We start from the raw sequence: 72,089 nt of genomic DNA on the forward strand, positions 1-72,089 counted from the left end.
CTGTTAAGAACAGGTTAACAGCATGCCTTCCACCAAGAAGTATTTTTAAAAGAATGCCTTTGAATAGTTATATTCTAACAATCAAATAATTTGAGGATTATTCTTCAATTGTAAAGCTTGAACATCTAAGAAAAAAGTCATCAAACTATTCAAATCCCAATTTCAATTTCTTTTTTTTTTTTTCTGCTAAAATCTTTAGATTTTAAAAGTGGCATTTTTATGATTGGAATTCTCTCTCACACATCTTCAGATAAAACAATATAGAGTTGATCCTTGAACAACTCTATACAGGCTTGAAATACATAGGTCCACTTACACATGGATTTATTTCAATAGTAAAAGTCACAGTACTACACTCTCTGCATATATGTAACCAAGGATATAGAGGAACCAGGTACCCAGGGCTGACTATAAAGTTACATTCAGATTTCAGCTATGCTGATGGTCCATTCCCCTAACATCCATGTTGTTCAAGGGTCAACTGCATTTAAAGGAGAAATCATCACGTATAATTAGAGAGGAAATAATGTGTCAACATAGACTTCCCTGGTGGCTCAGGGGTAAAGAAACTGCCTGCAATGCAGGAGACACGGGTTTGATCCCTGGGTCAGGAAGATCACCTGGATAAGGAAATGGCTACCTATTACAGTATTGTTGCTTGGGAAATCCCATGGACAGAGGAGCCTGGTGGGCTACAGTCCATGGGGTCGCTAAAGAGTTAGACACAACTTGGGAACTAAACAATGACAGCAATGTGTCAATATTTCCTTCTAACCCCCAACTGAGATTTTTAACAAGAAAATTTAATTTATTTGTGGAATGAATATAAGCATGGGAGAGAATCCACAGATAACTTGATTCAGGAAGACAGGTTATCGATTCAAAATAGTTTGTGTAACTACTACAAACAAATTGCATGCTAGACTAATAGGATTTTTGCCTTGCATTTAGGTGGTTAGCCTTTAATTGCTGAAATGCAAAGAATGTCTTATTCACAGAGTGGAAGGATTTACTATGAATTTACACTGATGTCACTACATGTACACCACAGTGTATGGACTATGATGTCCATAGTAACTACAGCTTGCTTAGGAAAACCAAGTTAGTACCTAGAAGGCTGGTGAACATGTTTCTTCAAGGTAGACTGGAAATAAATAAAATTTAAAAGAAAGAGACTGGTATTTTATGGGCAATACAGGGGAAGCTAGAGAATCCATACTACACATGTGTATCACATTCAAGGGGTCTGAATATTCTTGGAACCAGAAATATTGTCTCTGCCCTGTCGTGCTAAGTCACTTCAGTTGTGTGTGATTCTTTGCGACCCTGTGGACTGTAGTCCATCAGGCTCATCTGTCCATGGGATCCTCCAGGCAAGAATACTGGTGTGGGTTGCTATGCCCTCCTGCAGGGGGTCTTCCAGACACAGGGATCAAACCCATATCTTCTGTAGCTCCTGTGCTGTACGTGGATTCTCTACCATGGAGCCAAGGGGAAGCCCTAATATTGTCTCTACTCTTAGACAATTCTGAATATTTGATATTTGTGGATGAAATATAATTTTTGCTTTTGAATGTCTATTACCTGGAATTAAAGATGCTTTGCAAATAATAAGAGAATACAGGTATGGATGTGAGAGTTGGACTGTGAAGAAAGCTGAGCACTGAAGAATTGATGCTTTTGAACTGTGGTGTTGGAGAAGACTCTTGAGAGTCCCTTGGACTGCAAGGAGATCCAACCAGTCCCTTCTGAAGGAGATCAGCCCTGGGATTTCTTTGGAAGGAAAGATGCTAAAGCTGAAACTCCAGTACTTTGGCCACCTCATGCAAAGAGTTGACTCATTGGAAAAGACTTTGATGCTAGGAGGGATTGGGGGCAGGAGGAGAAGAGGATGACAGAGGATGAGATGGCTGGATGGCATCACGGACTCGATGGACATGAGTCTGAGTGAACTCCGGGAGTTGGTGATGGACAGGGAGGCCTGGTGTGCTGCAATTCATGGGGCACGCCAAGAGTTGGACACGACTGAGCAACTGAACTGAACTGAACTGACAGGTATACATCAAAAATAGTGTGGGTTATGTTTTAGACTATCACAAGAAAGTGAATATCACCTTAAAGCAAGTAATATACATATTTTTTCAGCTTCCCAGTGCTTCTAAAATTATGGTTGCTCTATATTGTAGTCTATTAAGTCTGCAACAGTACTATATCAAAAAATGTACACATCTTAATTTAAAAATAATGCTGCTAGGAAATGGTATCAACAAATTTGCTCGACACAGGGTTGCTGCAAACTTTCAACTTGCAAAAAACATGGTCTGAAATAAAATGAAGAGAAACACAATAAAATGAGGTGTGCTTGTAACTGCTGTATGAAAGTAAAATACAATATTCTATATTCCAAGAATTGTAATCAATAATGATTAAACACTGTATTTACAGTGATATTTTATGTAACAATGAGATATAGTTATCATTTCATTGACATTCCAGATATAATGTGAAACCTCCATAATCCAGAATAACCCTTTCTCCCTTGGAGTCTCTAGAAAGGATTATTGGGAATGAGATACTGATCTAAATAAATCAATTTAGTGTTAAAAGGAATCAAGCTCCAAAGTAATGCTTGCTTTCTTGCTCATTAATGTCCAACTCTTTTATAACCCAATGGACTAACAGCCTGCCAGGCTCCTCTGAGAATGGGATTTTCCAGGCAACAGTACTGGAGTGGGTTGCTATTTCCTGCTCCAGGGAATCTTTCTGACCCAGGGATCAAACTTTTGTCTCCTGGGTCTCCTGCACTGCAGGCAGACTCTTTACTGCTGAGCCACCAGGGAGGCTTTCTAAAATAATGAACCTGATCCTACAATAACTGAGTAGCAGGTAGCAATGGAATTTAGCCTTGTTGTTGCTGCTTGGTCAGTCATTTGTATCCAGCTCTTTGTGGTCTCATGGACTGCAGCTCGCCATGCTTCCCTGTCCTTCACCATCTCCTGGAGCTTGCTCAAAGTCATGTCCATTAAGTTAGTGGTGCCATCCAACCTTCTTATCCTTATCATCCACTTCTCCTCCTGCCTTCAATCTTTCCCAGCATGAGGGTCTTTCCCAATGAGTCAGTTCTTTGCATCAGGTGGCCAGAGTATTGGAGCTTCAGCTTTAGCATCAGTCCTTCCAATGAATATTCAGGATTGATTTCTTTAGGATGGACTGGTTGGATCTTCTTACAGTCCAAGGGACTCTCAAGAGTCTTCTCCAACACCACATTTCAAAAGCATCAATTCTTCAGTGCTCAGCTTTCATTATAGTCCAACTCTCACATCCATACATGGCCACTGGAAAAACCATAGCCTTGACTAGATGGACTTCAGTTGGCAAAGTAATGTCTCTGCTTCTTAGCATGTTGTCTAGATTTGTCACAGCTTTTCTTCCAAGGAGCAAGTGTCTTTAATTTCATGGCTGCAGGAATCTAGCTCAGGGCAATGAAGTCAGCCTAATTCACAGGAAGGTGTGAGAATTAGAGCTTCTAGTCCTCCTCCGGAAGGACAGAAGCATGGTGGCTGGAATGGACCATGCAGAAATACGGCCTAGAGGAGCTATCCCATGCCCAAGGTCAGGGGTGGCAACCGAGAGTGCCAGGCTGTGACGGCATGGGAGCAGCTGAGAAGAGCTACCCCACATCTGAGGAGCAGTGGCTGCGCGGGTGCAGGAGGGCTGAGAGGAGCTACTCCATGTTCAAGGTCGGAGGGTAAGGAGCAGCAGTTGTGCTTTGCTGGAGCAGTCGTTAAGAGATACCCCACGTTCAAGGTAAGAGAAACCCAAGTAAGATGGTAGATGTTGTGAGAGGGCATCAGAGGGCAAACACACTGAAACCATAATCACAGAAAACTAGCCAATCTGATCACACATATCACAGCCTTGTCTAACTCAGAGAAACTAAGCCATGCCTGTGGGGCCACCCAGGATGGGCGGGTCATGGTGGAGAGGTCTGACAGAATGTGGTCCACTGGAGAAGGGAATGGCAAACCATTTCAGTATTCTTGCCTTGCAAACCCCATGAACAGCATGAAAAGGCAAAATGATAGGATACTGAAAGGGGAACTCCCCGGGTCAGTAGGTGCTGAATATGCTCCAGGAGATCACTGGAGAAATAACTCCAGAAAGAATGAAGGGATGGAGCCAAAGCAAAAATAATACCCAGTTGTAGATGTGACTGGTGATAGAAGCAAGGTCTGATGCTGTAAAGAGCAATATTGCATAGGAACCTGGAATGTCAGGTCCATGAATCAAGGCAAATTGGAAGTGGTCAAACAGGAGATGGCAAGAGTGAATGTCGACATTCTAGGAATCAGCGAACTAAAATGGACTGGAATGGTGAATTTAACTCAGATGACCATTATATCTATGACTGTGGGCAGATATCCCTTAGAAGAAAAGGAGTCGCCATCATAGTCAACAAAAGAGTCCAAATGCAGTACTTGCATGCAATCTCAAAAATGACAGAATGATCTCTGTTTGTTTCCAAGGCAAACCATTCAATGTGATGGTCTCCAAGCCTATGCCCCCAACCAGTAACGCTGAAGATGCATAGGGGACTGGAATGTAAAAGTAAGAAGTCAAGAAACACCTGGAGTAACAGGCAAATTTGGCCTTGGTGTGCAGAATGAAGCAGGGCAAAGACTAATAGAGTTTTGCCAAGAAAATGCACTGGTCATAGCAAACACCCTCTTCCAACAACACAAAAGAAGACTCTAAACATGGACATCACCAGATGGTCAACACCGAAATCAGATTGATTATATTCTTTGCAGCCAAAGATGGAGAAGTTCTATACAGTCAACAAAAACAAGACCAGGAGCTGACTGTGGCTCAGATCATGAACTCCTTATTGGCAAATTCAGACTTAAATTGAAGAAAGTAGGGAAAACCACTAGACCATTCAGGTATGACCTAAATCAAATCCCTCATGATTATACAGTGGAAGTGAGAAATAGATTTAAGGGACTAGATCTGATAGACAGAGTGCCTGATGAACGATGGACAGAGGTTCATGACATTGTATAGGAGACAGGGATCAAGACCATCCCCATGGAAAAGAAATGCAAAAAAGCAAAATAGCTGTCTGAAGAGGGCTTACAAATAGCTGTGAAAAGAAGAGAAATGAAAAGCAAAGGAGAAAAGAAGAGATATTCCCATTTGAATGCAGAGTTCCAAGAATAGCAAGGAGAGATAAGAAAGCCTTCCTCAGCGATCAATGCAAAGAAATAGAGGAAAAGAACAGAATGGGAAAGACTAGAGATCTCTTCAAGAAAATTAGAGATACCAAGGGAACATTTCATGCAAAAATGGGCTCGATAAAGGACAGAAATGGTCTGGACCTAACAGAAGCAGAAGATATTAAGAAGAGGTGGCAAGAATACACAGAAGAATTGTACAAAAATGATCTTCATGACCTAGATAACCACGATGGTGTGATCACTCACCTAGAGTCAGACATCCTGGAATGTGAAGTCAAATGGGCCTTAGAAAGCAGCACTATGAACAAAGCTAGTGGAGGTGATGGAATTCCAGCTGAGCTATTACAAAACCTGAAAGATGATGCTGTGAAAGTGCTGCACTCAATATGCCAGCAAATATGGAAATCTCAGCAGTGGCCACCGGACTGGAAAAGTTCAGTTTTCATTCCAATCCCAAAGAAAAGCAATGCCAAAGAATGCTCAGACTACTGCACAATTGCACTCATCTCACATGCTAGTAAAGTAATGCTCAAAATTCTCCAAGCCAGGCTTCAGCAATACGTGAACCGTGAACTTCCAGATGTTCAAGCTGGTTTTAGAAAAGGCAGAGGAACCAGAGAACAAATTGCCAACATCTGCTGGATCATCAGAAATGCAAGAGAGTTCCAGAAAACATCTATTTCTGCTCTATTGACTATGCCAAAGCCTTTGACTGTGTGGATCACAAGCAACTGTTAAAAATTCTGAAAGAGATGGGAATACCAGACCACCTGACCTGCCTCTTGAGAAACCTATATGCAGGTCAGGAAGCAACAGTTAGAACTGGACATGGAACAACAGACTGGTTCCAAATAGGAAAACGAGTATGTCAAGGCTGTCTATTGTCACCCTGCTTATTTAACTTCTATGCAGAGTACATCACGAGAAACACTGGACTGGAAGAAACACAAGCTGGAATCAAGATTGCTAGAGAAATATCAATAACCTCAGATATGCAGATGACATCACCCTTACGGCAGAAAGTGAAGAGGAACTAAAAAGCCTCTTGATGAAAGTGAAAGAGGATAGTGAAAATGTTGGCTTAAAGCTCAACATTCAGAAAATGAAGATCATTGCATCTGATGCCATCACTTCATGGGAAATAGATGGGGAAACAGTGGAAAAAGTGTCAGACTTTATTTTTTGGTCTCTAAAATCACTGCAGGTGGTGACTGCAGCCATGAAATTAAAAGACGCTTACTCCTTGGAGGGAAAGTTATGACCAACCCAGATAGCATATTAAAAAGCAGAGATATTACTTTGCCAACAAAAGTCCATTTAGTCAAGGTTATGGTTTTTCCTGTGGTCATGTATGGATGTGAGTTGGACTGTGAAGAAAGCTGAGCGCCAAATAATTGATGCTTTTGAACTGTGGTGTTGGAAAAGACTCTGGAGAGTCCCTTAGACTGCAACTAGATCCAACCAGTCCATTCTAAAGGAGATCAGTCCTTGGTGTTTATTGGAAGGACTGATACTAAGGCTGAAACTCCTATACTTTGGCTACCTCATGCGAAGAGTTGACTCATTGGAAAAGACCCTCATCTTGGGAGGGATTGGGGGCAGGAGGAGAAGGGGACGACAGAGGATGAGATGGCTGGATGGCATCACGGACTCGATGGACATGAGTCTGAGTGAACTCCGGGAGTCGGTGATGGGCCTGGCGTGCTGCGATTCATGGGGTCGCAAAGAGTCGGACACAACTGAGTGACTGAACTGAACTGAGTCCTCTCCTATTCTCCCCACTCTATTCCTCTTCTTATGTTTGAAAATCTAATGTTATTTTTCATCTCTCTTCTCCCTCCACTCACCTTAAGTCCTCCAGAAGCAATAGCAAGAGTTGTACTGAATTGGGGAAAATGCAAAAAATCTATAAATATAAAAACAATGTTTAACTTCATTAGCAAACTTAGATAACTTAATTATGAGGAAGCATCTTTAAATAATTTTTTAAAAGAAAATAAGATTATAATGCAGTTCAAAATATTGTACTTGCATCTCATTCTAATTTTCAAGGTGGAACAATACTTCCTAGTAAGTATGGAAATATAGGTGACTCAGATTTCAAAGTTAGTAAGAAAAAAAATCACACTGAAAATATACCTCTATTTTACTCTTTTAAAAGCCATAGTAAAGAAAAAGAAAGAAACTAGAAAACAAAACAAGATAAAACCCCAAAAGAAACCAAGAAAACTTTGAGAGGTATTGAATATTTCTTTCCCCTTGTTTGGGGCTGAAGGTATTCCTAGTTACTGCACATGTCCAAATTTATCAAAATGCACATATTGAATATCTGTAGTTTTTGCATAATAATTATACTTCAATAAAGCTGTTTTTAAAGAATAAAAACACTTTTTTTTTTAAATTTATTTATTTATTTATAATTTTTACTTTACAATTCTGTATTGGTTTTGGCATAGATTGACATGAATCCACCACAGGTGTACATGCGTTCCCAAACATGAACCCCCCTCCCACCCCCCTCCCCACAACATCTCTCTGGGTCATCCCCGCGCGTCAGCACCAAGCGTGTCATATCCTGCATCAGACATAGACTGGCATTTCGATTCTTACATGTTATTATACATGTTTCAATGCCATTCTCTCAAATCATCACACCCTCTCCCTCTCCCTCTGAGTCCAAAAGTCCCCTATACACATCTGTGTCTTTTTTGCTGTCCTGCATACAGGGTCATCATTGCCATCTTCCTAAATTCCATATATATGTGTTAGTATACTGTATTGGTGTTTTTCTTTCTGGCTCACTTCACTCTGTATAATCGGCTCCAGTTTCATCCATCTCATCAGAACTGATTCAAATGTATTCTTTTTAATGGCTGAGTAATACTCCATTGTGTATATGTACCACAGCTTTCTTATCCATTCATCTACTGATGGACATCTAGGTTGTTTCCATGTCCTGGCTATTATAAACAGTGCTGCGATGAACATTGGGGTACATGTGTTTCTTTCAATTCTGGTTTCCTCTGTGTGTATGCCCAACAGTGGGATTGCTGGGTCATAAGGCATTTCTATTTGCAATTTTTTAAGGAATCTCCACACTGTTCTCCAGAGTGGCTGTACTAGTTTGCATTCCCACCAACAGTGTAGGAGGGTTCCCTTCTCTCCACACCCTCTCCAGCATTTATTGCTTGCAGATTTTTGGATCGCAGACATTCTGACTGGTGTGAAGTGGTACCTCATTGTGGTTTTGATTTGCATTTCTCTAATAATGAGTGATACAAATGGGATCTAATTAAAATTAAAAGCTTCTGCACAACAAAGGAAAACATAAGCAAACTGAAAAGACAGCCTTCCGAATGGGAGAAAATAATAGCAAATGAAGCAACTCACAAACAACTAATCTCAAAAATATACAAGCAACTCCTGCAGCTCAATTCCAGAAAAATAAACGACCCAATAAAAAAATGGGCCAAAGAACTAAATAGACATTTCTCCAAAGAAGACATACGGATGGCTAACAAACACATGAAAAGATGCTCAACATCACTCATTATAAAAACACTTTTTTATCAAATAGTTATAACTGTGTTAATAAAACTTCAGTCAACTAGAAGGTGTCTGCATTATTGTTGATATTTTTTGTAACAATGGATTTTGTTGTTTTCGTTCAGGGTGCCCAGTCGTGTCTCTTTTGTGACCCCAAAGATTCGGATTTTCCAGGCAAGAATATGGAGCTGGTTGCCATTTCCTTTCTCCAAGGGATCTTCCCGATGTAGGGAACAAACCCCTGTCTCCTGACTGCATCTCCTGTAGGTGGATTCTTTACCTCTGAGTGAACAGATACTTTGGTTTCTTTTTTTCTTTTTTAACAACTAATTCTCTAAATAATTTTTGGTGTCAAAGAATAAATAAAACAATGGTCACAGCCTGTATTGTGTTAATTAAGATTAAAATTTTAAAAGCCTAAATAGGAAAAGATCTCAAAGGTGTTAGAGGTACTCAGGCGATCCTTGTCTATCCACAAACACACTGCTGCCCTGTCTCAAAAGTCACCACTGCTCACAAAGTTCTCGATTCAGCTCAGGGCTTTTAAAACAGCAAAAAACCCAGTATATCTCACAGTTCATTTACTCAGTTAACAGAAACTACCTAACAAAAATAGGAAACTTTGGCAAGGCTTGCTCCATATTCAGTGGGCATAGAATTTACAAGTGATTACAGTTCAGTAATTGACTTAGAGAAAAATATGGCCTTTTATAATCAGTTTCTGAATGTTCTTAAAATGAAGAAAAAAACATACAGGTAACTGCAACAACAACAACAAGTCTCTGGATGTGTCTTCTCAAAGCTCTAAGACAGGTACCATTCTGATTTGGTCCATCTGACAAGGGTCCACTAGGACATGTAAGGTGACATATCTATGCACAGCAGCATGATTAAAAACATCAGCTGGAAGAGTCTGAGACCCATGAGAACAGAATATGGCATGTGCTGGAGCAAGTGGTTCCTAGAGAACTTTCATTCTAGAGAAAAACCATGTAGTACTTGGATCCATGGAAGTTCAGGGTTCCCAAGGAAAACATGTTTCAGGAGAAGTAAGGGAACTTTGGGGTTCTTAAAAGAGTTGCAGTTCCCCATAGAGAATGAAAGCATTTCATTACTCTAACAACTCATAGAAGTGTAGTGGTGTAAGGACAATGTCAGTCATGTAAATGACAAAATGTCCTTGACCTTCCTTCATAAACACATTGCTGCTTTATTCCAAACTCTGTAGGGGTGCTGAGACCAGAGTAAGGAATGAAACCTCAGGCATTAAAGAATAAGCCATCTTGTGGAAGAAATTAACATGTTAGTATGATAAAGTCTGTGATTGGAGTCTGTACTTTGTGTGTTCAAATGCATGGAGGGAGAAATAACATTCTCCAGAAGAAACTGAAAAAAAAAAAAAAGGGCCGTAGAAATAGACATTTGAAATTGGTCTTGAAGAATGTGTTTGAGTTTGTTAGATAGAGAAACAAAACAAAATCTTCCCCAACTAATAACATCTTAAGAAAAAAAATTGTTAGAAGTATTAGCCTACAGACATGACTGATGGTTGTTTCTGAGTTCAAATATTGGTTATTTGAGTTAGGAGAGGCATAGTCTCTCTTGATGGTGCTAGTGTTTAAAATATGATTGATTTATGCCTTTCCCCAGTTTGACATTTTTTGAAGCTTATGTGGTGAAATAATAAACATTTGCATAAAATGACTGACAACTCATCTAAAGTAAATAATATATTGTCAGAAATTACTTGGGTGAACCACACAACTATTAAAACTCATGTAAATATTACTATTTACTACACAAAGTTCATAATATATTGTTGAAGGAAAAACTATAAACTGGCATCTATTACATAATTCCATTTCTAAAACAAAAACCACTGAACATTTACACGTATATGTATAAAAATATTAGATAACTACATACCATAGTATTATTTTGGAGTAGTGACATCATTTATTTACTTGGGCTCCAAAATCACTGCAGAGTGACTGCAGCTCTTTGGAAGAAAAGCTATGACCAAACTAGACAGCATATTAAAAAAGTAGAGACATTACTTTGCCAAAAAACATTTGTCTAGTCAAAGCCATGTTTTTCGCAATAGTCAAGTATGGATGTGAGAGTTGGACTATAAAGAAAGCTGAATGCCGAAGAACTGATGCTTTTGAACTGTGGTGTTGAAGAAGACTCTTGAGAGTCCCTTGGACTGAAAGGAGATCAAACCAGTCAGCCCTAAAGGAAATCAGTCCTGAATGTTAATTGGAAGGACCGATGCTGAAGCTGAAACTCCAATACTTTGGCCACTTGATGAAAACTGACTCAGAACTGACTCATTTGAAAAGACTGTGATGCTGGGAAAGATTAAAGGCAGGAAGAGAAGGGGATGACAGAGGATAAGATGGTTGGATGGCATCACCAACTCAATGGACATGAGTTTGAGTAAACTCTGGGAGTTGGTGATGAACAGGGAAGCCTGTAGTCCATGGGGTCACAAAGAGTCAGACACAACTGAGAAACTGAACTGAACTGAACTGAATGACATCATGGGTGCACTTTGTCTTTTTTTGCTATATAAATTTCTTGATTATTTTACAATGAGCAGAAATTGTTCACTAAATATATACATAAATATTAAGGGAAACACACTTTTTATATGCTAGCAAATAAGCACAGAGAAGTGATAACTGAAGTAGGTCTTAAAGTAGAAGAGCAGGTCATTTGGATAAAGAAAATTAACATAAGGAAATTATGTCTCTCAGATCATTCTATAGCATTGACAAGAATTTGAGGAAGGGATAGAGATGCACTCATCTCACACAACAGTAAAATAAATGCTCAAATTTCTCCAAGCCAGACTTCAGCAATACATGAACCGTGAACTTCCAGATGTTCAAGCTGGTTTTAGAAAAGGCAGAGGAACCAGAGATCAAATTGCCAACATCCACTGGATCATCAAAAAAGCAAGAGAGTTCCAGAAAACATCTATTTCTGCTCTATTGACTATGCCAAAGCCTTGACTGTGTGGATCACAATAAACTGTGGAAAATTCTGAAAGAGATGGGAATACCAGACCACCTGACCTGCCTCTTGAGAAACCTATATGCACGTCAGGAAGCAACAGTTAGAAGTGGACATGGAACAACAGACTGGTTCCAAATAGGAAAAGGAGTACGTCAAGGCTGTCTATTGTCACCCTACTTATTTAACTTCTATGCAGAGTACATCATGAGAAACACTGGGCTGGAAAAGCACAAGATGGAATCAAGATTGCCAGGAGAAATATCAATAACCTCAGATATGCAGATGACACCACCCTTATGGCAGAAAGTGAAGAAGAACTAAAGAGCCTCTTGATGAAAGTGAAAGAGGAGAGTGAAAAAGTTGGCTTAAAGCTCAATATTCAGAAAATGAAGATCATGGCATCTGATGCCATCACTTCATGGGAAATAGATGGGGAAACAGTGTCAGACTTTATTTTGGGGGGCTCCAAAATCACTGCAGATGGTGACTGCAGCCATGAAATTAAAAGACGCTTACTCCTTGGAAGGAAAATTATGACCAACCTAGACAGCATATTAAAAGGCAGAGACATGAATTTGCCAACAAAGGTCCACCTAGTCAAGGCTATGGTTTTTTCCAGTGGTCATGTATGGATGTGAGAGTTGGACTATAAATAAAGCTGAGCACCGAAGAATTGATGCTTTTGAAGTGTGGTGTTGGAGAAGACTCTTGAGAGTCCCTTGGACTGCAAGGAGATCCAACCAGTCCATCCTAAAGGAGATCAGTCCTGGGTGTTCATTGGAAGGACAGATGCTGAAACTGAAACCTAAAACTTTGGCCACGTTATGCACAGAGCTGACTCATTTGAAAAGACCTTGATGCTGAGAAAGATTGAGGGCAGGAGGAAAAGTGGATGACAGGATGAGATGTTTGGATGGCAACACTGACTCAATGGACATGAGTTTGGGTAAACTCCAGGAGCTGGTGATGGACAGGGAGGCCTGGAATGCTGTGGTTCAAGCAGTTGTAAAGAGTCACACCTGACTGAGCGACTGAACTGGACTGAACTGAGAGATTTCTTTAGGAAAACTTAAGGGCTTTATTATGTCAACCAGATTTCAGGTAAGTTTTTCCTCTTTCACAAGCCAAATTAACTCTATGCCATCAAAATTACTGTTTAAATTTTCTGTGGCTTAATTTTCTTAGGTTTAAAATGTGAATAGTTATCAAAATATCTTCATAGGTTAGCTATGATACTAGAATGTAATAGCAGTTATAGATTAAATAGATTCCTTATGGTGTAGAGCTTCTTGTTTCTCAAAATGCCCTCCTCAGTGCAGTTCAGTTCAGTCACTCAGTCGTGTCCGACTCTTTGCAACCCCATGGTCTGCAGCATGTCAGGCCTCCCTGTCCATCACCAACCCCCGGAGTTTACAGATAAACTCGTCTATTGAGTAGGTGATGCCATCCAATTCACTCCTCTCCTGGCAGCAAAGTGTCATATCTTGAGAAACTAAGGCATCTGGTAATGTCTACTCTGTGTATCACAACCATAGAATGCTAGGTTCTTTCAATAACTTTATCAATATTCTTCCTCAGTAGTGAGACAATTTCTTTACTAGTCTTTCTTTCTTTTTTTAACCTTCAGGAATACTTCTAGCTCTGAACACACTTTTTGAACAATTAAAGTACTTAGTTCCATTTGCTTGGTAATGTTACAGACACACACCAGGCAGAAAACATACTTTGTAGGTTTGGTATTCATACCATCATACAGGAGGGGCATTATAAAGGAAGAACAAAGGAAGACAGTCTCAGCTTAAACCTTCTGTTTGAAATAAGGTGGTGCGGAGGTGCAATATACACTCAGATCTGAAACTAGAAGCCACGTATCAGTGTGCAGAACATGGACTGACGAGTGTGCACTGGTTCTTACAGAAGAAGCCTCTGTTACCAAGCTTTAATATGAGCACATAAAAAATACATCATAATCATAGCGAGTGATTAGAACTATCAAGCGTGTGTCAATCAGCAGACATCAGTGGCTGCAGAGCTGCAGAGGACCCCCAAGTTCCATCAATATTATCCCTTTACCATTTCTCAAGTTTTCTATACTGCAGCTGGTATCCTCAAACATGCTGTCTGTTACTTTGTCAGTGTGCTCTTTAACCCTCTCCACTAAATTACTGTAGCTTGAAGACAAAAGTCTACAAAACCAGCAGTTTCTGGAGTTTTCTTACCAGTCCAGACTTAGCCCTGCACATTCTCTGGGATTTCTGCAAATCAGCTCTTCCAGCCCCTCTAGGTGGTTAAATCTTTTAAGTACCCCAGATTTGTTCTTCCCTAGAGTCTCTTCTAAAGCTAATCCAGTTCCTTGGCCTTCCCTGATTAGTACCACTGACTCTTTAGATTTTGACTGTAAAGAGCACTTTGTAAAACTGCTCTGATCACTCCTGCTTCTCACAGTCTTGCTGAAGACCCTGGTATCACTAGGGCTCCAGGAAGCCTACAGAGTCCTACAAGATTTAAATGTATGTTGGTTGATAGTTTCTTGGCGCTCTGAACACAAAGCAACCAGCTACTGCTCACCTTTCAATTTAAAAGAAATGGACACAGTCTACTCCAGAACAAAGCAGATGTGGAGCATGGCAAGGTACACAGGCTGCAGGTATCTTAGCCAGTTTGGGTCAAAGGATGCTTTGATTGCACAAATGTCAAAATGTTGGCCAAAGTTGTTTTTTTCTACTAATAGTATTATATTATGCATACAGATATTTGAAAGGAAAAGTAGAAAAAATGCTATTAATATAGACACACTTCAAATATTTGAAGTCAATATTTTCTATTCTGGTTTAATGGACACAAAACTGAGGAAATGGGCAAGTGGATTTGAATAAAAAGGACAACTGCAACTAAGATAATAGCTATGGCTAATTTCTACTGCATAATCATATCATATTAAAATTAGTTTTTTGATAAACTTCCTCATTTTACTTTTGTGCCCTCTTTTATGTAGATTTAAAAAAACATATTTATGTCATCAACTGTTTCCTCTTTGGGGAAAATGTTTATTACATTTAATTTTCTTTTTTGTTCCTATATTTCCTCACTTAAATTCTTCTGTGAGCTGCATTTGTTGGGATCATACTTCTTTGTTTTATTTTATTTTTCTTAACCCCAGGGCTAATAAAATTAAAGTTGTATTGAAACTGAAGTACAAGGCTACATGGAATATAAATCTGTTTCTACTTTATATACCAAATCACCACTCCCAGAAAATCACATTAGATACTAATATGTCACCTATGTTTTTCTATCTGTGAAAGTGAGAAGGCTATCTAAAAATCCAGTGACATGACTGAAAGATCATGACTTAATTTCATAGTTGATTGAAGGATATAATGATTCCTCTAAAAAAAATTGCTGAAAGAAACATTTGATACTAATTGTTTTGAGAAAATATTTGATTATTGACATTAGTTTCACCCTTTGTTTTTCTTAAAACAATCTTGTGCAATGTGGAAATCATAAATCTTTAATATGTTTATATCACAAAATTCCCACATATTTTAGAAATACTTTTTCTGGTTAAAAGAAGCTGACACACTGAAGCTTGACAGGACAATATCAAAACCAATTTAGAGCAGAATGTCTCAGAGAAGCAATATCTCCTGTGTGTGTTTTTATTATAAACATACCTTCTGTCCATACTCTACCCAAAAATTTTCACAAAAATTGTAAGGGAAACTAATGCTTTGGGATCCAACATTTAAAAATAGGATATAATAACTGAAATTACAATTCTCCTGTCTTCTTATTTATTATTATTCTCAATTGGGGAAGAAACAAAAAAATAAACACTTAAGAGATTTGCAATTTTAGTGAAGGATACATTTCCAATAGATTTTCTGGGATTAAATAAATGAGGCAAGTGGCAGGAGGAAGTTAGAAAGATATTTTTACTATTTGCAAATAGGATAACCTACAGGAATGCTTTGGCAAACTGCTAAACAACCAAGAATTTTACCATCTTGTATAATCTACTGATTAAAAAGAATTTCTCCATATAGGCAGTCATTTGTATCTGTAGCCTTGGGCAAGGTCTTTCCATACATTTCAAGCTGTACTTCAAACTTCCTGCCAAAGGCATGTAGAATACATGAAGACTTGTCTGTGTCTACCTGTTTATGAAATATGTCTGTGTCTTCCTGTTTAAGACCTACTCCTGGGTCTTCCCTGAATATTTATTGGAGTGTTTTGTGGTTTCAAGAGGCAAGTGACTGATTGGCTTAGGAGGAAGGGAGACACTGATCAATAAAACATTCTTTGTTTCTGATTTAAATTCATTGTAACAACTTCAACAAAGGCCAGTTACAATAATATTTTGTAAAAATCATTTATTGCTAATCAGCAAAAATTCTTGACTTTGGTTCATTGCTTGTAACAGTTAAGATTAAAGATACATATCACAACAAAATACTGCACATTTAAGGCACTGTTTATTTAAACCCTCGGAGAAGGCAATGGCACCCCTCTCCAGTACTCTTGCCTGGAAAATCCCATGGACGGAGGAGCCTGGAAGGCTGCAGTCCTTGGGGTCGCTGAGGGTCGGACACAACTGAGCAACTTTACTTTACTTACTTTATTTAAACCCTATAGAAACAGAAATAACAACAGTTTAGTGTTAGTCGCTCAGTCATGTCCAACTCTGAATTTCCATGGACTGTAGCCCACCAGGCTCCTGTGTCTGTGGGATTTTCCAGACAAAAATACTGACGTGGGTTGCCATTTCCTCCTGCAGGGGAGCTTCCCGACCCAGGGATGGAACCTGGGCCTCCTGCATTGCTGGCAGACTTTTTACCATCTGAGCCACCAGGGACATTTTGCTGCTAAGTCATTCGGCTTAAGGAGTTCTTAGGGATTATTAAGGCTCTGACAGAGTCCTAACATACCTAACGAAGAAAATTATATCTTGCATATTTAAGGGAATTATCCTGAGTGAACAGATCATTTTCCTCATATGCCAATTTATATACTTAAACACACTGATGTGCAAGTATTTACATCTGCGCAAGACCTCTGTCTCATCACTTCCTCTCCCGCCTCTCACAATACATACACGCATACAACTCACTCTTCCCTCTCTCATCATTTATTCAAAAGGCACAACCTAAGCACTTCCTATATTCTAGGCACCACACAGGCACAAAACACTGAAAGACAGTCTGAGTTCTGAAGCACAAAGAGGAGAGAGACATGGACATAATCATTTTAAATAAAGTAACAAGTGCTACTAGCATGTGAGATGAGTGCAATTGTGCGGTAGTTTGAGCATTCTTTGGCATTGCCTTTCTTTGGGACTGGAATGAAAACTGACCTTTTCCAGTCCTGTGGCCACTGCTGAGTTTTCCAAATTTGCTGCCATCTTGAGTGCAGCACTTTCACAGCATCATCTTTCAGGATTTGAAACAGCTCAACTGGAATTCCATCACCTCCACTAGCTTTGTTCGTAGTGATGCTTTCTAAGGCCCACTTGACTTCACATTCCAGGATGTCTGGTTCTAGATTAGTGACCACATCATCATGATTATCTGGGTCATGAAGATCTTTTTTGAACAGTTCTTCCGTGTATTCTTGCCACTTCTTAATATCTTCTGCTTCTGTTAGGTCCAGACCATTTCTGTCCTTTATCAAGCCCATCTTTGCATGAAATTGTTCCCTTGGTATCTCTAATTTTCTTGAAAAGATCTCTAGTCTTTCCCATTCTGTTGTTTTCCTCTATTTCTTTGCATTGATTGCTGAAGAAGGCTTTCTTACCTCTTCTTGCTATTCTTTGGAACTCTGCATTCAGATGCTTATATCTTTCCTTTTCTCCTTTGCTTTTCGCCTCTCTTCTTTTCACAGCTATTTGTAAGGCCTCCCCAGACAGCCATTTTGCTTTTTTGCATTTCTTTTCCATGGGGATGGTCTTGATCCCTGTCTCCTGTACAATGTTATGAACCTCATTCCATAGTTCATCAGGCTCTCTATCTATCAGATCTAGACCCTTAAATCTATTTCTCACTTCCACTGTATAATCATAAGGGGTTTGATTTAGGTTATACCTGAATGGTCTAGTGGTTTTCCCTACTTTCTTCAATTTAAGTCTGAATTTGGCAATAAGGAGTTCATGATCTGAGCCACAGTCAGCTCCTGGTCTTGTTTTTGTTGATTGTATAGAACTTCTCCATCTTTGGCTGCAAAGAATATAATCAATCTGATTTCGGTGTTGACCATCTAGTGATGTCCATGTGTAGAGTCTTCTCTTGTGTTGTTGGAAGAGGGTGTTTGCTATGACCAGTGCATTTTCTTGGCAAAACTCTATTAGTTTTTGCCCTGCTTCATTCTGCATTCCAAGGCCAAATTTGCCTGTTACTCCAGGTGTTTCTTGACTTCCTACTTTTGCATTCCAGTCCCCTATAATGAAAAGGACATCTTTTTTGGGTGTTAGTTCTAAAAGATCTTGTAGGTCTTCATAGAACCGTTCAACTTCAGCTTCTTCAGTGTTACTGGTTGGGGCATAGACTTGCATAACTGTGATATTGAATGGTTTGCCTTGGAGATGAACAGAGATCATTCTGTCATTTTTGAGATTGCATACAAGTACTGCATTTCAGACTCTTTTGTTGACCATGATGGTTACTCCATTTCTTCTGAGGGATTCCTGCCCACAGTAGTAGATATAATGGTCATCTGAGTTAAATTCACCCATTCCAGTCCATTTTAGTTCGCTGATTCCTAGAATGTCGACGTTCACCCTTGCCATCTCTTGTTTGACCACTTCCAATTTGCCTTGATTCATGGACCTGAGATTCCAGGTTCCTATGCAATATTGCTCTTTACAACATCGGACCTTGCTTCTATCACCAGTCACATCCACAACTGGGTATTGTTTTTGCTTTGGCTCCGTCCCTTCATTCTTTCTGGAGTTATTTCTCCACTGATCTCCAGTAGCATATTGGGCACCTAATGACCTGGGGAGTTCCTCTTTGGTATCCTATCATTTTGCATTTTCATACTGTTCATGGGGTTCTCGAGGCAAGAATACTGAAGTGACTTGCCATTCCCTTCTCCAGTGGACCACATTCTGTCAGACCTCTCCATCATGACCCACCCATCTTGGGTTGCCCCGCAGGCATGGCTTGGTTTCATTGAGTTAGAAAAGGCTGTGCACTCATCTCACATGCTAGTAAAGTAATGCTCAAAATTCTCCAAACCAGGCTTCAGCAATACGTGAACCATGAACTCCCTGATGTTCAAGCTGGTTTTAGAAAAGGCAGAGGAACCAGAGATCAAATTGCCAACATCCGCTGGATCATGGAAAAAGCAAGAGTGTTCCAGAAAAACATCTATTTCTGCTTTATTGACTATGCCAAAACCTTTGACAGTGTGGTTCACAATAAACTGTGGAAAATTCTGAAAGAGATGGGAATACCAGACCACCTGACTGCCTCTTGAGAAATATGTATGCAGGTCAGGAAGGAACAGTTAGAACTGGACATGGAACAACAGACTGGTTCCAAATAGGAAAAGGTGTACGTCAAGGCTGTATACTGTCACCCTGCTTATTTAACTTCTATGCAGAGTACATCATGAGAAATGCTGGACTGGAAGAAACACAAGGTGGAATCACGACTGCCAGGAGAAATATCAATAACCTCAGATATGCAGATGACACCACCCCAATGGCAGAAAGTGAAGAGGAATTAAAAAGCCTCTTGATGAAAGTGAAAGAGGAGTGTGAAAAAGTTGGCTTAAAGCTCAACATTCAGAAAACAAAGATCATGGCATCCGGTCCCATCGCTTCATGGGGAATAGATGGGGAAACCGTGGAAACAGTGTCAGACTTTATTTATTTGGGCTCCAAAATCACTGCAGATGGTGACTGCAGCCATGAAATTAAAAGATGCTTACTCCTTGGAAAAAAAGTTATGACCAACCTAGATATTATATTCAAAAGCAGAGATATTACTTTGCCGACTAAGGTCCATCTAGTTGAGGCTATGGTTTTTCCTGTGGTCATGTATGGATGTGAGATTTGGACTGCGAAGAAGGCTGAGCACTGAAGAATTGATGCTTTTGAACTCTGGTTTTGGAGAAGACTCTTGAGAGTCGCTTGGACTGTAAGGAGATCCAACCAGTCCATTCTGAAGGAGATCGACCCTGGGATTTCTTTGGAAGGAATGATGCTAAAGCTGAAGCTCCAGTACTTTGGCCACCTCATGCGAAGAGTTGACTGATTGGAAAAGACTCTGATGCTGGGAGGGATTGGGGGCAGGAGAAGAAGAGGACGATTGAAGATGAGATGACTGGATGACATCACGGACTCGATGGACGTGAGTCTGAGTGAACTCCGGGAGTTGGTGATGGACAGGGAGGCCTTGGCGTGCTGTGGTTCATGGGGTCACAAAGAGTCGGACACGACTGAGCGACTGAACTGAACTGAACTGAACTGAACTGAACGAATGCTACAGTGAACATATATCCAGATGTTATAGTGGTAGAATAGGGGTTTGTTATTTGTTAAAGTCACAAGATGATGAGTTTTATAAGAAATAATTATATGTCTTTAAATAAGGAGAAAAATAAAGTCATTCTAAATTAAACACTTTTTTTTTTTTTTTTAGGAAAAGGCCATTTGTGGATTTCATGTCAGAAAAGCTTTCAATAAAGATAGAATAGTGGTCAATTTTAGAAGGTGAGATCATGATAATTTGAAAACATTTGTTTAATTAACTCACTTATGTGATTTCTAATATAGTCTACATGGCCCAAAGGGAAAAACAATTCAAGTCTTGAAAAATTCATTTCTACTATCTTCATCTGTGTGTGCTTAGTGACTCAGTTGTGTCCACCTCTTTGTGACTCAATGGACTGTAGCCCACCAAGCTCCTCTGTCTATGGGGATTCTCTGAGCAAGAATACTGGAGTGGGTTGCCATGCCCTTCTCCAGGAGACCTTCCCAACCCAGGGATTGAACCTAGTTCTCCCACCTTGCAGATGGATTCTTTACTCTCTGAGCCACCAGGTTCATGGTTTTAAATAAATCAATTGCTGCCTTTATCATTTTCTAATTCCTTATTTTGGTTAGATACTTCTTTAAAATAGCCTCTTGGTTGCAAAGAATGTATCCTGTGTGCATGCTCAGTTGCTCACTCATGTCTGACTCTTTGCGACCCCATGGACCGTAGCCCGCCGTACCCCTTGCCCATGGGATTTCCCAGGAAAGAATACTGCAGTGGGTAGTCATTTTCTTCTCCAGGGGAACTTCCCAACCCAGAAATTCACCTGCATCTCTTGCAATGCAGACCATGTTCCCCCCCCCCCCCGACTGAGCCACTGGGCAACCAAAAGAACATTTCACTCTTTCTTATAATAAAATCCCTGCATATGTATTTCTTTTATTGCACGCACTTTCACAGTTGACTTGCAACAGTTTGCCTGTTTTAGAATAACGGGATTGTACATATATTTTAGCCTAGGAATTCTATTTTCTTATTTTGAATTTTTATATACCCAGTTGGAACAATGGCAAGATATTTTCATGGATTTATTGTGTGTGTGTGTGTGTGTGCATGTGTGTGTTTATGTGTATCTTTTACTGTCTCAATGCTTCTCCTTTTTTTCTCTTTCTGTGTATAGATATGTATGTATTTATATCAAAGAGAAAAAAATCCTTTGCTACATTTCATTTTTCTTTCTTCATGGAAATCTTGCACATACATTTAATAGTATAATAATATAATTGGTCTTCATTAGCCACAGATGCATTTTAACTCTTTACTACATATGCAAAGTATAAACATCTTTTTATAACTCATTTGTTAAAATGAAGTTCAATGAAAAATAGTAATCACAGGTATTTTGAGGGAGATACAAATTTTCAAAGAATAAAAACAAATGGCAAATGATTGCCAGTTAACATTATACAATGTATTAAGTTACTATTAATATTATCTAAGTAATGATAGTTGGACTATAGAGAAACATGAGCTGTTCATGTTGATGAGGCCATTTTCTAATACCTTTAGGATATGTAGTGATCATCTGTTGTTTCTGTTTGCTAAGTATCGCTTTCTCGCTTTGGGAAACTAAACTCTCTACTCTTCCCAGTGTGTCACTGGAAGTGGGGCTGGCCTTAGCCATCACCCACCACATGGAGCGCACTGCACACACCAATGAAGGCTTGGCTAGGCTGCGCATTCCCCATCCCACTAACTCCACCATTTACTACAGATATGGTCTGTTCTGGGTTTTGTGGTTTAGTCACTAAGCTGTGTCCAACTCTTTCATCACCCCGTGGACTGTAGCCCACCAGGCTCCTCAGTCCATGGGATTTTCCAGGTGAGAATACTCTTACCATTTCCTCCTCCAGGGGATCTTCCCAAACCAGGGGTCGAACCAGCATCTCCTGCACGGGTAGGAGGATTCTTTACCACTGAGACACTATAACCAAAACAAGGCTATTCAGGGGCCATTCTAATAGTTTAGTAGAAAGTTATGGGAGATGACATCTGTCTTGCTGCTAAAGATGCTGAGTTAGTAGGAATCTGACTTGGTGTTGGAACTTGTTCTGCCAAAACAAAGAATGGGACCACCTTAGGGTAAAGGTAATAATATAGGAGAAAACAAATTCCAGAGATATTTACAGTGTACCAAAGTTTGTGAACCTCTGGCTATATCAATGCCAGAAGTCAGGTTTTCCACCAAGTATTTTTGTATTGAAGTCCTTATTTTAACACTTCTTAGGTGATTATACTGTGCCGGGTAATATGAAAGATAAAAGGAACACAGTAATCTTACTTATTATTACCACCTAAGAAATATTTAAATAAGGACTTCAGTACAGAAATATTTGGGTAGATAAAGAATCTGCTTGCCAATGCCTGAGATGCAGGTTCAATCCCTGGGTCAGAAAGATTCCCTGAAGGGGGAAATGACAACCTATTCCAGTATTCTTGCCTGGGAAATCCCATGGACAGAGGAGCCTGACAGGCTACAGTCCATGTGTTGCAAAGAGTCAGACATGACTTAGTGACTAAAGAACAATAACAAAAATAAATAAAATGCACATATCTCTTTGATATAGTCAATAATAGAGACATGCACAAGCAAGTAAAAGTTTAGGAAAGTTAGACAACAAATATGTTGAAAGTACAAAGAGAGACTGCAAGGAAAAAGGCAGTCAAAACAATGTAAAGAGTGTTAAGAAAACTATATAAAGCTTGAAAATTATTGGATTTTTGATATGCAATCATAAAGCAGATACATTCTCCATGCAAAGAGGTGCTTAAAAAATTGACTGAAGCATGACAGCACAGATCAAGTAGAAAAAATCCAAAAGTGTTACATTTTTTTCACCTTACTACAAGTCTAGAACAATCTCTGTGTTATAACCTATTAATTTATATCTTTGACTAGTAAAGAATTGGACATTCAGAATGCTTAAACACCTCCTAGACCAAAAATATTTATCATACTCATAATAAACATCGTAAAATGGAGAGTACCTGCTTATATAATATCTATATTGGGAAACAAGATTTGTGGAAAATAACACATTCATTTTGTGTGTGTGACTTTCAGAAGTAGAGTATATAGATTTGGAAATAAAATGACATTTTTCTTACCAACAGCAATTGAAAATGGCCATGTTGATTCCTAGGATAGACAACTCTATACATGTTTGAAGAATAGCTGTAAATAGTTACATTATTGCTGTTTTGTGGAATGTAAAACACAGGTTCAGAAAACAAAATTGTTGCAAAGTTGTCTACAATATTTTGTTGATAAAACTGTAATTAATAGATATTACAGCTGAATTAGTGAGCTATAAATATGTTTAGATCTTCCTCCATTTACAATGGGGTTACATCCAATAAACCCACTGTGAACTGAAAATATTTTAAGCTAAAAATGCATTTAATATACCTAGCCTATGGAACATCATAGCTTAGCCTAGCCAACCTTAAAAATGCTCAGAACCATTAAATTAGCCTATATTTGGGCAACATCATCTTAACACAAAGCCTATTTTATTATAAAATGTTGAATTTTCATATAATATATTGAATACTGTACTGAAAGTGAATAACAGAATGGTTGTATGGGTACAGAATTGTAATTATACAGATTGCTTACCCTCGAAATCAGGCTAGAAATTCCAGAAAGTTTTAACATAATCATATGCACATTCTGCTAATTTTGAAGATCTAAAAATCAGAATTTCTAAGATAAGTATTTATTACAACAATTCAATTATAAATATGATAAACAAAGGACCCAAATACACAATTGAAAGTAGTCTAAGTCTCATATGAGATAATTGGATTCTTGTTTATTATTAAGTATTCATGGTATGTATGTAAAATTTATTATCAAATTTAGAAATATATTATTATATATGAAAATCTTAAAGTGAATAAGAAAATGTGAGATGATTTACAAGGATTTGCAAGTTACTCTACAAATTTCATGTTACTTCTTATAACCAAATAGGTAACTTTGTTGAGAATCATGTGTTATAATATTTAGTATTTTAGAGGAATCAGGGAAAGGACTATATTTTTTCTTAAATTTGAAGGCCTTCTTGAAATGAAATTGCTTTTCTTATTTCTGTAAGGTTTTTAAATCTGTGTATATGGAACATTTTCATGTAGTACTTTGTATTATCTTAATTTGTTCAATCTGGGCATTGTTCTGAAGGAAATCAGGTAAGCTACACATGAAGATTGATCCCCTTTTACGGATCCTTAATTGCCTCTGATTGTAACTGCTGGGTTGGATACAAAGGTTCTTTCAACTGTTTTGTGGTCAAATAAAGTGTGAGATATACTTGTGGGGCCGGGGGTGGATTTAGCATTTCATTCTATGGTCACCATTTCTAAAAGACATCTTAGGAAATCTAACATCACCGATTCTCAGCCGACTAATTGACCTGTCGTTGTACTAATGTTTCTCTCAGTTTTACAGTGTTCATTAAGATTGATACTACATCATTTTGTTTTAATTTATTTATGTGCATAATTGCACTTTACGAAGTCATCATCTGCATACTAAATTTTCTTTTACTGCTGACAATCTCCAAAAAAAAGAAAAAGACTTGATCACATGTGCCAAAAAACTTCAACAACTAAAAGAGAAAAAGTGTGCTTTTTCTCATATGTAAATTTCTAATGAAGAAGAATTTTTGATACTGTTAAATAAATAGTGACAAGACAAATACACAATTTTTTAATGTATCAGTATTTTTTAAAAAGTTGATCAGTTACTTTACATTGTAGATAAAGAGTGATCTTGGAAATGAGGTATAATTATTCTTCCCATTATTAATAATAATGACATGGTTATAATAATATATCTCCTTCAGTAATAAAAGGTAGGTTGATATATCAGCTAATCAGATAATATAAATTATATCTTATGAGAAAGATAAAAGTAAAATAATGATGAGCACATAAAAATGTTCAGGAATGTAAATTATACATGCATGATTAGATTTGGTTCCCAGTTTTAGCAATTAAAGCTTAAAGGAGAAAGCATATTAGTAATATAAATTACTGTATTCATAAGACAAAAACCTACTCAAAAGAAAACCATATCTTATAGAAAAATGAAAGATAAATTATTTTCAACTTTCCTCCACTAAAAGATATTTTTGATGAAGTAAACAATGTTGTTAATAACATTAAAGAAAATCAAATATATATTCATAGGACATTGTTAGAAGATAATTTCTAGATTTTTTTAGATTATATTGCTAATTCAACTATACTGCTAGTTAAACTAGCAGTCATAGTAACTGCAATAAAATTTTTATTTCCTTTATAATAAATGGTCTATATTGGAATACTGTTACTAAAAATTAATTTCATACAGTAAATATTCAATATGACCCCAATAAACGAGGTGACAGTAATAAAAAAATGTATACTTTTTCAAGTATATTTTCAACACCTAAATCCAGCCTCCCTAACACAAACTTTCCATGGAGTATTTCCCAGTTGGGAAAAGGGTTTTAAACACAAAAGTTTGATTAAGTTTGGACTCAAAACCACTCTATTTTTCTTGTTATTATGTAAGACAAAAATGTCTTCAAATCTGGCCTGAGAACTTAACTAGACCATGTGAAATTGTTTCTCTTTGCAGAAAGAAATGTGACTATTAGACCGGAACCATTGTTTTCTAAGATCTGCTTCATTTGGGTGTCCCATTTATAAAACATAGCCAAGATTTATCTTTTTTGAGGACAAAAAAGAAATATCTGCAAATCCCTGCCCAAAGTCCCTTTGCTTGAAAACAATTCAATTTTTCACAATTTGTATATGATTTCTTCACTTACAAATTAGGAACAAACCGAAATGGCATTTTTCCTTTGTATCTAAAGAACATATCAGAAATGTGTGACTGAATTTCATAATTAGCCTGTAGTTACTATTTTGCAGAAAGCAGTTAAAGGGATTATAAATACCATGTGGTACTTAAATGGGGCATTGGGTTTAGGACACAATCCACCAGATATCCAGTATTCCACAGCAAAAATCCCAGGATATAGTACTGTTACAGTGACCAGCTGCCCCTTCCTTCATTCAGAGGACTGGATGCAATGTAATAGCTAGATATGTGTGTGCTCAGTTGTATCTGACTCTCTGTGAGTCCATGGACCATAGCCCACCAGGCTCCTCTGCCCATGGGATATTCTTAGGCAAGAATACTGGAATGGGTTGCCATTTCCAGTATTTGACAAAGCATTTAATATGCAAAGTAACTCAGGTGGTCTCTGATTCGTATGTCAAGAGTTTCCCAGTCAATGCAATAAAAACAATCCAAATCTAGCCTCTCAATAGAGGGGAAGGAAAAAAAACAAAACAGTTTTGAGTGGCCATAGTGACTATAGAGTTGGTCCAAAGCTCTCTCTTTTGGCATCTTTGATGCTCAAAGTAGTTTTGCATTGTCTTTCTGGTAGAATCATTAATAAACATAAAGTTATCTTTTGTATGATTTCAACAGAAGACCAAGAAAACTACAAATATTTCTCAGTTGGGGAATGTTGAACAAGTCACAGCACAATCATACAGTGGGTACCAGGCAATTCTGAAAAGGAAGCATGTGCGTTTTTGTACACAATCTGTGACATCATCTTTAAGACTGTTGTTTAATCGCTGTCATGCCCAGCTCGTTTGTGACCCCATGGACTGTAGCCTGCCAGGCTCCTCTGTCCATATGAATTCCCAGGCAAGAATACTGGTGTGCATGTGTGCTAAGTTGCTTCAGTTGTGTCCTACTCTTTGCAGCCCTGTGGAGCCCTCCAGACTCCCTTGTCCATAGATTCTCCAGGCAAGAATACTGGAATGGGTTGCCATGCCCTCCTCCAGGGGATCTTCCCAGCCCAGGGATCCAACCCATCGTTCTTATGTCTCCTGCACTGGCAAGGTTCTTTACCACTAGTGTTACCTGGGAAACCCGGACTGGGTTCTTGTTTCCTTTTCCAGGGGATCTTCTTGACTCAGGGATCGAATCTGCGTCTCCTGAATTGGCAGGTGGATTCTTTACCACCGAGCCATAAGGGAAGTCCTATCTTCAAGATATTTATAATTAAAAAGGCAGGGAAAGTACATAAAACATGCTACTACTTCCTATATATAAGAAATTCATATATATATACACATTAATTTATAGACACAGAATTTATGTATATTACATGTATGCATATATGCCTTACATTTATACATATATTGAATCATTATAGAAATTGAAAGTTGAACTGAACCATTAAAAAAAAATGATTACACATGAGGGATGGAATTCAAATGCACAGTTTGGAGGTTACCAGGAGGTAGCTCAGACAGTAAAGTGTCTGCCTGTAATGTGGAAGACCAGGGTTCGATCCCTGGGTTGGGAAGATGCCCTGGAGAAGGAAATGGAAACCCACTCGTGTACTCTTGCCTGGAAAATCCCATGGGCAGAGGAGCCTCATAGGCTACAGTCCATGGGAGATGACTGAGCGACTTCACTTTCACTTTACTTTCTTCAGTATATTTGCTTTGAACCATGTAAATAGTTTATATAAAAAAGCAAATATTATCTTAAAATGTAATCTTTAAAAACATTTAAAAATGAAACCAATTAGTATTAGCATAATGAGTGCTTACATAATACATAGAAAGTTTTTTTTAAGTTAAAATATAGTAATTTGAATATAACCCTCTCTATAACACATCTTAAAGGGTGAATTGACAATAATAGCCTAAACTATTTCACAATTCTTGGTAACAGTGTTGCTATCATTATTTGGAGACTGTCTTGAGATTATTGTAAATTAATGGAAATAGCTATGGTGATGTCCGGCCAGTCGTGATTCTCTGTGTACAAAGGAGTTGCAGAAATAAGATTAACGAGGACAACTAAAAAAAAAAAATCTATATTTCTGAATGTACCAGAATAAGCACATATTGTGTATGATCTTTCATAAAACACATTTCCTCTGTCTTCTAAAGTGACTACCCTATAGCAATGGACATCACTAATGCCTTGATTGTATCTCTATATATTACATATATTGCATTATATATTCTTATAAATATTATATAGCATATATTAGTATAAAATACCATTGCTTCCTTCTGTACCCACACCCCTCCTCCTATTCAGAAAAGGGAATAAGGGTTTTATAGAGAAATAAATTGGCTGATATCATGTGTGGGCTAGGACATGATTAAAATGAACATGGACTATCTATTCTTGAATTCAAGCAAGCTGTCAAAATTATGGTGTTCCTGTTGTATGCACAAAGAAGACAGCAAGAGGAATCAACCATTGGCAGAAGGCGGAAAAAATCTGAGCTTAAAAAAAAACCTGAAGCAAATTGTATCATATCCAATATTTTAAATCCATGAACTCCTAATTGTGAGTTCTGTGGCTGCTAAAGAAAGTAACTCAACATTCTGAGAGTCAGCAAGCAAACAAAAACATCAGGTATCTAAGCTGTATTTCTTATAAAATTAAACCTCAGAGAATCTAATTGTTTATTGGGGTTGTTTATTTTTGAAGAAATAGTCCACCAAAAATTATGAAGGAATGACAGATTTCACCATTTATATGAAATAATGAGTCTAGAGAATGATTATCAATGCCTGCAAACATCAAAAGAGATAACCACTTGTTAGAACAATGGAATATCATCCAGGAAATATTATTTCCCCCTAAAATCAAACTTGAATCTAACCATGCCTCTACATCTGGCAATAAATTTACAGGAAATGCAGGGGACAAAAAATTAATAACTTTTCAACAATAAAGCAAGGGTGCAATTTGCAAAATATGGATTGCGAAAACATCTATAGGATAGCCAGCATGCTTTCTTCAACAAAATATATTTTAGGGGAAAATAAAAGAAAAGAACAGAATCTACAGATTAAAGATTCTTAAAGAAAACTGTATAATTGGTCCTCCTGCTAAGACATTGAGAGAAAAAATGTGATTGTGATTATAAATTATGCATGAACAAGGGGGATAAACAGGGATGGCAGCCAAGCATGTATGACATATGACTCAAAAACAAAACCACCAAGTGAATCTCTGGAGCTGAATTGTCCAAATTTTAAAACTTTCTTAAAGAAGATACAGCAAGGCAAATATAATCACTAGGTGGATGTTTAAAGAATTACTGTTCATTAATTAAGGTATAACAGTGTTAAGGGTATAATTTTTGAATATTTATCTTTAAGTAGTAAATATAGAAATATTTACATAATAAAACATATATCTTGTTTTGCTTCAGAATAACAAGTTGGGGAAGTGGATGGGAGTAGTAGAGTCATATAATTGGATAATTGGCCATGGATTGATTAATTTGACTGATGGACCTTTCTATGGTATAGTTTCTAATCTGTATATCTTTGAATATTTTAAAAGAGCTATTTTCTGAAACTTCCTCATTACCAACTTGATGAGTGTTGTCATTTTATCTGGACCTGAGCCAAATCCATTAAGTCAAGCTCTACCCAGTGGGATTATGAACATTATTATTTTTAAAAAGCTTCTCTGTTAACTCAAATGCAAGGTCTGGGCTGTGAACCTACACCACACAAAATTAGCCCTACTTTAACAGAAACATCATTACTAGTGAATTAGTACTTACTGACTTCCTGGGGGAAAGATAATTTTAAAAGTCCTTAAATTTTAAAACAAAATTGTCAAATTCCTTTTGTCATAGAGCATAAAGTGAACAAACAAGTTAATATGTGAATACAAATTATGAGAAATGATGCAACATACTTTCATTTCAGTTGCACAACAAGTTATCTGAGATTCTGGCTTCTTGAAATTCAGTCTGTATTTGCAATTACCACAAAGCATTGATGCAATACAAAATATTATGTGATTGGTTAATGTTTTGAATAGTTATGTTAAGCATTTTGTTTCTCTTTGGAGTATATCTGTTTTTCTACATTCAAGGAGAGAGTTATATGTACTGTAATTTTTTTCAGCTTCTCCATTATATATCCTGTACTCTTTTCTCTATTGTTTTCATAAATTTTGTTGGGGAATCTAGATTTTGCTGCTCTCAATCAGCAAGTTTTTATATCTGACCATTTGCTCTGCCCCAGGAGATAAAATATGCATCCTAAGTTGCTTCAGTCATGTCCAACTCTGAGCAACCCTATGGACTATAACCTGTCCGGCTCATCCAGGCAAGAATACTGGAGTGGGTTGCCATGCCCTCCTCCCAGGGATCTTCCCAACCCAGGGATCAAACCTGAGTTTCTTAAGTCTCCTGCATTTCAGGCAGATTCTTTACCACTAGTACCATGTGGGAAGCCCATAAAGTGTATGACCCAGGTCTAAATGAATCATATTTAACCAAAAGAGCCATAGTTGATATGTTAATTTGCTGCTAGTGTTAAGGGGGGGGGGGTGAAACTTGAACAGATATTATGGTTTTGTTCAGGGATACAAAAGTCAGATTTCATTTCACAGCTATCACAGTGGCCAGAAAGAAAAAAAGAATTATCAAACTTTCCTGAAGAATGAGAAACTGCCTCTACCAACCCACTTGTTGGAATTTATATAATGTATCCACTTTGGAGAGCATCTAATAAAGATACAGTTATAAATGCTCCTGCATTTTACTTCTAAATATATAACTCAGAAATGAGTTTGCACATGTTCACAAGAAAATACATGTCACATTAACTTTGTTGGTAATACCCTTAGCTAAATATCCTTCATCAGAAGAGTGCATATATCACACTATATATTTATACACTGAACTATCATGTAGTATTAGTTAGATTAGTATTAAGGCAACTCTTAATTCCTCAGGTGTTAGATTTTGCCATGCTATGCTATGCAACAGTCTCCAAATCTCACTGGCTTATGACAAACAGTTATTTCTTACAGAGGCTACATGTCAGCAAATGCAGATATGCCTGTGAGACTCTGCTTCAAGCTACAAGCCAAGTTTGGTGTACTGATGTAGTCCACTTTTCTTTCCAGAAAACTGACTGAAAGAGAGCCCTCACTCACCGATACAGAAACTTGCAGAGCTCCTAAAATCCTTTCTAATGAACTAGTGTACGTAACTTCTATTCAATGGCCTTTGGCCAAAGTAAGACACGTGTAAGTTCGAGTGGTTAGGACTGTACCCTTCACTGCAGGGAGTCTGAGTTCCCAGGATCCCTTTTTCATGTAAAATTTACAAACTGATCGTCATTCATCAGCTCCTCCCTAAAAGTGGGTGGAATTTAAATTACAATTGCATTGAAAATATAAAATCATATAGAAAAGATATTTTTTATGTATTTAAAACATATACACATAATATAATCCTCTATTGAAAATAGAGGTCTTTTGAAATTTCTCTCAAAATTGGTTTGTGGGTTCTCTATTTCATGCATAATCTTTAAGAGATGTACCTAGGTATTTAACATGTTTTAAATAGATCGAAAATAATGATGTCCCTTTGACAAATTAATTGTATTCTTTTATTTGAGAAGTAAAAATCAAATTTATTCAAATATTGACCTAGTCCCCTAAACCTTGCCAAATTCATCACTAAAATTTAATAATTTGACTGGATTTTTCAGATTTTCTATTTAAACATTCTGCCATCTGAAAATAATCACAGTCGCAGTTTTTCCTTTCTGGTTTGCACAAATTAAAACCTATTTTGTTTTTTTGCCTTAATCCAAGATTTTGACAAACTTGGATTCCCCAGGATAGAGTAGAATGGAATAGTGATAATAGATATCCTTAATTAAAATAAAATATTTTCATATTTCATCATTAAGATGATGTTCACTATAGGTTTTGCACCAGTTATCTATAATATTAAGATTTATTGTATTCTTGGTCTGCAAATAATCTTTATCATGAATGGCTGTTAAGTTTTAACATTTAAGCACAAGCTGGAATCAAGATTGCTGGGAGAAATATCAATAAACTCAGATATGTAGATGACACCACCTTTATGGCAGAAAGTGAAGAAGAACTGAAGAGCATCTTAGTGAAAGTGAAAGAGGAGAGTGAAAAAGTTGGCTTAAAGCTCCACATTCAGAAAACTAAGATCATGGCTTCTGGTCCAATGACTTCATGGCAAATAGATGGAGAAGCAACAGAAACAGTGAAAGACTTTATTTTTTGGTCCAAAATCACTGCAGATGGTGATTGTAACCATGAAATTAAAAGATGCTTACTCCTTGGAAGAAAAACTATGACCAACCTAGACAGCATATTCAAAAGCAGAGACATTACTTTGCCAACAAAGGTCCATTTAGTCAAGGCTATGGTTTTTCCTGTAGTCATGTATGGATGTGCTGCTGCTGCTTCTAAGTAACTTCAGTCGTGTTCAACTCTGTGTGACCCCATAGACGGCAGCCCATCACGCTCCGCCATCCCTAGGATTCTCCAGGCAAGAACACTTTAGTGGGTTGCCATTTCCTTCTCTAATGCGTGAATGTGAAAAGTGAAAGTGAAGTCTCTCAGTCGCATCCAACTCTTAGAGACTCCATGAACCACAGACTACCAGACTCCTATGTTCATGGGATTTACCAGGCAAAAGCACTGGAGTGGGGTGCCATTGCCTTCTCCAGTATGGATGTGAGAGTTGGACTATAAGGAAAGCCGAGCACTGAAGAATTGATGCTTTTGAACTGTGGTGTTGGAGAAGACTCTTGAAAGTCCCTTGGACTGCAAGGAAATCCAGCAAGTCTCTCCTAAAGGAGATCAGTCCTGAATATTTACTGGAAGGACTGATGCTGAAGCTGAAACTCCAATACTTTGGCCACCTAATGCAAAGAACTGACTCACTGATGCTGGGAAAAGTTGAAGGCAGGAGGAGAAGGGGATGACGGAGGCTGAGATGGTTGGATGAAGTCACTGACTCAATGGACATGAGTTTGAGTAGGCTCTGGGAGTTGGACAGGGAGGCCTGGCATGCTGTATTCCATGGGGTTGCAAAGAGTCAGATACAACTGAGTGACTGAACTGAACTGATTGAAATAAGTATACCTCTTACTTTTTGATGAATGTGGTAGATACATTATACTTATTACTTTACAAACAATAAATCAGTGTTGTGTTTCTGGAATAAACACCAAAATTAATAAAAAATAAATCCTATTTTGTTTAAGGCATGCGTGGGGCTCTCTAAGTTGTTGAGTCATGTGTGACTCTGAGTAACCCTATGGATTTTTGGTAGCCCACCAGGCTTCTCTGTCCATGGGATTCTCCAGACAAGAATACTGGAGTGGGTTGCCATGCCCTGCTCCAGGGAATCTTCCCGACACAGGAAATCAAACCTGCATCTCTTATGTCTCTTGCATTGACAGGTGGGTTCTTCACCCCTAGGCTACCTGGGAAACACCAACATATAATTATTTCACAAGAAAGGTTGACTGGTAATGTTCATTTCTTATAATGCCCCTGTCATTAGGTTATGTACCATGGTAAAGATAATTTTATAAAATATTCGTGCTACTACATTATATTTTTCTTTGAAATTTTTAAGACTACTACGTTCCATTTTCAAATTTTAGTGGGAAATTTATTAGCTATTAACAGTTTCAATTTGATACACATTCAACACTTTGCATTTCATATTTTCATTGTGCATCAATATTGGTAACGTGTTTTTAACACAATTTTCCCCATTGTATTCAAAATTAAAAATTTAATGAGTTAAAGTGGCTCTTTATACTCTTGTATTATTTTTATGTCTGTACAGTATGTTGCAAATCATTTTAATTGCTTGTTTCATTTCTTCATTTTTTGTTATTGATATTGTATGTTCTAGTTGTTATGTCTTTTTGAGAATTTATCAATGTTATTAACTTCACACTGGAAGTATATCAATCTTATTAAACTTCTCAAAGAACCAACACAGTAAATTTGTTCTATTGTAACTTCTTTTCTATTTCATTAATTTCTGATTTTCCTTCATTATTTTCTTCTTTCATTTTCTAGATTCTTGTGATGGAAGGTAGCTTTTAGACTTTCAGCCTTGTTTCACTGCTAACGCTGCTGCTGCTGCTGCTAAGTCACTTCAGTTGTGTCCAACTATGTGCGACCCCATAGACGGCAGCCCACCAGGCTCCAAAATCCCTGGGATTCTCCAGGCAAGAAAACTGAAGTGGGTTGCCATTTCCTTCTCTAATGCATGAAAGTGAAAAGTGAAAGTAAAGTCGCTCAGTCGTGTCCCACTCTTCATGACTCCATGGACTGCAGCCTACCAGGCTCCTCCATCCATGGGATTTTTCCAGGCAAGAGTACTGGAGTGGGGTGCCATTGCCTTCTCCTTCACTGCTAATACATGAATGTAAAATCAAGAAATATCTTAGAAATAATGTTATAGCTATGTTACCTAATTTTAATAGATGCTCCTTTCATTACTTTCTTTAAGCCATTTGTAATGTACATCGTCATTTCTTCCTGATTCCCAGGTTATTTGGAGGTCTATGGTTTAATTTTAGGCTATTGGTGATTTTCCAGGTATCACTTTTTGTTAGTTTTCACATTCATTTCATACTCACTCTTTTCAAAGACCTCTCCTTATAAGATTTTAATTCTAATATAATTTTTGAAACTTATTTTATGACCCATATATATGTTCCTCCTCCCAAACTAGAATCATAAAACATATCTCAGTTTTCTTTCTTTATGTATTTCTGTTTCAAATATGCTGGGAAAGGTCATTTATTTGAATTTATAAATGGCAGACTACAATTTCAAAAAAGAAGCAATAGCCTCACTTTGATGCTTCAGATGATTCCATCTTTCTTTGATGTTTGTTTGCTCTTCTCCCCACTAATGACTTCTTCCACAGAGGCTGCGAACAAATGCTGATTAAATGATGCCTGCAAGCTGATTCTAGACCATCAAACTCATTTTGCTATAATTTCATTACTCTTTATTAAACACTTAGAATTTGTGAGGAGTAACAGTGTCTTTAAATTTTGTTTTATTGGAATCATACAAATCAGCAGAGGACTGAGACTTCTTCATTCTCTTGATATTTAAGTATTTCTACATTAACGAATCAATGGGTCTTATTTTAGCTATAATGTCTTCCCTCTAGTGAATTATTTCCCTGGCAACTAATCCAAGGCAGAGCCATGTCATATGAAATTCTGCACTGTAGTCCACCACGGTATGAAGATTCTCCACAATACTTTCAATTTTCTTTCTACTTTTAATGCTGCGACTTTGTATTTGGGGCTTCTCTGGTGGCTCAGCAGTAAAGAATTCACCTGCCAATGCTGGAGATGCAGATGTGGGTTGGATCCCAGGTCGGGAAGATCCCTGAAAGACGAATTGGCAACCCACTCCAGTATTCTTGCCTGGGAAATCCCATGGGGAGAGGAGCCTGGCAGGCTACAGTCCCTGGGGTCTCAAAGAGTTGGACACAACTTAACAACTGGACAACAACTATGTAACAACAAATCTGTATTTGCTAAAATACCTGGCCCCAAATCTGTAGAATCATTAAAGAATGATATTTTCTTAATGATCATTTAAGTAAAATACTTTGTAATATAGTAAGAAAATGCTTCTGGGTGACACTAAAATCAGTTAGGTTAACTTAATTGCTGGTCATTTATTTTCTGGCATCAAGTTATGCTTTTACCCATTAGTCATATATAGGCAAGGAAAGCTACCGGAGCCGGCCTTCAGGCTGATTTGTGTTCATATTGTTTCTTGATTAATTGAATGTAACTGTTGGAGCAATCTCCATTTCTCCATCACTCCACTGCTCCCCCCTGCCCCCTCAAACTATCCTGTTCTTTGTTTTTCAAACAGAGGTCTATTCTCAATAAGCCCTTGCCAGCATCTGGCATCTGGCATCTGAAAGTGAAAGTAAGTGAAAGTCACTCAGTTGTGTCGGACTCTTTGTGACCCTATGAACTATATAGTCCATGGAATTCTCCAGGCCAGAATACTGGAGTGGGTAACCTGTCCCTTCTCCAGGATATCTTCGCAACCCAGGGATGGAACCCAAATCTCCTGCATTACAGGCAGATTCTTTACCAGCTGAGCCACAAGGGAAGCCCAAGAATACTGGAGTGGGTAACCTATCCCTTCTCCAGTGGATCTTCTTGACCCAGGAATCAAACTGGGGTCTCCTGCATTGCAGGCAGATTCTTTATCAACTGAGCTATCAGGGAAGCCACTTTTCTCTGAAAGTGAAATCCAGTGTAATTGTTTTCCCAACATAAAGTCAAGCAAACATCAGGCATCTTTTTTTTCCCCCAATATCTCTATTTCAGATAATATATACTCTTTTGTGAAACCAAAGTTGTGCAACTATCTGATTAATTCGAGTTGATGTAAACAGTTAAACAAAGTCATTTTTTGATTAAACTGAATTATCTACTTGGTTCTTAGTACTGTATTCATCACAAATTTGTGCATTCTCAGTTTTGCTAGTCTTTGTATCTTAAACAGAGTATCACAGTGAGAAGAGCTATAATGGAAATCCCATCTATTGTATGAACAGATAACTCGATGTTCTGAAAATAATTTGAGCAACTATGAAATCTTATGTTTATTTATTTTACAATATTGCAGAAAATTCAATTCAGTTCATGCCAACTGAATTTTCCTGCTAAATAAATTATGATTGTAACTTTTCTTCACCAACATAGTTTTATTCATTTAACTGGTTGATTAGTTTATGAATTTCAAGATCCAAATAAAATGTGCAGTGATGATGAACACAAAAGTTGAAAAAGATAACTTGTATACAGTGTAGTCTAAGCATGTGTGGTATGCACGTGCTCAGCCGTGCCTGACTCTTTGTGACCCTATGAACTGCAGCCCACCAGGCTCCACCTCCGTCCCTGGGATTTCCCAGGCAAGCATACTGGAGTGGGTGCTGCCTGCCCTATCAATTAACAGGATGCTGTGACTATTAGCAGTTGCAGCCACCCTGGACTGGGGATCCCTGAGGGAACTCAGGAAAGAAACAAGGAATGCCTGCCATCTAGCAGCCACCAGACTGCAGCAACTCCCTGTGAGTGCAGCTTGTGGAAACTCAGGATGAGAAAACGCAGGACACTGGCCGCAGAGAGCTGAGGAGCACCACAAAGGATTGATTTCTCTGAGCCCAGACTATCACACCTTCCCATACACGGAAAAGAGCTAAATCCCCTACCTTGAGATATCTGGTTTTCTTTCATTAATGATAATTTTTGACATTCCTACTACTTGCCCTTTGTTGCAGAAAAAAAAAAAAAAAAAAAACCCAAACAAAAAACCTAGCCCTCACCTCCTCCAAGCCTTTTTCTCAGTACTATCTGAGATGCTGACTACTGGGCTTGAAGATATAGGAATGTCCTGGGATAAAACAAAACTCTCAACTTTTAGGTTATGCATTGTTTTCAGTGGACAACAGGATAAATTCTTAAGTTATCAATAGAATTTGAATCAATACATTGAGTCTGACAGGTGTATTTACTTTGATATTCAGTTCAGTTCAGTCGCTCAGGTGTGTCCGACTCTTTGCCACCCCATGATTCGCAGAACGCCAGGCCTCCCTGTCCATCACCAACTCCCGGAGTTCACTCAGACTCACGTCCATCGAGTCTGTGATGCCATCCAGCCATCTCATCCTCTGTCGTCCCCTTCCCCTCCTGCCCCCAATTCCTCCCAGCATCAGAGTCTTTTCCAATGAGGAAATTCTTCACATCAGCTGGCCAAAGTATTGGAGATTCAGCTTTAGCATCATTCTTTCCAAAGAACACCCAGGACTGATGTTCTTTAGAATGGACTGGTTGAATCTCCTTGCAGCCCAGGGGACTCTTAAGAGTCTTCTCCAACACCACAGTTCAAAACCTTCAATTCTTCAGTATTCAGCCCTCTTCACAGTCCAACTCTCACATCCATACATGACTACTGGAGAAACCATAGCCTTGACTAGACGGACCTTTGTTGGCAAAGTAATGTCTCTGTTCTTTAATATGCTATCTAGGTTGGTCATAACTTTTCCAAGGAGTAAGCGTCTTTTAACTTCATGGCTACAGTCACCATCTGCAGTGATTTTGGAGACCAAAAAATAAAGTCTGACACTGTTTCCACTGTTTCCCCATCTATTTCTCATGAAGTGATGGGACCAGATGCCATGATCTTTGTTTTCTGAATGTTGAGCTTTAAGCCAACTTTTTCACTGTCCTCTTTCACTTTCATCAAGAGGCTTTTTAATTCCTCTTCACTTTCTGCCATAAGGGTGGTGTCATCTGCATATCTGAGGATATTGATATTTCTCCAGGCAATCTTGATTCCAGCTTGTGTTTCTTCCAGTCCAGCATTTCTCATGATGTACTCTGCATAGAGGTTAAATAAGCAGGGTGACAATAGACAGCCTTGACGTACTCCTTTTCCTATTTGGAACCAGTCTGTTGTTCCATGTCCAGTTCTAACTGTTGCTTCCTGATCTGCATACATATTTCTCAAGAGGCAGGTCAGGTGGTCTGGTATTCCTATCTCTTTCAGAATTTTCCACAGTTTATTGTGATTCACACAATCAAAGGCTTTGGTATAGTCAATAAAGCAGAAAGAGATGTTTTTCTGGAACTCTTGCTTTTTTGATGATCCAGTGGATGTTGGCAATTTGATCTCTGGTTCCTCTGCCTTTTCTAAGGCCAGTTTGAACCTCTGGAAGTTCACAGTTCATGTATTGCTGAAGCCTGGCTTGGAGAATTTTGAGCATTACTTTACTAGCATGGGAGATGAGTGCAATTGTGTGGTAGTCTGAGCATTCTTTGGCATTGCCTTTCTTTAGGATTGGAATGAAAACTGACCTTTTCCAGTCCTGTGGTCACTGCTGAGTTTTCCATATTTGCTGGCATATTGAGTGCAGCACTTTCACAGCATCATCTTTCAGGATTTGAAATAGCTCAACTGGAATTCCATCACTTCCACTAGCTTTGTTTGTAGTGATGCTTTCTAAGGCCCACTTGACTTCACATTCCAGGATGTCTGGCTCTAGGTGAGTGATAACACCATCGTGATTATGTTGGTCATAGAGATCTTTTTTGTACCGTTCTTCTGTGTATTCTTGCCACCTCTTCTTAATATCTTCTTCTGTTAGGTCCATACCATTTTATATTGGGTAGGTGTTGTATAGTAACTTTAGAATAAGTGAAGAAGATAGATAACCATTATGTTGACAGAAAAAAATCTCCTATTAAAAGCCATGTTTGCACTTCCAATATAATTGCATGCTGATGATACAATGTCTTCAGTATGTCCAGTTTATCATAAAAATATTTACATCAATTTGGACAAAAATAATATTTCTAAGATTACCAGAATATTAATAATTTTATATTATTAAATAAGAGTTATACAAGAGACATCAGTTACATGCATTCAAGTAAGTGCTGGTAAAATTAAGCTTTACTCTTTTATCCCTTGTCTTTAAATTACCATAGCAAAAAATTGTATTTTCTATGAATAAATTAAATATTTGCATTATAAAAAAATGAAAATTATCTTAGTAAATTACTTAATATTTGATAATGGCAAAGAATTACAGTTTTTATGAAATGGTAGCAGAAAGGTAAATATGCCAATGTAAAGGACAGTAAGATTAGCTACTCAGAACTTTAAAGTATAGTAACAAAATTATCATTTTTATTGGAATCAGAGAAGAGCAGTTTGTTTTGTAGAAAACTAAATCAGTAATGTGGAAGATAAATTGAGAAGCTCTTCCAAAAAGAAGATTCAAAAGACAAGAAAAAACCAACATAAATGAAGAGAAATGTGAAAATCTTAGACCAGAAATACACAATAAGAATTCTGGGTATGCCTTTCTAATAAAACCAAATTAATACATTGGAGAAAATTGCCTTGCTTAGTAGAGATTTGAGAAATTCCGCACATTCCCAGATGCCTTTGCTCTGTCCTTAGGCACATTGTGTTAAAAACTATTTAAGTATAAGATTTTAAAAATTCTACAAGCTTGGCTTTATTCACTTAATTTTTAAAAAATCACACATATCTTATGACTCCTTTGCATGCAATCTGAATATTCAGAATAGTCAATTGCTTAAGACAGAATGGAGATTTGTGGTTTCCAGGGGCAGAGAGGAGGATGGTGGAGATAAATGGGGCTTTGCCTGGAGGGACAGAAATGTTGTGTAACTAGATACACAATGGGGGCAGCAGAAAATTGTGAATTTTACTAAATGGTCAATAAACTATTTAAAATAAGTATGCAAATACAGGAACCAAAATTAAAAAGCCGGAGTCTTCAGATTCACACAGATAGGGGTCTGAGCCCGGTGCACCTATGCGGGCTGTGTGTCCTTGCTATTAATAACTCCTGAAAGCTGGGGTGGCAACAATAGGATGACCCCACATAGGGGTTGTGAGGTTTAAACCAGACGAACAAAAGCACTTGACCGCGTGCCTGCCACACAGTGAGGACCTCACAAATGGTGGTGACTGTCACTAATCACAATTCCACAGAAACCCAGGGCCAGAAGGAACCTGTCACATCACCTGACCCTGTGCAGATGAAGCAACAAAGATCCACTCAGAGGCCAATGCCGACTAGCGGTTCCCTCCAGTCTGCTCCCCCAGTTCAGTGCCCTCACTCCATCACTGCTCTCTGGCGGAGGTGGGATGAAGGTCATGTTGGTCCTTTGAGTCCTCCTGCTGCTCCCTCCCCCATTCTGAGGATGATCACAAAGGCCAGGTGAGGCCCCTTTGGGGCAGATGTTCCTCGCTAGGAGGTGGCTCCCCTAAGGGACGGTCAAGGCAGTGAGCAGTCGGGGAGCTGCTTCCCCACACACAGAGTGGCCCTCCGCAGTGTGCTGCCGGGTGCCTGCCTGCACTCAAAGAGCCCATGTGAGGGCCAGCACTCTTGGCCTTGGTGCTGCCCAAGACACGAGGAAATCAAGCATAAGGTTTTTGCAATATATTACCAGAGAAATGATGCCTTTATGTACTTAAAAGAGTTGTTAGAAATGCTGATATGTACAGTGTCTATAGACATACTGCTATACTAGCAGAGAATAACAACTTTCAATGTTTATTAAAAAAAGGTATCACATTACACTTTTTAAAGTAAAAGAATATATTAGTTAACCCACTAAAGCACATTTATTAGGCTTATTATATATTTTAGAAATGGAAAAATGAGTATATTTTGGTGGACATATTACCTTCTAGCATAGAAAAAATGTATTTTAGGGGGAAAACCAAGCTATAATCATCATATAATAGCAGATATAATATATTGTCTGCATACAACTTTTAACCACTATCACAATTTATGTAAAAATACACTTACTGATTCTCTTAACTTTCACATTTCCCATCAGTTTCTTCATTATTGCATGAACTGCTTTTCAATAATCAAAACAGTTTTACTACTCATGTTTTTCTCTGTTAGAAAAGCTTGATATACAATGGATTTTTAAATTCATTATGCTTTCAGGTGATAATTTATCCAAAGTTACAAGTTTCTGATCATATATCTTTAACACAGTCACATTTACTAATCTTTCATGGACAGAGGAGCCTGGTGGGCTACAGTCCATGTGGTCACAAAGAGTCAGACATGACTGGCTGACTAACACTTTCATATGTATGTATGTATACAGACATATACACATATGGGTATATACATTCTCCACAATATAAATACTGAATGTATGCAATGTAGGGATTTTTAAAATGAGAATTTAAAAGGTTTGTGTACTATAATGAACTGAAACGCACCAGAGTGGGTGAATTTAATTCAGATGAGCATCACATCTACGAGTGTGGGCAAGAATCCCTTAGAAGAAATGGAGTAACACTCAGAGTCACCAAAAGAGTCTGAAATGCAGTACTTGGGTGCAATCTGAAAAATGACAGAATGATCACTGTTCTGTTCCAAGATTCAATATCACAGTAATCCAAGTCTATGCCCCAACCACTAGTGATGAAGAAGCTAAAGTTGAAGGGTTCTATGAAGACCTATAAGACATTATAGAACTAATACCAAAAAAAAAAAAAAAAAAAGATGTCTTTTTCATCATAGAGGGCTGGAATGCAAAAGTAGGTAGTCAAAAGGTACCTGGAGTAACTGGCAAGTTTGCCCTTGGAGTACAAAATGAAGCAGGGGAAATGCTAACAGAGTTTTGCCAAGGAAACACACTGGGCATAGCAAACATCCTCTTCCAATAACACAAGAAATGACTCTACACATGGACATCACCAGATAGTCAATGCCAAAATCAGATTGATTATATTCTTTGCAGCTGAAAAGAAAACTGAAGTTGAAGACACATTATACAGCCAGCAAGAACAAGAATGGGAGCTGACTGTGGCTCAGATTATGAACTCCTTCTTGCCAAAATCAGAGTTAAATTGAAGAAGTAGGGGAAGTCACTAGACTATTCAGGTATAACCTGAATCAAATCCCATATGATTATAAAGTAGAAGTGACAAATAGATTCAAGGGATTAGATCTGATAGAGAAAGTGCCTGAAGAAATATGGACAGAGGTTCATAACATTGTAAAGGAGGCCATGATCAAAACCGGCTCAAGAAAAAGAGATACAAAAATGCCAAATAGTTGTCTGAGGAGGCCTTACAAACAGATGAGAAAAGAAGAGAAGCAAAGGCAAAGGAGAAAAAAAAAAACAACAACAACTCTGAATGCAGAGTTCCAAAAAATAGTAAGAAAGCCTCCCTCAGTGATCAATGCAAAGAAATAGAGGAAAACAATAGAATGGGAAAGACTAGAGATCCCCTTAAGACTATTAGAGATACCAAGGGAACATTTCATGCAAAGATGGGCACAATAAAGGACAGAAATGGTATGGATCTAACAGAAGAAGAAGATATTAAGAAGAGGTGGCAAGAATACACAGAAGAACGATATAAAAAAGATCTTCATGACCCAGGTAACCATGATGGTGAGATCACTCACTTAGAGCCAGACATCCTGGAGTGCGAGGTCCAGTGGGCCTTAGGCAGCATCACTAGGAACAAAGTGAGTGGAGGTGATGGAATTTCAACTAAATCACTTCAAATCCTGAAAGATGATGCTGTGAAAGTGCTGCACTCAATATACCAGCAAATTTGGAAAACTCAGCAGGGGCCACAAGACTAGAAAAGGTCAGTCTTCTATTCAATCTCAAAGAAAGACAATGCCAAAGAATGTTCAAACTACCGCACAATTGCACTCACCTCACACACTAGCACAGTAATGCTCAAATTTCTCCAAGCCAGGCTTCAACAATATTTGAACTGAGAACTTCCAAATGTTCAAGTTGGATTTAGAAAAGGCAGAAGAACCAGAGATCAAAATGCCAGCAGCCGTTAGAGCAAAGAAAAAGCAAGAGAATTCCAGAAAAAAAGCATCCACTTCTGGTGTTCATTGACTCAACTAAATCCTTTGACTATGTGAATAACAACAAACTGGAAAATTCTTAAAGAGATGGCAATACCAGATCATATCACATGAGAAATCTGCATGCAAGTCAAGAAGCAACAGTCAGAACTGGACATGGAAAAACGAACTGGTTCCAAATTGGGAAAGGAGTACATCAAGGCTATATATTGTCACCCTGCTTATTTAACTTATATGCAGAGTACATCATGCAAAATTCCAGGCTGGATAAAGCACAAGCTGGAATCAAGATTGCCAGGAGAAATATCAATAACCTCAGATATGCAGATGACACCATCCTTATGGCAGAAAGCAAAGAGGAACTAATGAGCCTCTTTATGAAAGTGAAAGAGTGGAGTGAAAAAGCCAGCTTAAAATTCAACATTCAGAAAATGAAGATCATGGCATCTGGTCCCATCACTTTATGGCAAACAGACAGGGAAACAATGGAAACAGTGACAGACTTCATTTTCTTGGGTTCCAAAATCATTTACAGATGGTGACTACAGCCATGAAACTAAAAGATGCTTGCTCCTTGGAAGAAATCTATGACCAACCTAGACAGCATATTAAAGGGCAGAGATATTACTTTGCCAACCAATGTCTGTATAGTCAAAGCTATGGTTTTTCCATTAGTTGTTGGGAGCTGCTTTAGGCGTTACTGACAAAATGGAGGCATGTCCCCAACCCCCTCTCCTTGTCTCACAGGCACGGTCCTGGGATGAAGGAGTTAGGTCTTATGATTCTGACTTGTTCTTACCTTTCTTTGGCTGAGTTGGCTGGAAAGAATGTTAAGGTACTTATTGTTCTTGAGAGAAGCATGAGAAAGCACAAAGCCTTCTGCAGTTGTGCCCAGAAAATAATCTATAAAGTAACCACTGACATTTGTTCAAGGATCTATACAAAGAATGTTCCAGGATGAGTACATAGGCTGCAGCTTGAGCCCATGGAAAGGATTGTTATCTGAGACCTGTTTGTGAGGGGAATGTTTATGGCAAAAGAAGTTTGCTTAGCTTAGTGTTAATTAAGAATAGCTAGAAGTCTTTTTAGGAGATAGTGAGCTTAGGATGCTAGGGGCAAACAGGATCTAGAAAGATAAGAAATAAACTGAGGAATGTGGTATGCAGCCCAGACATAAGCATGAGTTACAATGTAATCACAAGTTAAGTACAGGAGGCATAAGAGGAAGTAGATAATAGATAGTAAAGCCGATTCTGAATCGCTGAAGCAGGAACTCCATTTGAAGGGCAACAGTAATTTCTGGAGACAATAAATCTTGGTAGAGGAACTAAAAATGTCAAACCTCTGACCTAATGCTTTTCTTAAAGTATAAAAGAAAACCTGAAGCTTGAAATAAACATGTAGCCCCGCACCTTGAGTCAGAGACTACATCATTCCCCGCTGACACCGCTCATCCCTTTAGGCTGATTCCCTGGCTGCTGGAGCTGGACTCTGGAAATTAGTCATTTATGGATGTGAGAGTTGGACCATAAAGAAAGCTGAGCACCAAAGAATTGATGCTTTTGAACTGTGGTGTTAGAGAAGACTCTTGAGAGTCCCTTGGACCACAAGAATATCAAACCATTCAATCCTAAAGGAAATGAGTCCTAAATATTCATTGGAAGGACTTATGCTGAAGCTGAAATTTCAATACTTTGGCCACCTGATGCAAGGAGCTGACTCACTGAAAAGCCCTTGATGCTGGGAAAGACTGAATGCAGGAGGAAAAGGGGATGGCAGAGGATGAGATAGTTGGATACCATTATTGACTTGATGGACATGAGTTTCAGCAGTTGTGGAGTTTTATGGACAGGGAAACCTGGCATGCTGCAGTACATGAATTCACAAAGAGTCAGACAATATTGAGAGACTGAACTAAATTGAACTATAATGTATAATCCTTAGGAAGAAATATAATTTGTTTTGACTTCTGTATTTAAATGCATTTCATCAAAAGACATTTACAAGCATCTGAAGCTAGAATTAATTGGCCTTTTCAACACCAATGGTTGACCATTATCAAATCTTTGACTTCTACTCTATACTTATGACACCTCTAGGCAAGGAAGGTGGGGCTTATTAATTTGGTGGAGTTAGCCATTTCACTCCCCATTCATCATTCTCTGACCCACGTGGAGGAGGGTGAGGGATTGGGAAGGACAGGAGCATCTCATTACCCTGGTTACCACAGGACAAGAGCGGGCAACTATGCCTTTGTCTGCAGAGGGAGGGGAAGCATGTTGGATTCTGTTTGTGTAGTATGTGGCTGGAATAGAGTTACTATTACTGGATGAATATTTTTTGTCCTTTACGACTGGTCCTTTGGCTAAAGAAAGTATGTTTGTTTGAAGTGAAGTGAAGTGAAGTGAAGTGACGTCGCTCAGTCGTGCCCGACTCTTTGTGACCCCATGGACTGTAGTTTACAAGGTTCCTCTGTCCATGGAATTTTCCAGGCAAAAGTACTGGAGTGGGTTGCCATTTCCTTCTCCAGGAGATCTTCCTGACCCAGGGATCGAACCCAGGTCTCCCACATTGCGAGCAGATGCTTTACCGTCTGAGCCACCAGGGATATGTTTGTTTACTTGGTTTAATTTTTGCTGTTGTTGTTTTCTTCACCCATTGTGTTTACGCATTGGCTGATTACTCCAACAGAATCTGTGATAAATGAGGAAAAGAGAAAAACCAAGGAACTCACCACCATGCTGTTCCTGTTCCTTGGGTCACTAGGTACCTCTCGAGTGGAGGAGGGTATGTCGGGGAACTAGGTAGTCCATCTTCGTTCCGAGTCTGCTTGTGTTTTCTTTATATATAATATCCAGGTATTTCAGTTGTTCTTGGGGGAGGAAAAGGGAAAAGTATGTCTGTCTTTTCTTTCTGCACAAAGATTTTAGAATAATTCAAATATAAGATATCCCAGAATATGAAGTCAAGTGGGCCTTAGAAAGCATCACTAGGAACAAAGCTAGTGGAGGTGATGGAATTCCAGTTGAGCTATTTCAAATCCTGAAAGATGATGCTGTGAAAGTGCTGCACTCAATATGCCAGCAAGTTTGGAAAACTTAGCAGTTGCCACAGGACTGGAAAAGGTCAGTTTTCATTCCAATTCCAAAGAAAGGCAATGCAAAAGAATGCTCAAACTACTGCACAATTGCACTCATCTCACACACTAGTAAAGTAATGCTCAAAATTCTCCAAACCAGGCTTCAGCAATACGTGAACCATGAACTCCCTGATGTTCAAGCTGGCTTTAGAAAAGGCAGAGGAACCAGAGATCAAGTTGCCAACATCTGCTGGTTCATCAAAAAAGCAAGGGAGTTCCAGAAAATCATCTATTTCTGCTTTATTGGCTATGCCAAAGCCTTTGACTGTGTGGATCACAATAAACTGTGGAAACTTCTGAAGGGGATGGGAATACCAGACCACCTGACCTGCCTCTTGAGAAACCTATATGCAGGTCAGGAAACGACAGTTAGAACTGGACATGGAACAACAGACTGGTTCCAAATAGGAAAAGGAGTATGTCAAGGAGTATATTGTCACCCTGCTGATTTAACTTCTATGCAGAGTACATCATGAGAAACACTGGGCTGGAAGAAGCACAAGCTGGAATCAAGATTGCTGGGAGAAATATCAATAACCTCAGATATGCAGATGACATCATCCTTATGGCAGAAAGTGAAGAGGAACTCAAAGCCTCCTGATGAAAATCAGAGAGGAGAGTGAAAAAGTTGGCTTAAAGCTCAACATTCAGAAAACGAAGATCATGGCATCTGGTCCCATCACTTCATGGGAAATAGATGGGGAAACAGTGGAAATAGTGTCAGACTTTATTTTTTTGGTCTCCAAAACCACTGCAGATGGTGATTGCAGCTATGATATTAAAGATGCTTCCTCCTTGGAAGGAAAGTTATGACCAACCTAGACAGCATATTAAAAGGCAGAGATATCACTTTGCCAACAAAGTTCTGTCTAGTCAAGGCTATGGTTTTTCCAGTGGTCATGTATGGATGTGAGAGTTGTACTATAAAGAAAACTGAGCACTGAGGGATTGATGGTTTTGAAGTGGGGTGTTGGAAAAGACTCTTGAGAGTCCCTTGGACTGCAAGGAGATCCAACCAGTCCATTCTAATGGATATCAGTCCTGAGTGTTCATTGGAAGAACTGATGTTGAAGCTGAAACTTCAATACTTTGGCCACCTCATGAGAAGAGCTGACTCATTGGAAAAGACACTGATGCTGGGAGGGATTGGGGGCAGGAGGAGAAGGGGACAACAGAGGAGGAGATGGCTGGATGGCATCACCGACTTGATGGACATGAATTTGTGTAAACTCCAGGAGTTGATGATGAACATGGAGGCCTGGCATGCTGTGATTCATGGGGTTACAAAGAGTCAGACACAACTGAGAGACTGAACTGAACTGAACTGAACATGGTCTAAATTTTGTTCATCTAATCCAGTTTACAAGAAGCATAGGCTTTCCTAGTCTGTTCAGGCTGTTACAACAAAATACAATAAAAGGTGCACTTAAAAGCAACAGAAGTGTATTTCTTATGGTGTTGGAGGCTTGAAGTCTGAGATCAGGCTGTGTGTGTGGTCTGGTTCTGGTGCATGCTCTCTTACAGTTTGCAATGTACGATGTCTCTTTGAAGCCTCACTTGGAGAGATCAGAGAGGGGAAGTGTGTCTCTCATGACCCTCAAAGGGCACAAGTCACTCCACGGGGATCCACCCTCATGACCTCCTCGACTCCTTAAAACCTCCGAAAGCCCATCTCCTAACACCTTGAAGAGGTGTACAAGGTTTCAATATATGAATTTTGGAGGGACACACACATTCAGTCCTTAACACTCTAAACTACGCTTTTCTGTAAAATAGCGATGTTAATTACATTGACCTGATAAGGTTGAGGCATGCAAAAGATAATTCCTACAAGGTGCTAAATTGCCTGGCACATAGTAGGTCCTTAATCCACTTCATCTGCCAATTTTATCATCACATGTTTTGCTTGTTTTTTTAATTTTAGCTTATCACATGCACATATTCATGAGGGCCTCTCTGTAATCATAAACTCTTAGTAATTGTTGCTGTTTTTTTCTATCAGACTTGAACTTTTTTGAACCTTTTTTTGAACCTAAGGATTTGTTTTAAGGATGCTACCAAAAATGTCCCCTTATGTAATCTGCCTTTGATGGCTTTGTGCTTGTTTGCTATATATATTCTAACAAAATTTTATGTAGCAAAATTTAGAATATTTTTGTCTTTCATTGCTTCTGCATTTCATGACATGTTGATGCTCTGATTTCATTAAGTTATGGACCCAAAATAAATCTTATATTCATACAATAAATATTTTTATTGCTTAAAAATATGCACATATATGAAACTTTAATGTATTTGGCCATTAATGTATCATGGTCTTGTCCATGAAATCATAACAGTAAATTCTTTTTTCTACTTGTTTTTGAGAGGTCCTTGAATTATTTCTGCTAATAACTTCCTTATTTTTCTCCTTTTTCTTTCCTTTCTTCCTCGCTTTCACTTATTTTCTTCTTCCTTTCTTTGATTTATAATTTAAAAAAAAAAGTGAAAAAGTTAGTCACTTCACTCATGTTCAACTCTGGCCAACCTTCTGGACGATAACACACCAGGCTCCTCGTCTATGGAATTTTCCAAGCAAGAATATTGGAGTGGGTTACCATTCCCTTCTCTAGGTGGTTTTCCCAACCCAGGGATCAAACCCAGATTACCTGCATTGCCGACAGTTTCTTTACTGTCTGAGGCACCAGGGAAGCTCACAATACAATTTCCTGTATAGTTGCAGCGTGCCTCATTTTATGATCACTGTATAAAGTCGTTGTAGTCACAATCCAAACATTTTATGGAGTTCTCGGGGCAAGGAAAAGTCTAAAACACAGTATCGCTTTGTCCCAGGTTTATTAGGAATCAGCAGGCTTTTTTTAATCCATGATAATAGTTCATCTTGATTAATAAGGAAATGTGTTGACTACCCTTAGAGAAGGTCATATTGTTCTTCCTTTGGCTGAGATGTGAACAAAGTTGAAGGAATGCTCAACAGTTAACCGAATGGTTTCCTCTGCTAGTAGGACAATCTGCACAGATTTTGTGTTTTCTACCACATTGAAAGACTATTCATGAACATTGTTTAGAAAAATTCCACATGATGTAGATCTTGTGATTTTAGTCCAGAAAGTGAATGGTTTAGAGGAACTCAGCTCTAGGCTAAAGTTATATGCTCAGTAAGTACTCATCACATTGATCTGAGGCAAGGGAATCCCTTTTGCTGCTCTTCCTTAATTAGGTGGACTGACACTCTCACAGTCTGGAAGTCCTTCCGTAAACACCTCTCCTACTCTGAAGCTCTAAGATTGGTTTTGAGATTGCTCTTCCTTCAGTTAAGATGTTAAGTGAAGTGAAGTGAAAGTCGCTCAATCACGTCCGACTCTTTGTGACTTCGCGAACTATACAGTCCATGGAATTCTCCAGGCCAGAATACTGGAGTGGGTAGCCTTTCCCTTCTCCAGGGGATCTTCCCAACCCAGGAATCAAACCCAGGCCTCCCACATTTCAGGTGGATTCTTCACCAGCTGAGCCACAAAGGAAGCATAATAAGAGAAACATAATTCAAAACAGTGAAGAGGAAAATGCAAAAGCCACACCCCAAATTCAAACTTCCTGTGCTGTGACATGACCTCTGACATGTGAGGTCACAGAGACTCTGAATACTCTCAAGGGAACACACTGAAAAGTAACTCAGCAACTCAGACCCTGTGATTCAGCTTCTGAATATGGAAAGTAAGTGAAGTGAAGTGAAAGTCACTCAGTCATCTCTGACTCTTTGTAACCCCATGGACTGTAGACCACTAGGCATCTCTCTCCATGGAATTCTCCAGGCAGAAGTACTGGAATGGCTACTTATTCCCTTCTCCAGTGATCTTCCCAACCCAGAGATAGAACCCAGGTGTCCTGCATTGCTAGCAGATTCTATACCATCTGAGCCACCAGAGAAGCCCCAAAGTAAATCTAATTTGTAAAACATTTATTTCAAAATATATTTTCTGACAAATAGTGAAAAATGTTTCACTACAAAATGACTTTACTGTTTAAATGGAAGTATTTTTTTCGTGCTTAGAGAATTATTACAGACAAAAAATATTACCTTTGAAATCATATGGTACATGTGGACAATGGACAACTTTATTCAAAAGCATAACTAAATTAGAAGAAATTGAAAAATTTAGAAAGTCTGAGTCTTTGGGATAATTTTATTTATTGAGAGTATCATAAATAGTCCTTCCACGTTGATAAATGTAGCAAACTTAGGAGCACGAATACTCAGTCATTAGAAAAAGAGTCACAGTTGATTCAGGAAATTTTTCACAGGTTATTATCCATGATAGGGATTTAAAAGAATAATAAAGATGAAAACATATGATACCAATGCTGTTTGGATTTATAGCCCTTATGTAATACTTTTTTTGAGTTGCATTATTTTTAAAATCAATTTGTATCATTTATCCTCAATTTTTTTCTTTGAAAGCTACCTCTCCAACATGTTACATGAACACAGTGAAAAATAAACTTGATTTACAACCTAAAATATTCCAGAATTTATTAGCTGTCACATTTTAGCAATTATTAGAATCAAAATAAAATAGGATACTGTGTTACTTTTCAACATTGGGCATTTACTTTCTTTTACCATCTAAAAGATCACATAAATTCATGAACACTCAAAAGCTTCTTAGAAATGTCCGAGCTCAGAAGCACTTGAAGTATAATGATCTTTCCCTTTGATTATAAAGTTGGCTTGTAAATCTCATGGATTGATGGTGTTATATATCTTATGTTTAAAGCAACGGACATTAGGGAACTCCTATTCAATATTCTTTTATGTCATTTATCTTTTATTAGAAAGTACATTTAAGTATTTGGACATTTGTAAACCCCTTTATAATAAACATAGAAAATGCAATTTATAAAAATGTTTTCCACTTAAGTGTAAAAATCATGCCTCTTGTTTTGATTCTTTATAAGTAAAAAGACTTGATTGACTACATTCTAAGTTTTATAATTTTATGTGTAACAAAGAAATGTTCACACAAAATGATCTGTTCAATTTTATGATTTTATAAATCTCCATGCCTGTATGCACTTTTACAGTTTTTTCAAATTCAAATTGTACCTTTAAAAAAGATTTTAATGAAGTTAGATTATCTCATAAATATATCCACACCAAAACTTTCCTCTTATTAGATTGTTTATACAAATAGTCAAGTTAAAAGTTTCTGATGGCAATTATTCTATTTACAATGGCTATACTTTGGTATCCTGATGTAAAGAGCTGACTCATTGGAAAAGACATGCTGGGAAAGACTGAAGGCAAAAGGAGAAGGGGCAACAGCAGATGATATGGTTGGATGGCATCACCAACTCAATGCACATGAGTGAGCAATATGGGAGACAGTGAAGAGCAGGGAAGTCTGGTGTGCTGCAGTCCATGGGGTCACAAATAGGAGGATGCAACTTAGGACTGAGCAACAACAACATGATTTGCACTGACATATTTGTGTTCATTTTCCTTTATAAATAATTATTGGTTAAAAATGATATTTTAAGTATCAGCAGATTTTAAAGTGTGACAAAATACATGTTCTCAACTTCTTAATATTTTTGAAGAGTAGTTTACACTACAAGTATTTTAGATAATTTCTATATAATATCATTAATGACATAATCATGTTATATGTTATATATAAATAAATATGTAATGAACAATATATAATTTTAGACTATTACTATATTATATAGAAAAATCACAGAGATCATTTTTAATGAAACATTATCTTTTAGGATTGACTGATACATCCCTTATCATCATCTTGTGTCAGAAAAACAAGAAGCTGTTTCATAGCTCAAACAGGAAGGAGAAAAAAGAATTATTTGCAGAATTTTATTAGGGGCTTCTAGCCTTCAGCAATAACTATATTCAGATATTATACTATTTAACTTATAAAACCATAAACCAAAATACAAAAATAAATACATTCGGAAAATAATATAGACAATGGGAAATGCACAATGCATCTGCGAATTAGCGAAGGCACTAACGTGAAGAAGCAGGCGGCCAGTCGGCAAGAGGTCCGAGGTGGCTTCAGCTTAGTGAGCTTTTCACGCCCTGGGTTTCCCCCTTCCTCATCCCAGCATGATCCTAATGCTGATTTTGCCAGTGCACTTACAGATACATACAGAGTATAAGCAGGAGAAGTAACTCCCATCTATTTTGTAAGAGTAGTGTCTGAGCATTTAAGCACTTAACAGGGTGCTTAAGAAAGTGCTCATCCTGCAGTTTATGGATGGTTAAGGAGACTGGCGTCCTACTTGAGAAGGTCAGGTCATACTAAAAACAGCTTATTAAATAAATGAAAAAAATAATGTTGAGTGCTTGGCTTAATGTAAACTTATGATGTAATTAAAAGATAAGTTTCATTGAATAGTTTTTTGCCATCAATTAAGATGTATTAATTTGTAAAAATTCCAAACTGCCTGAGAAAAGGCAGTATAATATTGTGAGAAAAAAATAATGATGATGAAATTAGAAAATAAAGGCCTCTCCATTTCCCTCCCAACTATGATATTAGATATCATTTTGATCTTTTTGAGTTACCATTTTTTGGCTTTGATTCACTTATCTATAAAAAGAGTATTAGACTGGAAAATATGTTGCCTAGATTTTTTACAGCAACTATTATGTACAAAATTCTGTGCAAGCCACTTGTATCACTAGAAGTTAGCCTCTGACTCTAGGTACAGCATGAGCTTGTGTTCAGGCTATGTTTACTGCTGGAAGGACCTTAGAGACAGTATGGAGATGGAGATAAACACTTTATTCATAAACACTATTAATGAGACCTATTGAGAACAGTAAATAGAGAACACATTAACTTACATTCCCGTTTTGCATAATTATAACTAATTATAGTTATTAGAATAATGATCTTAGTCATCAAGAACAATGTAATTGTTATAAAGGTTAAGAAACATGACAAATTGACATCATTCTATTATGGTTCTTTCATAACTCCCTGGATATCCTTAGTCAATTTCTTTCATGGGCTATTCTCTTTCCACTTATCCTTTAAACAGGAAGCATTCTGCCCTCAGTTCAGTTCAGTTCAGTCGCTCAGTCGTGTCCGATTCTTTGCGACCCCATGAACCACAGCACGCCAGGCCTCCCTGTTCATCACCATCTCCTGGAGTTCACTCAGACTCACGTCCATCGAGTCCGTGATGCCATCCAGCCATCTCATCCTCAGTCGTCCCCTTCTCCTCCTGCCCCCAATCCCTCCCAGCATCAGAGTCTTTTCCAATGAGTCAACTCTTCGCATGAGGTGGCCAAAGTACTGGAGCTTCAGCTTTAGCATCATTCCTTCCAAAGAAACCCCAGGGTTGATCTCCTTCAGAATGGACTGGTTGGCTCTCCGTGCAGACCAAGGGACTCGCAAGAGTCTTCTCCACACCACAGTTCAAAAGCATCAATTCTTCGGTGCTCAGCTTTTTTCACAGTCCAACTCTCACAGCCAAACATGACCACAAGAAAAACCATAGCCTTGACTAGACGGACCTTAGTCAGCAAAGTAATCTCTCTGCTTTTGAATATACTATCTAGGTTGGTCATAACTTTTCTTCCAAGGAGTAAGCGTCTTTTAATTTCATGGCTGCAGTCACCATCTGCAGTGATTCTGGAGCCCCAAAAAATAAAGTCTGACACTCTTTCCACTGTTTCCCCATCTATTTCCCATGAAGTGATGGGACCAGATGCCATGATGTTAGTCTTCTGAATGTTGAGCTTTAAGCCAACTTTTTCACTCTCCTCTTTCACTTTCATCAAGAGGCTTTTTAATTCCTCTTCACTTTCTGCCATTGGGGTGGTGTCATCTGCGTATCTGAGGTTATTGATATTTCTCCTGGCAATCTTGATTCCACCTTGCATTTCTTCCAACCCAGCGTTTCTTGTGATGTACTCTGCATAGAAGTTAAATTAGCAGGGTGACACTATACAGACTTGACGTACTTCTTTTCCTATTTGGAACCAGTCTGTTGTTCCATGTCCAGTTCTAACTGTTGCTTCCTGATCTGCATACATATTTCTCAAGAGGCAGGTTAGGTGGTCTGGTATTCCCATTTCTTTCAGAATTTTCCACAGTTTATTGTGATCCACACAATCAAAGACTTTGGCATAGTCAATAAAGCAGAAATAGATGTTTTTCTAGAACTCTCTTGCTTTTTCCATGATCCAGCGGATGTCAGCAATTTGATCTCTGGTTCCTCTGCCTTTTCTAAAACCAGCTTGAACATCAGGGAGTTCATGGTTCACGTATTGCTGAAGCCTGGCTTGGAGAATTTTGAGCATTACTTTACTAGCATGTGAGATGAGTGCAATTGTGCGGTAGTTTGAGCATTCTTTTGCATTGCCTTTCTTTAGAATTGGAATGAAATCTGACCTTTTCCAGTCCTGTGGACACTGCTGAGTTTTCCAGGTGGCTGTGAGCCGGCTCACTAAGCGCAGGGGGCTGATCAGGGGTGGCCGGGAGAAGTCACCTCCCGCCTGAGGTGAGGGGTGGTGACCTTGAGGAGCCACCCCAAGCCGCAGGTCAGGGCCAGCAGCTGGGAGGAGCAACCCAAGGAGTGATGGCTGCGCAGGCACAGGAGGGACTAGAGGAGCTATCCCACGTTGAAGGTCAGGAACGGTGGCGGTAAGGAGATACCCCTCGTCCAAGGTAAGTAGCAGCGGCTGTGCTTTGCTGGGGGAGCCGTGAAGAGATACCCCACGCCAAAGGTAAGAGAAACCCAAGTAAGATGGTAGGTGTTGCAAGAGGGCATCAGAGGGCAGACACACTGAAACCATACTCACAAAAAACTAGTCAATCTAATCACCCTAGGACCACAGCCTTGTCTAACTCAATGAAACCAAGCCATGCCTGTGGGGCAACCCAAGATGGGCGGGTCATGGTGGAGAGGTCTGACAGAATGTGGTCCACTGGAGAAGGGAATGGCAAACCACTTCAGTATTCTTGCCTTGAGAACCCCATGAACAGTATGAAAAGGCAAACTGATAGGATACCAAAAGAGGAACTCCCCAGGTCATTAGGTGCCCAATATGCTACTGGAGATCAGTGGAGAAATAACTCCAGAAAGAATGAAGGGATGGAGCCAAAGCAAAAACAATGCCCAGTTGTGGATGTGACTGGCGATAGAAGCAAGATCCGATGCTGTAAAGAGCAATATTGCATAGAAACCTGGAATCTCAGGTCCATGAATCAAGGCAAATTGGAAGTGGTTAAACAAGAGATGGCAAGGGTGAACGTCGACATTCTAGGAATCAGCAAACTAAAATGGACTGGAATGGGTGAATTTAACTCAGATGACCATTATATCTACTACTGTGGGCAGTAATCCCTCAGAAGAAATGGAGTAGTCATCATGGTCAACAAAAGAGTCTGAAATGCAATACTTGGATGCAATCTCAAAAACAACAGAATGGTCTCTGTTCGTCTCCAAGGCAAACCATTCAATATCACAGTAATCCAAGTCTATGCCCGAACCAGTAATGCTGAAGAAGCTGAAGTTGAACGGTTCTATGAAGACCTACAAGACCTTTTATAACTAACACCCAAAAAAGATGTCCTTTTCATTATAGGGGACTGGAATACAAAAGTAGGAAGTCAAGAAACACCTGGAATAACAGGCAAATTTGGCGTTGGAATGCGGAATGAAGCAGGGCAAAGACTAATAGAGTTTTGCCAAGAAAATGCACTGGTCATAGCAAACACCCTCTTCCAACAACACAAGAGAAGACTCTACACATGGACATCACCAGATGGTCAACACTGAAATCAGATTGATTATATTCTTTGCAGCCAAAGATGGAGAAGCTCTATACAGTCAACAAAAACAAGACCAGGAGCTGACTGTGGCTCAGATCATGAACTCCTTATTGCCAAATTCAGACTTAAATTGAAGAAAGTAGGGAAAACCGCTAGACTATTCAGGTATGACCTAAATCAAACCCATTATGATTATACAGTGGAAGTGAGAAATAGATTTATGGGTCTAGATCTGATAGATAGAGTGCCTGATGAACTATGAATGAGGTTTATGACATTGTACAGGAGACAGGGATCAAGACCTTCCCCATGGGAAAGAAATGCAAAAAAGCAAAATGGCTGTCTGGGGAGGCCTTACAAATAGCTGTGAAAAGAAGAGAGGTGAAAAGCAAAGGAGAAAAGGAAAGATATAAGCATCTGAATGCAGAGTTCCAAAGAATAGCAAGAAGAGATAAGAAAGCCTTCCTCAGCAATCAATGCAAAGAAATAGAGGAAAAGAACAGAATGGGGAAGACTAGAGATCTCTTCAAGAAAATTAGAGATGCCAAGGGAACATTTCATGCAAAGATGGGCTCGATACAGGACAGAAATGATCTGGACCTAACAGAAGCAGAAGATATTAAGAAGAGGTGGCAAGAATACATGGAAGAACTGTACAAAAAACATCTTCACGACCAAGATAATCATGATGATGTGATCACTAATCTAGAGCCAGACATCGTGGAATTCTGCCCTCAACTTCCCCTAGTGCAACTTTCTTGGTCTTTCTAATTTTGATACTTCAGGTTCCATTTAAATTAGTCCATGAGTACCCCCAAATTTAATTACAAGATATATAGAGACCATTTCTAAATCCATGCCTCAGTCTCAAACCTTTGGATATCTCCTTTAGGACTTCTCCCAAGACCCTCTATATGCCCAAAATAGATACATTCATCACTTTTCCACCAAAGGTCTTGTTTGCCAGATTCTCTGTCTCAGTTGATATCCACAAAAAGTCACAGAGTTGCTCAAGTCTCTAATCTGGATTCCAAGATTACCTCCCATCCCATTCCCAATCACTGTGTAAGTAGTCATCAGTGTTAGGCAATCCTCACTCTAAATTATAATTTACATTTTCTCTTTCTTTTTCTTGCACATATTAGATGTACTTTTTCTGTGCTTTTATATTAGTTTTATAATCTGATTCTAATTCCTCATCTGCCCACCTGCCCAGCTTTGAACAGTCTTGATGTCACCCTCTGGGAGAACTTTGAAGATGACATTCTGACAAGGTCATTTTCCAATTAAAAAAAAAAAATTTCCCTTTGATGTCAGGACGAATCTAAATGCCTGCATATGACATAGAAACTCTTCTTGAGATTGTTTTATGCCCATCGGCTCAGCTTGATATCCAAGGTATTTCTCTTCATTCCAGCTGCCTTGAAGTGTGCCATCCCCCTAACTTCCATAGTATTTCTTGCTTCTATTATTCACTGGCTATGCCCCTTTACATAACTGGAGCACTCCTTCCTACTTCTTGTCTGTCAAGGGCTCACACATCTTTTAACCCTCCCTCAAATCCTATTGATTCTTACCATCCTTTTTCCAAGCTTTCCCTTCACTCTGAAATTTTCTTTACTTGACTGTAAGAAACTTAGAAAGTGGTCAATTTTCATTGTTTTTACACTAAATGGTAATAACAAGAACAATATCAAGGATACATTAGAAATTTTGTTAGAATTCTAAGGAAATGAGCAAGTAGAAATTTATGCAGAGAGTATGCATTTTCCTGACAGAAATAAAATGGCACTAAGTACTATGCAGGAAATAATATACTCAGAGTGGGCACTCAAATTTTCAGCTTTCACAGAAGTTATGAGTTCAGAAAGAGGAATGTTGGCAGGTAGTGAACTTTATATTAAAGATGAGGTGTTTTAAAATTAGTCAAAGGTCTGTGAAAGAAACTGTTTTAACAGAAAATTTGAAAACCAGAGCTACGTTTAGGAGGAAGACATACACATTCTGTTTTCAAAAGTAAATGATTTAAGGTTTTCATGGTCATACGTAGCTATTCTAAAACAGAAATTCATATTTTCAAAATTAACATTGGTAATCAGATTTAAATATAAGGAAACAGAAAGCTTAACAAACTAATACAAAAGTGTTATGGTTTCTTGTTTTCAATCTTCAAATTATTCACTAGGTTTTAACCTATACAAATTAAGAAAAAAGTGTGCTACATTATTTTTTGTAGCATTTCTAATACATTTAATGTTTCATCAAAAATAAATATTTCTAAAATTTTGATTACAATAGTAATAGTGATTTTAAATGGTCAAAATTTTTCAAATAATGGAGTATGTGGCTGGCACCATAGTGAAATCAAAGACAAAGTGGTGTTAGAGGCAATTAAAGTACATGGCTACATCCATGCACTTTACTTATCTATAATGTAAGATAAAATTTACTTATCTACAGTCTTCAGAAATAATACCAAAAAGTTTAGGAAGCCACTATGAAATATTTTCATATCACAATTATATAAACATCTTTAATTATGTACCAGTAAAGGAATTAAGTGAAATGAACTATGCAAAAACTTTAGGAAAAGGCCAGTCACAAACTAGATGTAAAAGTTGATGTACAGCAAAACAAATACAATATTGTAAAGTAAAAAATAATAATAATAATAATAAATTTTCAAATGTGCAGGATGACAGAATCTGGGTGAGGAGGTGTGGTAGGCTTTGCAGTGGGCATCTAAATGACTCATTTATATTTAATTTCCCAGGGACATTTGGCACTTTCTGCTTTGTAGTTCAGCAGATATAGAGGATTTCTTTATTTACCATAGAGCTTGAAAAGAACTTAAGATTTGTCTTGTTTATACTCTTTAAACAATTAACTACCAGGAAAGACTGACATTTAATTTTCACAATTTCCTATCTCTTTTTACATTTCTAATCCAACTTGAATTCAAAAACATCTACCATTGTGGAATTCTCAGTGAATTTACAAAGTCTTATCATGTGGCTAATTTAGTTTTGACTCTCAGGGTATTCCCAAAACCCCTCAAGATACATAATTTTATATTTACATAAAACCCCTTTCAGAATGTTTTAATGAAAAATAAATTTAAAAAGCGACTTACAGATCAATCAGTAAGTTCCTGGAATATCATTGGTTAAAAAGGTCAACTGGATATATAACAATTAATTTTAGTGAAAGAATGTCTGAAGTACACACTCTATCCTTCAGCTGTGCTGGGTAAAGGCTTCCCTTCTATTGATAACTCTAGGGTTCTGCTAACTTTCCAACTAGGTGAAAAGATTTAGAAATCTAGATGTCAAGATATAACTTGAAGTAAGAAAAGTTTCACTGCCTAATTAGTGGATTTTGGAGACAAACTTAGCAGGTAATTAATATTTATTAATGCCTATTCTGAGCCAGCTTCCATGGTGGCTGCCTTTTCATCTCACTGTATCTTCCTCACAACTCTGAGGAGCTATTCTGCTCCCCATATTATATGTGGGTAAACTGATGAGCACAAAGGTTTAGTCATTTGCACATGGTGCTAAAAATCATATGGCGCAATGAGTCTCAGACTGCTCTAGATGACTCTAAATTCCACAACTCTTCCACAATGCTACAAAATACAATCTTGATGATTAAGCATTTAATTAAAAAAATATTTTCCCATTAAAATAATTCTTCCCAGAGAAATAAATGTAAAATCAATCAGAATCATTTAAATAATGTGAAATGCTTCAAATAAACTAGTGGTGATACTGTTATTTTTAACATATACTTTATTTTTTACCGAAGTTTTAAGTTCATAGCAAAACTGAACAAAAAGTATGGTGAGTTCTTGTATACTCTTGACCAAATGCATGTATAATCTTTGCCATCATAAACAACCCACCAACATGACACATTTGTCACCAGTGGCGAACCCACATTTATACATTATAATCACCCAAAGTCCACAGTTTATGTTATACTTCACTATTCTTGGGGTTGTACATGCTGTGGGTTTGGGAAAACATACATATATCTATTCGTATGGGCTTCCCCAGTGGCTCATTTGGTAAAGAATCTGCCTGAAATTCTGGAGACCCAGGCTTGATCCCTAGATTGAGAAGATCCCCTGGAGAAGGGCATGCCAATCCATTCCAGTATTCTTGCCTGGAGAAACCCATAGACAGAGGAGCCTGGTGGGCTACAGTCCATGGGGTCACAAAGAGTCGAACACCACTGAGTGACTAGCACTTCACATCCCTTCACACTTCACCCATCCCTATGGTAATATACAGAGTAACTGCACTGTGCTTCACCTGGTAATCCCTGGAGAAGGAAATGGCACCCCACTCCAGTATTCTTGCCTGGAGAATCCCAAGAACGGAGGAGCCTGGTGGTCTACAGTTCAGGGGGTCGCAAAGAGTCTGACACGACTGAGTGACTTCACTTTCACTTTCACTTTCACCTAGTAATTCATCCTGCTTATCCCTGGCAAACACTAACCTTTTTTATTGTCTCCATAGTTTTGTCTTTTTCCAAAATGAAACATAGTAGAAATTATACTATATGTTGCTTTTTCAGATTGCTTCTTTTACTTAGTTTTATGCATTTAAGTTTCCTCTATGTGTTTACCAGGCTTGATAGCTCATTTCTTTTTAGCACTGAATTATATTATATTATCTCTGGATGTACTACTATTTATTTATCCATTCCCAGACTGGAGGGCATCTTGGTTGCTTCTACGATTTGGCAATCATGAATAAAGCTGCTATAAACATCTGTGTGGTTTTTGTGTGGATGTTTTCAGCTCCTTGGTAAGTACATTGTATGGATATGTGTAGTTTTATAAACAACAACAACAACAAAACAAAAAACCTTGCCAAACTGTCTTCCAACATGGCTATACAATTTTGCATTCCAATCAGCAATGAGTAAGACTTCCTGTTGCTCCATATCCTTACTAGCAATCACTGTTGTCAGTGTTCTAGAATTTGGCCTTTGGGATAGATGTTTAGGGGTATCCCATTGTCTTAAACTGCAGTTCCCTAATGAAATGTGATGTGGAGCATCCTTTAATATGCCTGTTTGCCATTCGTGTATCTTCTTTGGTAAAGTATCAGGTAAGGTCTTGTGCTCATTTTTCGACTGAGTTACTTGTTTCCTTAATGACTGAATTTTAAGATTTCCTTGTATATATTTGGATGAGTACTTTATCAAAGGTATCTTTTGCAAACATTGCCTCCAGTCTGTGGCTTAGTTGTTCGTTTCTTGACAGTGAGTGACGGATGAGAATGTAGTCCTTCTTCTTTCCCCACCTCAATCCTTGTCTTAGTAAGATAACTTTTCTGTTTAATTAGAGGTTGATGTTTTAGAATGATATTGGAGATATCCAATCCTAGGAGATAAAACACTAATACTATTCACAGTGAGTCTATTAAATCTTGTTAACTCTTCTGGCTCTTTAGAACATCAAATATTGTACTATCAAACATTCTGCTATTTCATATTTAAGAGTATAGTATTGATTAAAAGAGTTCCTAAATAACTTTATGCTGTATAAAATAAATAATATGAAATATACTCAGCTGCATCTAAGATTTAAAAAAATGGAAAGAAAAATATGTGTCATGAAAGAGAAGAATAACAAAAAAATATGCTATTTTATTACATAGTAACAGTAGATCATAGACCACAAATGGACTATAAAGAAGGCTGAGTGCTGAAAAATTGATGCTTTGAATTGGGGTGCTAGCGAAGACTCTTGAGAATCCCTTGGACAACAAGGAAATCAAACCTATCAATCCTAAAGGAAAACAACCCTGAACACTCATTGGAAGGAGTGATGCTGAAACTGAAGCTCCCTCCAATATTTTGGCCACCTCATGCCAAGAGGCGACTCATTTGGAAAGACTGATGCTGGAGAAGATTGAAGGGAGGAGGAGAAGTGGGCAACAGAGGATGAGACGGTTGGACGCCATCACCGACTCAATGGACAAGAATACGAGCAAACTCTGGGCGGTAGTGAAGGACAGGGAAGCCTGGCATGCTGCATTCCACAGGGTCTCAAAGAGTCAAATATGACTTCGTGAGTGAACAACAACAACAGTAGAAAACACTAATTTCCTTCCTATCAAAATGGAAGTCTGTACCATCTAAGTTTCTTTCAGGGCTTGGGGGTGCTATGGATGATTTCTTATATTGGCAAACCTCAGAGATATTATGGGTGTGCTTCTAGACAATTGCAATAAAGCAGATATCACAATAAAGGGAGTTGCACACATTTTTGGTTGCCAGTACGTATAAAAGTTACTTTTACACTATAATATCATCTATTAACTATGCAGGAATGTTAGGACTACAATAATAAACATATCTTAATTTTAAAATATTTTATAGCTAAAAATGCTAAGCCTCATCTAAGCCTTCAGAGAGTTCATGTTTTGTTGGTGGAGGGCCTTGCCATGATGCTAATGGCTGCTGACTGCTCAGGGTGGTGGTTGCTGAAGGGTAGGGTGTTTGTGGCAATTTTTTAAAATAACAAAACAACGAATTTGCAACATCAGCTGACTTTTCATTTCACAAAAGATTTCTCAGTAGCATGCAATGGCGTTTGATAGCATTTACCCACAGTAGAACTTTTGAAACTGTAGTCAATCTTCTCAAAAATCCACTAGTTCATCCACTAAATTTATGGAAAATTCTAGGTCCTTTGTTAATATTTCAATAATTACAACCCGTGGATAGAGGAGACTGGCAGGACAGAAGAGCCTGTCCATGAGATGCAAAGAGTTGGACATGACTGACAACTTTCACTTTGACAGTATCTTCACCAGGAATAGATTTCTTTTCAAGAAACCACTTTTTTTGCTCATCCATAAGAAGCAGCTTCTCATCTGTCCAGGTTTTACCAAGAGATTGCAATAATTCAGTCCCATATTTAGCTGTACTTCTAATTCTAGTGCTATTGCTGTTTCCACTACACCTGCAGTTACTTCCTCCACTGAAAGCTTGTACCCCTCAAGAAATGAACCCCTCAATTCATGAGAGTTGGAATCAATTCTTCCAAACTCCAGTGTGTGTTAGTATTTAGACCTCTTCTCATGAATCACAAACGTTCTTAATGGCATCTAGAATGGTGAATCCTTTCCAAAAAGTTTTCCATTGAATTTGCCAAAATTGATCAGAATAATCACTATATATGGCAGCTATAGCCTTAGAAAATGCATTGCATCAATAATGAGACTTGAAAATAAAAATTACTGCTTGATCCATGGTCTGCAGAATGAGTGTTGTGTTAGCAGGCATGGCAACAACGTTCATCGCTTTGTACATCTTCATCAGAGGTCTTGGGTGACCAGGTGCACTGCCAATGAGCAGTAAGATTTTGAAAGGAAACCTTTCTGGGACCTAAGATATTCATTAAACCATATTGTAGGAAGATGTGGTGTCATCCAGGCTTGGTATTTTCCATTTATAGAGCACTTGCAGGGCAGATTTAGCATAATTCTTCATGGCCCTAAGATTTTCACAATGGTAACTGGATCTAGGTTTCAGCTTTCAATCACCAGCTGCATTAGCCCCTAACAAGAGAGTCAACCTGTCTTTGGAAGCTCTGAAGCTAGGTGTTGGCTTCTCTCTAGCTATAGAAAGCCTAGATGGCATCTTCTTCTAACAGAAGGCTGTTCGCTTATATCGCCTTTAGTGCAGCCACCGTCATTATTTATCTTCTGCGTCACTTGCTTCAGCATCTACATCAGCACTTGCTGCTTCAGCTTCATCTTGCGCTTCAGTGTAATGAGACGGCTTCTTTCCTTCACCCTCATGAACCAACCTATTTTCCTCTGCAACTTCCTTGCTTCTGTCTCAGACTTCATAAAGTGAATAGACTTAGTGCCTTGCTCTGGATTAGGCTTTGGCTTAAGGGAATGTTGTGGCTGGTTTAGTCTTCTGTCCAGACAAACTTTCTCCATTTCAGCAGTAAGGCTATTTCACTTTCTTATCATACACATGTTCACTGGAGGAGTACTTCTGATTTTCTTCAAGGACTTTTCCTTTGCATTCGCAGCTTGGCTAAATGTTGGGAACAAGAGGCTTAGCTTTCAGCCTACCTTGGTGTTTGATGTGACTTCCTCACTAAGCTTAATCATTTTGAACTTCTGATTTAAAATGAGGGACATGGGACACTTTCTGTTACTTGAACACAGAGGCCATTGCAGGTTTGTTAATTAGCACAAGTTCAAATTAAGGAACAGCAAAGTCTTAGGGAACAGGGAGGCCTGAGGGAAAGGAAAGGGACAGGGGAAAGGTTGGAGGAACAGTCTGAATACACAAAACATTTATGGATTAAATGTTACATGGGCACAGTTCATGATGTCCCAGAACAATCACAACAGTGACATCGAAGATTATCGATCACATAACAAATGTGATAATAATGAAAAAGTCTGAACTATTGCAAGAATTAACAAAATGGGACACATAGAGATAAAGTGAGCAAAAGCTGTTGAAAAAATAGTGCAATAGACTTGTTGAGAGGCAGGGTTGCCACAAAACATAGATTTGTTTAAGAAAAAAAGAAAGAAAGAAACTAAATTAAGTAAACACACACACACACACACACACACAAGCAAAAACACGATACTGATGAGGTAAAATAAAGAGAAGCACAATAAAATGAGGTAGACCTGTATATTCTGAGTATGTTCATCCTGTTAGCTCAGCACATCAATGAAAAATACACCATATATAACAGGGACTGCTCCTGAGTTGGTCCAGTGCACTTAATCATTTATATAGACTTCTCCCAAAACGAGGTTCCATAATTCATAGTGAAATGAAGGGGCTTTCCTGGTCACTCAGACAGTAAAGAATCTTGCAGTGAAGGAGAACTGGCTTTGAACACGGGTTTGATCCCTGGGTCAGGAAGATCCCTTGGAGAAACAACTGGCTACCCACTTTAGTATTAGTATTCTTGCCTGGAGGGTTCCATGGACAGAGGAACATGGTGGGCTACAGTCCATGGGGTCACAAAGAGTGGCTAGCTGAGTGACTAACACTTTCACTTTCACTTCAATTCATAGTGAAATATCACTTTTCCAAAAAACAATTTTTCAAAAGGAAACACACTTGCATAATGAAAACAACAAAAATATAAAAACCAGCTAAATATTTTCTGTAGGAACAGGGTAACAATCTCCACTGGAACATGCCTACCAGTGGTAGACCTTCAGCAATGATTTAATAAATATCTTAGCATCATGTTTTTATATTATCTATTTATTTGATTCTTTCTACTTTGGCATTTCAAAGGGCTAAGATTATAGCCAAATTGAATGGAACAAAACACAAAAACTTATTTAAAAAAAAGAAAAAAAAATCAGGCATCCAAAATCACAAAGAGTTAATCTAATTGAAATGATGCATACATCTAACATTAACCCCTTTGATATTTTGCTTTTATTTGAAGTAAATGTAGATTTATCTGAAGTAAATATAGATTTAACAAATTTCCTTATTTTCCCATTGAACTTATCATATATCATAATGCAAAATAACAAATTAAAGTCAAATAAATGTAAAGTGTAATGCAGGATATTTCAAATTTGTCAAATTAATGAGAAGCTTCAGAAATATAGTCATAGTAGTAATATGACTATTATGTAGTCATAGAAATATGCCTAGTAGCAATATTTGAATTGTAAGAAAATATATATAATTTAATATTTACCATTTAATCCATCTTTAAATGTACAGATTAGTAGAATTAAAAATACTCATACTGTTGTACAACCTTCACCAACTAATATTTGTACTTATGTACCAGAAGAACTTCAGTAAGAATTTTGACAGTATCATGAAATCTGGGTCAATGAAAACTAATCTTATTTTTCTTAATAAATAACTCATTCATACTAGGACTATATATCATACTGTGGGACTGTTTAGATACCTTAATTGTCTTTATTACATTAATTGTCTTTGTTTGTGGAAAGAACATCAGTCTTACAATGAGGAAAGTTAGTGCTTAGACATAATTCTGCCAAGCATGAGGATGTGTTAAATCTTGGGTACACTGAAAACAGATTAAGCAAAATGAAGGATCCAAATGTGTCTGCTCACTAATTACTGACTCAATTTCACACCTACAGCTGAATAAACCCACCGTCTGTCTCTCCCATCCGCATGCACCCTCTTTTACTTAGCATTCGTGTGTCCTTGGTTGCTTCAGTCATGACTCTCTGCCACTCTAGAGACTGTAGCCTGCCAGGCTCTCCTGTTTTCTGATTCTCTGAGCAAGAACGCTGGAGGGGGCTGTCATGCCCTCCTCCAGGGATCATCCCGACCCAGGGATCAAGCCCACATCTCCTGCACCGCAGGTACATTCTTTACCCACTGATCCACCTGGGAAGCACACTCAGCCATTTACATTTAGACCTAAAGCAAGCTAAGCAATTAAACAAAAAATAAAAAAATAAACAAAATAGTTGTGTCTATTCTACTGTCATAATTACACACCACAATTTATTTTATATTACTTAAATAAAACATGTTAGACAGGAAATAGTTTATTTATACTAAATCCCATGGTGCTAAATTGTATAGTCGAAATAAATACCCTCTTCTTATTTTACAATATTTGTCCTTAAATCAAGCAAATGTGTAACCCCTAGGAATCATCCAGAGAACAAGCTAATTTAGCTGTAAATTGGTTCAACTTTGACTGAAAGTATTAATCAAACTCTCCAAATACTATAAAACTAAGATGCAATTAGATGTCTTTCTGGTTTAGCCTGTGAATTCTGCTGAATATATTTATTTCAATGTTTTGTGAAGGGTGATAATGACATATCTTTAAGGTTCTGTGAAATTAATTGAAGACAATATATAAAAGAATGATGCTATTTTTCTTTTAAATCCTATGTCTTTATTGATCAAGCTTTACTTCTTTGATCACTATCATTTGTCACTTTCTTAAGGCTTTAAAAATGACTTAATAAGCTAAAAGTTGTATTCTACATTTACTGTATAAATATTCTATAACTCACATATTTGAATTAGATTCTCCTCTATATTTATAAATATTTAGTGTTAATTGTAACAAGTAAATTTTTATTATGAAAAATACATATTCCCTCAACTATAGGCATATTTACTGAAAGTCTTTTATTTGCTACAAAACTATGGTTTAATTTATGGGTTTAGTAATGCATAACAATTGTGGTATTTGAATTCTGAATATGAAATCTTTTAAATATATATTCTTTATGCACAAATTTGTTATAAAAGGAATACTACTATTTTCCTTCCTAAAATTAGCAATTTATATTGAACGCTATGTTCTCTGAATTTTACAATAAGCAAGAGGATCAGTTTATTGTACTTCCTTTTATCACATAATCACCAATTACATTGAGAAAATATGTATGTGTACTTTAATAATTTTATTGTATAATTTACTTAAGTTCTTCCTCACAAATCCCTCCAGGGGTAGGTATTTATAACCATCTCCATTTTACAGGTGAGGACATTTAGATACAGAGAACGTAAATAAAGTAATTGAGCTTAAATCCTGAAGAGAATGAGCATAGGCAGATTAAATTAGGATCAAACCTAACTGACGATAAACCTATCGGTGTGGTGCACTGGTGTGAATAGATGAGAAGTATCTTTTCTCAATGAGCTTATAAGCTTGTGGAAGAGCTAAAGAATACACAAGAAATGGCAAACTTTACACTGTTATTCAGTCAATAAGCTGTGTCCAAATCTGCAACCCATGGACTGCAGCCTGCCAGGCTCCTCTGTCCATGGCATTTCCCAGGCTAGAATACTGGAGAGGGTTTGCCATTTCCTTCTCCAGTGGATCTCCAGTGGACTCAGTAAATGCAGGCAGATTTTTACCAATGAGTCACCGGGGAAGCCCAACACATAGGTATATTATATAGCTGTCAACTCAGTTTCTGATATTACTGTTGGATCTACTACTTGGAGAGACCATGGAAAGCCTGAAAATAAGCCCCTTCTTATCAATGATTTGGACAGAAGATGAAGTAATAAAAGTGTTTTCAGTTGGAAGAAATGGTCTAAAATATGCAACAGAACTGCAAAGGAGCATTCATTTATCAGACTGGGAAGTCACAAACAGCCTAGAAGGGTCTTTTTTCTCCAAATACTGGAAGGTCACTGACTGAAACTTTCCATAGATCTTCCAAGTCAACTGGTTCCATTTAAAAAATGTTGGCAGAATTTAAACATCTGCTTCCAAAGTGCTGAGGAAGAATTAGACACAGAATTTAGGGTTAATCAATTCTCTGAGAATGGCAAGTGATGGGAGTGTGAAGAGTAATTCCAGTGTAGCATTAGATCAAAGGGAATTTCAAGCCAACCCTTTCCAATATAAGTGGCTTCACAATATAATTGGATATAATATACCAGGTGGTTTGTAAAAAGTATCTTTTTTCTTTCAGTTACCTCATCTAATATTCTAAAGGATCTACTATCATAATATAATCACGTGAGTTATGAGTATTCACAGGTGATGAACAGTTTCTCAGATACCACCAGTGACTCTGAATACAATCTCTTCATATATAGCAGATACTAGTAATAGAAAATTTATGAGGCCAAAATAGCATCAAAGGCCCCATAAGCAAAGAATCTGTGAATGCATATTATTCAGTTCAGTTCAGTTCAGTCGCTAAGTCGTGTCTGACTCTTTGTGACCCCATGAATCACAGCACGCCAGGCCTCCCTGTCCATCACCAACTCCTGGAGTTCACCCAAACTCATGTGCATCGAGTCAGTGATGCCATCCAGCCATTTCATCCTCTGTCGTGCCCTTCTCCTCCTGTCCCCAATCCCTCCTAGCATCAGAGTCTTCCAATGAGTCAACTTTTCGCATGAGGTGGCCAAAGTACTGGAGTTTCAGCTTTAGCATCATTCCTTCCAAAGAACACCCAGGGCTGATCTCATTTAGGATGGACTGGTTGGATCACCTTGCAGTCCAATGGACTCTCAAGAATCCTCTCCAACACCACAGTTCAAAAGCATTAATTCTTCGTGCTCAGCTGTATTCACAGTCCAACCCTCACATCCATACATAATCACTAGAAAAACCATAGCCTTGACTAGATGGACCTTTGTTGGAAAAATAATATCTCTGCTTTTCAATATACTATCTAGGTTGGTTATAACTTTCCTTTGAAGGAGGAAGTGTCTTTTAATTTCATGGCTGCAGTCACCATCTGCAGTGATTTTGGAGCCCCCCAAAATAAAGTCTGACACTGTTTCCACTGTTTCCCCATCTATTTCCCATGAAGCGAAGGGACAAGATGCCATGATCTTTGTTTTCTGAATGTTGAGCTTTAAGCCGACTTTTTCACTTTCCTCTTTCACTTTCATCAAGAGGCTTTTAGTTCCTCTTGACTTTCTGCCATAAGAGTGGTGTCAATTACATATCTGAGGTTATTGATATTTCTCCCGGCAATCTTGATTCCAGCTTGTGCTTCTTCCAGGCCAGCATTTCTCATGATGTACTCTGTATAAAAGTTAAATAAGCAGGGTGACAATATACAGCCTTGATGTACTCCTTTTCCTATTTGGAACCAGTCTGTTGTTCCATGTCCAGTTCTAATTGTTGCTTCCTGACCTGCATATAGGTTTCTCAAGAGGCAGGTCAGGTGGTCTGGTATTCCCATCTCTTTCAGAATTTTCCACAGTTCATTGTGATCCACACAGTCAAAGGCTTTGGGATAGTCAATAAAGCAGAAATAGATGTTTTTCTAGAACTCTCTTGCTTTTTCTATGATCCAGCAGATGTTGGTAATTTGATCTCTGGTTCCTCTGCCTTTTCTAAAACCAGTTGAAATCAGGGAATTCATGGTCCACGTATTGCTGAAGCCTGGCTTGGAGAATTTTGAGCATTACTTTACTAGCATGTGAGATGAGTGCAATTGTGCAGTAGTCTGAGCATCCTTTGGCATTGCCTTTCTTTGGGATTAGAATGAAAACTGACCTTGTCCAGTCCTGTGGCCACTGCTGAGTTTTCCAAATTTGCTAGCATAAGGAGTGCAGCACTTTCACAGTATCTTTCAGGATTTGAAATAGATCAATTGGAATTCCATCACCTCCGCTTGTTTTGTTCGTAGTGATGCTTTCTAAGGCCCAATTGACTTCACATTGCAGGATGTCTGGCTCTAGGTGACTGATCACACCTTCATGACTATCTGGGTCATGAAGCTCTTTTTTGTACAGTTCTTCTATGTATTCTTACCACCTCTTCTTAATATTTTCTGCTTCTGTTAGGTCCAGACCATTTCTGTCCTTTATCGAGCCCATCTTTGCATGAAATGTTCCCTTGGTATCTCTAGTTTTCTTGAAGAGATCTCTAATCTTTCCCATTCTGTTGTTTTCCTCTATTTCTTTGCATTGATCACTGAGGAAGGCTTTCTTATCTCTCCTTGCTATTTTTTGAAACTCTGCATTCAGATGCTTATATCTTTCCTTTTCTCCTTTGCTTTTCACTTCTCTTCTTTTCACAGCTATTTGTAAGGCCTCCCCAGACAGCCATTTTGCTTTTTTGCATTTCTTTTCCATGGGGATGGTCTTGATCCCTGTCTCCTGTACAATGTCATGAACCTCCATCCATCATTCATCAGGCACTGTGTCTATCAGATCTAGTCTCTTAAATCTATTTCTCACTTCCACTTCATGGATTTGATTTAGGTTATACCTGAATGGTCCAGTGGTTTTCTCCACTTTCTTCAACTTACGTCTGAATTTGGCAATAAGGGGTTCATGATCTGAGCCACAGTCAGCCCCTGGTCTTGTTTTTGCTGACTGTATAGAGCTTCTCCATCTTTGGCTGCAAAGAATATAATCAATCTGATTTTGGTGTTGACTATCTGGTGATATCCATGTGTAGAGTCTTCTCTTTTGTTGTTGGAAGAGAGTGTTTTTTATGACCAGTGTGTTCTCTTGGCAAAACTCTATTAGTTTTTGCCCTGCTTCATTCCATATTCCAAGGCCAAATATGCCTGTTACTGAAGGTGTTTTTTGACTTCCTACTTTTGCATTCAAGTCCCCTGTACTGAAAAGGACATCTTTTTTGGGTGTTAGTTCTAAAAGGTCCTGTAGTTCTTCATTGAACCATTCAAATTCAGCTTCTTCAGCGTTACTGAGTACGGCATAGGCTTGGATTACTGTGATATTATTAGTTATGCTCTTTACTGGTCAAGTGATGTAGATTAAATGAACATAACTGCAGGTGTTTAAGGTCAGTGTCATTAACCCCTCCCCTAATAAGCTTCCCCTTGGAGAAGGAAATGGAAATGCGACTAATGATACATTAGCAGTAAAAGTTTTTAGTTTTGTAGTTCCTTTGTAATTCTTCAGTAGAAAGGACTCAACCATTCCTGCTGGTGGTTGCCCTGTAATTATTTCTTTTATAGAATATAAGGAAATTGTATTTTAAAATAGCG

The sequence above is a fragment of the Oryx dammah genome, unplaced genomic scaffold (genome assembly GCF_014754425.2).
Source record: "Oryx dammah isolate SB20612 unplaced genomic scaffold, SCBI_Odam_1.1 HiC_scaffold_11081, whole genome shotgun sequence".
NCBI lineage: Eukaryota > Metazoa > Chordata > Mammalia > Artiodactyla > Bovidae > Oryx > Oryx dammah.